The sequence below is a fragment of the Pezoporus flaviventris genome, unplaced genomic scaffold (genome assembly GCF_033815535.1).
Source record: "Pezoporus flaviventris isolate CSIRO_AGI_PZ_B2104156 unplaced genomic scaffold, CSIRO_AGI_Pfla_v1 ptg000078l, whole genome shotgun sequence".
Taxonomy (NCBI): Eukaryota; Metazoa; Chordata; class Aves; order Psittaciformes; family Psittacidae; genus Pezoporus; species Pezoporus flaviventris.
This window is the reverse complement of record NW_026892626.1, coordinates 19,568,552-19,625,396: the sequence shown is the minus strand read 5'-3', so window position 1 is coordinate 19,625,396 and position 56,845 is coordinate 19,568,552. Positions and strand designations below refer to the sequence as shown.

The window sequence follows — 56,845 nt, the reverse complement described above, 5'->3', positions numbered from 1 at the left end:
GAAGCTACAACTCAGAACAAAACTTTTCACACTTCACGTTTTGCAGAATTATTTTGACTAAAAAAATGCAATTAAAAAGCAGTGAAAGTTTAATGGAGGGCACATCAGATTGACATACATGAAAATAACTTACATAATTTAACTTTTCCTTTACAGAAGGGAACTTTAATTGCATTATGCATGTCCTTTTCCTAAAAGCTCTATACATTGACATATGGAAGAAGGCACAGAAGTATTCCTGATAAACAAGTACCATTTAAAATGCCCGGTTGCTGTAGGTCCCCTTGCATTCCTTGGACATTCTTTCTGTTACTGTTCATATCAGTCTAATGCTTGTGTTATTTTATGTTAATGTGATCACACCAGCATGTTGATCTCATTATGCACAGTAAGCAACTGGTCTCTAGCTAATCAGAATTCTGCATTCAAAGTTAGCACTGAGGGCCCAAAGAGGGGCTGCATTCATTTTGGGGTTGGAGGCAGGAAAAACAAATGAGGGCAGCATCTAAGCAAAATGTAAGCGCAGCATCACAGGCCTTAAAAATAGGACTTGCACTCAATTGTGTTCAGAGCCATTTAAATGGCAATCTTTTAATCATTTTAATGAAGATAAATGAAACAAAGCCCTTTATATAAACAGTTTATTTATTCTAAACAGCAACACAGACAGAATGCCATATAAACACAGAGGAAGTGATGCAGAATAAGGATGCTGGCTGACTTTGGATCTCGGAGGCTCTTAAGCAGTAACGGCCTAGTTTCTCAAAGATACAAAACCAAATTCAGTGAGGGAAGGGGGTGGAGGGCATGGTTTTTGTGGTGGTTTTTTTTTTTTTTCCATACAGCCAGCTAGAGGCTAAATATAGTTCTAACATTTTAAAGCATGCCTGCATCAGAGAGCAAAGGAACTAGAGATACTAGTGAATTTATAGAAGTATAAAAGTTTGTAATTTTACAGCAGTTGAAATACTGACATCAATATTAAAATAAAAGCAAGTTTTACATAACAATCAAAAATACAAAAGACTGAAGGAAGAGACCCTGTATGAAAAAACTGGGGGCAATTCAGCAAATTTAGAACTGTATACAAGTGGCGAATATGGAAAATGGCACACATACAACCCCCTCCCCTAAGTGGATATTAATTGTACATAGCAACATTAGATTTTGCAAAAGTTTTGTAAACAAGTTCTTGCCAAACCAATCCCTTCCTTTTTATGATGCTGCATGACAGATGCTTATGATGGTGCAAACTTCTTGGCTTGTGCTCGAACCCTCTTTTCATATTCCACTCTGTTTTGGCTGAATAGAAGAGAGGAGAAAGGGTAATTGTATCTTGAGAAATCAAGAGACTATATTACAATTATTCTAGTTATTTTCAATACGAAACCAAGTCATTGCTGAAGGCAATTAGATAGGAATTCACTGAACAATGTAATATATTAAAAGTTTTTTCTGGACTATTACTCTGATAACTTCCTTTGGAGGGAAGTACTGTTTAACTAGTTACTTCCCAATCTCCATCTGTTGTCAAATGAAGGTACTTTGAATTCATACCACACCAGTCTCTATGAAAAGTTCTGTGCCTGCTCTTTCTCAAGGCCAGCTTTACCCTACATGTTAAGCATTTGTTTTCCGCTCCCCATGTTAAGACCTGAAGTCATTAACAAATATAATTAACAGTATCCTAACAGTACAAAGTAGCTGATGAGAGCAGTTCACTAACGGTACACTTCATATGATTTTAAAACACCATCTTTACTGCTTTGGAGAGAGAGAGAGGAAGTGCTCTTTAAGAAATGGGACGATAGTAACAGTATGGTAGTTTCAGCCTTCATTTTGAAGACCCCAACTCCCAGCGTTAAGCTTATCCTGACCTCCCATTCCAAAAGTTAGCTCAACGTTCTGAAAAACCACTGTAGTTCCCCAAGTCTATCTACAGAACTGTGATCAGTTATGAAGCCCCAGCCTCAGTACATAAAAGGGCAAATTGTTTTCTATTCTTGGACCAACAAGGGATGGCAGTAGTTTAGTAGAGCATCCATTTACATTCAGCACCACATTTTTTATTATTGGCCGTCAGAAGCGTCAGTGAAGAGCCAAACAAAACTTTGTTACCATCACTCTTGTACCAAGAGTAGTTTACAGTGAGTGGCTTTTGCAGACAGCTCTGCAGTAAAACTGAACTTAACTCTGCAGGTATGAAGGCTTCCTGCAGTAAAAGGAAAAAAAAAACAAAGGCAGCACAGTATCCCCTCGGAAGTCAGTGGTCTGGGGAGAAGAAGAAACGAAGCAAACTGATTACACCAATGAAGAGTTAGGAGTGACCAGGCTGAAACCACTCTGGCTGCTGCTCAGGAACAGGCGTACAGAGCTTATTCTAAGATTTTTCTCACAGTTCTATTGTGTTGTCACATGGGAATACAACCCAGGTGCTGGACCTCACACCCTCAGAATCCACACAGAAGAATGCCAGCCGTACGAGACTGCACACCTGCAGGACAGCAAGGCGGTCAGCACATTCAGAGTGCTGAAGTTAGAGTGACAGTACCAAAGCTATCCTGAGAATGAGAACAAGTATTCTTATTTGAATGCAAAGCTTATTCTCGTATAGCTCACAACTTGTCTAAAAACCACAGAATCATAGAATAGTTAGGGTTGGAAAGGACCTTAAGATCATGAAGTTCCAACTCCCCTGCCATGGGCAGGGACATCTCACACTAAACCACGTCTCCCAGGGTTCTGTCCAACCTGGCCTTGAACACTGCCAGGGATGGAGCATTCACAACTTCCCAGGGCAACCCATCCCAGTGCCTCACCACCCTTACAGTAAAGAATTTCCTCCTTACATCCAATCTAAACTTCTTCTGTTTAACCTTTAACCCGTTACCCCTTGTCCTGTCACTACAGTCCCTAATGAAGAGTCCCTCCCCAGCATCCCTATAGGCCCCCTTCAGATACTGGAAGGCTGCTCTGAGGTCTCCACGCAGCTTCTCTTCTCCAGGCTGAACAGCCCCAACTTCCTCAGCCTGTCTTCGTACGGGAGGTGCTCCAGCCCCTGACCATTCTCGTGGCCTCCTCTGGACTTGTTCCAACAGTTCCATGTCCTTTTTCTGTCGAGGACACCAGAACTGCACACAATGCTCCAGGTGAGGTCTCACGAGAGCAAAGGGGCAGGATCACCTCCTTCGACCTGCTGGTCACACTCCTTTTGATGCAGCCCAGGATAGGGTTTCTTTCTGGGCTGTGAGCGCACACTGAAGCCGGCTCATGTTTGGTTTCTCATCAACCAACACCCCCAAATCCTCCTCTGCAGGGCTGCTCTGAATCTCTTCTCTGCCCAACCTGTAGCTGTGCCTGGGATTGCTCTGACCCAGGTGTAGGACTCTGCACTTGACATGGCTGAACTTAATAAGGCTGGCATCAGCCCACATCTATTTAAAACAGTCCTGTGTCTTCCCCACTATTTATCAAATGCCAAATTACAGACGCATATATAATCCTGCTCCGTTTTGCTGCTTCTACCCACTATGTAGTAAGAGACATACTCTCAGACTGCAGAAATACAGTAACTCACCTAAAACACTATGCATGTCCAAAAGCCATGAAGAGGATAAATGGAAAACTATATATATACATATTTGAAGTAGCAAAATTTATGTGCAATATTTATTCTCAGTGTTTTTTGTTTTTCTAGAAGCACAATAAAGAAGAAGCTAGAAAGACTAGCAGATTGGTTTTGTGTATATATATATATATATATATGCAGGTAGAAGCTGATAAAAACCCCACATGAACTGTCTATACATGTAGAAAACTATTTTGCCTAATATTCCTTCAGAAGTGGCTTTAAGAAAAAAAAAGGGGGCAGGAGGGGACCCTGCCTCCTTATTAGTGGCTCCTAGAAGCGCTGGTACAACTGTGGCCACCTGACTATCCTCCATGTGCACTCAGTCCCCATCAAGTCTTCAGTTGATACTTCACTAACACTGAGCAAAGCTTTTAATTAAACGCAGGACTTGCTACCCATCCCTAGGTTTCCTTTTCACTAGGATCCTATAGCAGACATTTCTGACATAGCCTGCACATGAAGTCTCATGAAATGTCATTTTTCAAACTTGGCTCTCTCCCGACACCTCTTTTCTGTCCAGAATGGCAATTCCAGATTTCAATCTTGTCATAATTTCAGTAGCTGTCAGTGCCAAAAGCATTTGTTTAAAGCCTTTTGCTCCCCCACAGATTCTGTATCAGCCCCAATGATCCATTTTTAATGGTGAGAAAAGAAAAAAAAAAAAAAAAAAAAAGGTCCTTTTTAGCTCCCAGATGATCACTGCCATATCACCAGTGCAAGCTTCGCTCTGCTGAAGCTATGAGCTTTTTGTACTTCTTAACCTATTCTTTTGGAATATCTAGTTTTCACAAAATGCCACATATTTCCTACAGCAACCACAGCAGCTCTCCCTTACCCTTATAGGTACCCATTACTGGACAAAAGTTACTCCTACACTGATGAACAGGACTTATCACCTAATTCAGTCTCCTCTATCACTGGTCTCATAATTATGTCTCATCACTACTACTCAGCCTTTAGGGGAAAGGTTTCTGTGTTTGGCTAGAACCATGATGAAAATCATGGTCTAACTGAAGGAGTCTTCACACGTCATTGCTGTTGCAATGCTATTAAAAGCCCCACTAGCTTATTAACCATGAAGTTACCATTTTGTTCAAGTTTAGCACAAACCAGGCATCTCCACAGAATAAGTCGCAAAGAAAATTCCCCTCATCATTCCTAAAAATATTAGCATGTTATACTGTAAGTAACAGACAGCTGTAGGCAATATGAAAGCTTTCAAGCTGATAAGCAAAGATACTTACCAGTAAATTGTGTAAGCCTCTGCTTGAGCTGGGTCTTGAATATTTGGTTCATTTAGAAGTTCTTGTATTCCTAACAAGATCTGTGGCAGAAGGAATAGAAGTAACATAGGCATGGATATTACTAAGAGACATTCAACAAAAAAAAAACCCTTAGAACTCAACTGTAGAAACAGTGAATATCTTACATCAGATAAGCAAGCAAAGCAAATAAAAGGGCTAAATATATGTCTAAGTACAAATAATGACCTGTTTAATTGTGATTGCTGGCCTCCAGTCCTTATCCTCCTCTAAGATGGAGAGACACACTGTGCCTGAAGGATACACGTTTGGGTGGAATAATGGTGGTTCAAATTTACCTGATGAGGAAGAGAGAATTACTTGCATGCAGCACTAAGACCAAGATCAGCGAGCTGGTTTATATAGGGCAGGAGAGCAATGGGCAAAGACACCCCTACCCCCAAAAAAACCCACAGAGATTTCTGGTGCTATTAATATTGGTTTTCTTCTTGGCTCAGCCTGCACCTAAAGCAGTAACTTCATCACACCTGTGGTATCAGCCCAAGCAATGTAACACTGTTGTGACCTTTAATCTTCTGGGTTAGGAATGGAAACTACCAAAATAGTCTACAGTAGCTTTATGATAAAGACCTTTTTAACCAATCCTGTCTTTACAGCCTCACGGAGAACGGAATGCCCTTTGCTTATCTCTTCTCACTTTAAAATACTGCAAGTTCTACACAAAGATGACTTGAGCTCCTAGCATTTTTTTCAGTTTCACGTTTCCTTAATGTATAAACAAGAGGAACCAAATTCAACTTGCAAGGCTGACTCACTGAAGAATTAGGCTTGTGCAACTCTTCTTCTGCCACTCAATCTATATTCTGCCATTTCTCTAATGTTTACAGGATTTAAATGCAACAGCCACTATGAAATATCTACATGTTAATACAGTTTTCTAATTCATCTGACATCACTGAGCAGCTCATAAGCAAGATTTACTTGTGAAGTTCAGTAGGAACTCAGAAGCTGCATTGGTATGAAGTCTTACCAGTCACATATACATCCTATCTTAAGGCATGGCAGTTTATTTAACACTTGCACGATGGGCTAGTTGGTGTTTCTCAAGATATTAACGTTAAATATTTTCTAGTTAAAACATGTTTCCTTGTGTATTTAGGTGGTAACAAAAGGAGTTGCCAGGACAACCAATACAGCTGAAACACTAAAATGAAATGAGAAATGAACCACTGTCAAAGGAGCCATCTGTATTCACTGTCATTGATTTGACATGGAAGCCAATTTGAGAAACAAAAACTAGGCAAGGCAATAAATACTTTCAGATTTCTAAAGTAAGTACTTTTGAGATGGGATAAAGCAAACTCAAAAAACTCAAATGCCTCAAACCTGAAGATATCTGTTGCACATAGTGTCAGAAAAAGAACAGATCCATATTTTAGAGCAAGTTGATGAAAAGGTTAAAAGTTGACGAAATTTTTTCTATTTAATATTTTTTCTAAGTTCTTGCCTTCTGAGTTCTTGGCTTAGAAGACCAACTTAACATTAAGAACACACAAACGGCTTTAGTCTAACAATGCCTACCTGCCAGTTTCCAAACAGTACTGATCAAGTAGTGAACACCTCAAGTGCTGCTTTTGTCAGACTTTGAGGAAAGACACACAGTAATTAACCTCCCATCACAATTTTGTTACACTGAGCCGTTAAGTTATTTCATCACAACTTTCTAAATGCAAAGTGATGGGTGGGGAAAAAGAAAAAAGAAACTTTCTGTTAAATAGAAGATATCTGTAAGAAAGTAATTACCATTCATAGAACTTAGTGGACTAGTTTAACATTGTTCCAACAAACCTGTGGGGTTTAGTCATTTTACTTACATTTTGGGGGTGAAGAAGGGTAGTCATCCTTGAAAAGCATCCGTAATTTAAATAAGCCTCCTTCCCATGGTGTCTATAAGGAGTTACGGTAGAGTTTAGATTACACCAAAGAGAAGTCAAACTTCTGGAAAAAAGCTCATCAGGAATATAATTTCTCAGACAAAGTGCAAGACATCTTTTTGCTATACAGCAGGAAATAGCTGTCCTACACTGTAGCATGCTGTCTAGGCTGAGACAAGTTATCCTACCTATACAACAAGCTGAAGAATTAAAACGCTGCTTTTCCACTTCATTACAGCTAGTAGCTGCTGCTGAGTCTTCAGCAGAGCCAGGATCACTGGTGACAATTCCATAAACAAGTAAAATTTTCATAGTACACAGATGAACAGAATAATTCTGAAGTTTTACATGTGTCTGGTTTCAGCTGTATTGGAGTTAATTTTCTCCCCAGTAGCTGAGAGGGTGCCTAGTGGCTGGTCCTGGTGGTGGTTTTGGCTTTAATATGAGAATAATGTTGATAACACAACAATGATGGTTTAGTTGTTGCTCAGTAGAGCTTACACTGATCAAGAATTTTTCAGTCTCTCATGCTCTGCAGTGAGAAGGGGCACAAAAAGCTGGGAGGAAGCAGAGACAGGACACCTGACCAAAATTAGCCAAAGAGATATTCCATACCACAGCATGTCATGCTGGGGATAGAATCTGAGGTGAGTTACCTGGAAGGGACCGATCACGGCCCTGGTCAGGCTGCTGAGCAACTGCACTGTGCAGCACTGCTGGTTTTCTAAATTTTCTCCTTTTCTTTGTTGTTGTTCCCTACTACTATTATTGTCAGTATTGTTATTGTTGGTATTACTTCTATTATCCTTAGATTTTACTTAATTTCATTTATGAAACTGTTCTTATCTCAACCCACAGGTTTTATATTTTTCTGATTCTCCTGCCCATCCCACCTGGGAAGGCAGGAAATGAGCTACTGGCTGGGCTTAAATCATGCAAGATGATACACGTTCACTGAGGAAGGTGGAATTATACCGCCACTTAAAATAAGTTTGAGAAGATAGGATATGGATACACCCCTTAAGCACGTGGATGTAAATGGCTTCTATTTTGCCTCATGAGAACGTGGCTAAAACCCACAAATGAACAAAAACTTTAGACAGCACTGTAGTACCACTACATGTAGTACGAGGTTCACTAGCCTAAACTAACCCTGTCTGCACTTGGTAGCAAGTAGTTTCACAGATTCCATCTTTTTGGGTTACAGAAGCTTTTTATCCCCATCAGAAACTGCGAAGAGCACTGATAAGAGCAGTTCCCGTGCTACAGACAAAATAAGACAGCACTATTCAAAAAGTTCACATAATCTAGAAAAAGCATCCCACAAAGGACAAAAAGGGTGTCTCAAAAATATATTTCCTTGTCATCTTAGTTGGAAATAAGGAAAAAAAAGCCTATCTTCTGACAAGCGGATCTCTGGTAAGTGTAGAAACAGTGAAAAGTTTATTGCGTATGTAAAATTCAGACCCCTTCTCTAACTTGCCCTTGCTATGGAAACACTGCAATGAAAATAAGTGTTAATTCTTTAAAGTGAACCTGAGTAAAAATCAAATCCTATCCTCAGGAGCAGCCAGCTATGTTTGAAGGCCACCTTAGGAGGACATCCCCAACTCTTTTCTACCATTGTTATATACATTTTTAGCAGAAGAAAAAAAAAAAGTAAACAAACAAAGAGCAAACAAACACACCCCACCCCCCCCCAAGCACTCCACTGTCATTGGTATTCATTGTGCAAATTCTCAAACTGGAATAGGAAGAAAATGTGCTATGAATACCAAAATAACCATGGTTTAGAAAGCAAGTAAGTTTCATTTCACTTGCTATTTTATATTTGAAGAACTTGTTCTGAACAGCTGTAGTCAGTTGTTAACAACTAGAAATATTTATTCTCTCGTATTTCCCAGAGGAAACAAACTTGCCCATTTAGAAGAGAGGAGCCTTTTGGTACGATGAACTTTTCGCATTCTGTTTGCTTTCAGTCACAGGGGAAGACAAATAGCTTTTAATAGTTTCTTCAAGTAGAACACCAGACAGTCAATCAAGCTTTTATTGTCTTTCTCACAGAGCAACATACCTTACAGATGAAAGACAGCAGATACTCAAAAGCCTTACTAAGATAATAGCATGACAGCAAGATTGTGTTGTGTAACTGGACAGGTTACAGATGTTCTTGGAGTCAGATTCTGGGTAGTTAACAAGTGATTTGCTGTAAAAAAAAAGTGAACGAAGATATCCCAGGACTAACACAACTTCAATTTTTGATCTGACTGACAAGAAATCATTTTGGTGGTTTCAACTACTCATGTGTCTCAGGGGAAGCAGGTGCACTACAGCACGCCTCCAGAGAGGCAACAGAGAGCCTCTGGCTGGTCTGGTAGAGACAAACAGGGCACACTGCTTCTTGTTAGAGACAGCATTTTTACTCAAGTGAAAACCCCAATTTTTAAAATATCAGGAATCACGTGAGCAAAACTAACCTTTTCCTGGTGTGATGCATTTCCTAGGATGCAAGATGTTGACTTTAAGGATCTTGTTTGCTCCACTTTGTGGTTTATAACACTTTAAAGCACTAGCATGAAGATATTATATAGGTATTTAAAAGTGACATCATGATAAAGTACATAACTAGCTATGAGGAGGGATAATCTTGTTTTGGCAGAATGCAAGTGGATGAGTCTTACCCCTTTCTTTCCTGGAATAGCACATTCCCAGTTCATTAGATTCATTGTGCCATCTGGATTTTTCGTGGGTACCGCTACAAATCCCTGAAGTAAGGCAAAAAGCCAACGGGTGAGGATTTTGGAAGATGTACTTGGAATACTTCATGACATATTTTATCTTTACAGTTATTTCTTTTTGCACTACATAGCTTTAAATGTGGGGTTTTTTTATTAAATAAAAAAGAAAAAAAGCAATATAGGAAAAAATCACATCAGGGTAGAAAATGAAAAAAATCTTCATCAGAACTCCAAACCAACTGCAGAGTCAGAAATTTCACAGTTCTCATACTTACAAACGGATGATCTTTTCTCCAGGCTTTTCTCTCCTGTGCCAGTCTGCTAAGAGCTATGCCAGACATATTCACAGTCCTTCTAAAAGAAAATAATTGCTTTTAGTATAAACTTTTCCTTATAGTGTAAACAACACACTGTACCATCTGTCTGTAAGCCCTGCTCACTTCAGGAGTTTCAACGTGTGTTTCCAAGACGCGCATTTCTGCACATCCTGCAGAAGTTAAAATCAAGAATAACATCAAGTTTCCTACATCAGCAACCTCTTAGTTACCGGTCTTGACCTACAAAATACTATCCCCACCTTGTGTTTTGTATCTGAGTCACATCTTAGAGACTACTTCAACAGTAGCTTGGCAACAGAAACACTATCAGTAATGAGAAAATCATTCAGACATCCTACTTGCACAACTGATAAACACCTATCTCCTTCCTACACCACAGAAAGTTCAGCTGTCTTCTGCAGGCAAACACCTGTATTGCTCCTGTCTCTGGCAAACAGAGGGAACAATGCATGTTATTTTTAGACTGAAAATTCCTGTTGAAAGCCAGTATTCTACACAAAAGCAATAAAGACACAGCAATTAACAAGATCATCTCAGTTTCACAGCCATGCCACTACAGAACTTGTAGACAGCAATACAGAAGAGCACTCAGGAACAGCCACTGGCTCACTCATTCTACAAAGCAGGTTTTAAACTCCAGTATAAACTGAATGATCTTTCTACACTTCCAATGCCTTACTAACAGCCAAGCATGTCTTACTTGGTGACTCAGACTATAGAAGAAACACATACAGCATAGATTACTGCTACAGATGACACAAGAACAGTTCTAGCCACAATGGCTGCAAGAGTGGTCCCTTCAAATTCCCAGAGGATTCTCCATTCACCCAGAACAGTAAGAGTTTATTTTTCACTATCCAACTGTATCTAAACCTAGGGTTTCACTAGCCACATGGCCAAAACAAACTCCAGCTAAGATTTTTAATCCTCCTCCCTACTGCTCTTCCACCCATTTTAAATAAGAGCTGATAATTGGCAGCTGGAGAAGTCAGGTCAATTTATTCTCAACTCCACACATAGAGAGCAAGCCTTTATGACAGCCAGGAGAGTAGCATTCTTCCACCAAACAAACTCACAGAATTAATGAGTGTTACCACTCCATTAAAATAAACATTTAAGCACTCACCAGTAATTAAGCAAAGCTCACGTTCTATTACCATGTAATTACCTGTAAAAATATTGCAGTCTATTACTAGAACCATATGAACTGTAGCTCACAAAGATCCTTATTTTAAAAATCTCACACATCATCTAACATGATGCTCATGCTTAAAAGATTAACCAAGCACTAACCTATTCCATGCATGTACATACCGCTTAAGATTTTAGCCTGTTGACATGCAGATGTGGAGTCACTGAAAAGATACCACCAGAACAAAAAGACCTCTCCCTTAAGCAAATTATATAGGGAGTAGTTTTAAGGATTTTGTGAGCCCATGCGCATTAACAAATGTCAATGAACTACTGAACACACATCAGAATTTTAGTGGTGCTTCCACCTGGTGGTTCCCTGCACGAACACAAACCTGCCCCTAACAATCTGAGGGCCTCTTTCTGCTTATAAACCACTCCAATGTCATTCCCATAGTTCAATAACTCAGCTGCCTCTGCTGCCAAGACACGCCTTACAGGACACTTTCCAATACGTGAATTGTACTTCCTGTGGCCAACAGCCAATTAATGACGTGCACCTAAGGGGGAACGCCAACTTCTCAGAGCACATAAACAACCTGTGTCCTGCAGAGCATCACCAATCAATAACCACTTCACGGGTAGGGGGTGAAGGTGTCCCACTTGCTTTGCAGCTGCTCATGCACCACACTCTATCCTAGTAAATTAAACTTCCTTCCCCCCCCCCCCCCCCCCCATGTTCTATGAATACCTTTTCAAGTTTTGGGACATTTGTCTTGGTTAAACACTGACAGGATACATCCAAAATTTCAGTGCGTATGAGACAATGGGCTTCATGTATATGGTCTCCACAGATTTTGGTTACCCTGACAAGGGCAGACAAACATCTAAAACATCACTACAAACTACTAACAACAACAGATTAGAGACAAAAACAACTGAAAGCCCACTTCAAAAATTAAATTCCTGTTAGGTAAGCATCCCCTCACAAGCAAATCAATCCATTAACAAATGGCTAGTACATACTCTCTAGCAGCTCTTCAATAGAAGAATTTAACTTTAGTTCTCCTGGAGCTTGAAATAGGACAGAGACCGACCACCTCGGTATGTATTTTGGTTTCAGACATTATGAAGGAACAGGAACTGAGTATTAAAGCTGAAGATATGATATTCTCACTGCTACTTTTAACTTCTTTAGTAATTTACGTGATTTGTTTGTTTTTTTTTCCATGTCTCTCCTTTGGAATAGGAGCATGCCCAAATATCTGTACATGAACTTTAGCTTTTGTAAGCTTCTGAAATACCTCAACAAATGCAAGAAATCTCAATTAACCTGATATAGTTACAATTTAAAAGCAAATGCATAAGCACAGCACATGCCACCATGACACAAACAAATAACATCTCTCCCCCCCCCCCCCCCCCCCCCCCCAGTTCTTAGGGTTTAGTTGTGTTGGTTTGGGGGTTTTTGGTTTCTTGTTTTTCTTTGAATCACATCAAATTCGTTTTCTTCACCTTAAAAATTTACTGCTATCGAATTCCCAAGGTAATTATGTGCTATGTCACTGGGAGGAACACAAACTTTTGCACTGGAGGAACTATACCAAGCCTACCTTACACAGGCCTAACAGACCAGTCTTCACATTTTGTTTGGTTTTAATCCCTCCTTGACACAGCCCAGCTTTAAGAGGTAGCAACATCCCTTTTAATGCTATGAATTCATTAGAAAATTAACACAAACTTCCAAATTCACTCAGTAGCTCAACTCTGCTGCTGTTACTACCAGCTATTTTGGAAAGAACAAAACCAAACCAACACACTCATAGGAATAAACTACGTTCGCTTGGACATCATCTTACCCATCTATACCTTCCGGGGGGCAGGGGACAGGGGAACCTACTTCCACACACAAAAGGTAAGTCTTGCAAAGAAGCATTCCCGTTCCACAGGAACAGCTATCACACCCATAATTCTGACCCATGACAAGTCTCTAAACACACCAACGATGTGCTTTTTAAGCCTCAAAAACTTTCAATAGCTCTTATTAATTCCGAACAGCGAGGGGGAAAAAATCGTTAACGTTCCTAGCCTCACATTTTTACTTTGGAGATTAAATACTGACACGGGGAGGGGAAATTAAAAAAAAAAAAATCAACTGGAGTAGTCTGCCCCAAAACGAGGCAAACTTTATTTTCCCAAGAGTGGAGAATACCAAGGTCTGACATTTAATCAGAGCGCTCTAACTCTGGACTGAAAGTCTCTTCCTGTCTGCGGCATGAAAAGACAGAGGCGGTACCAGCCAAACGGCTACCCGAGTCGCAGAACAACAATAGGAACGGCACAGCCATACGTCTCGGTGCGGGGGGTTCCCGCGGCGGGGCCGAGCCCTGCCTGCCTCCGCAGAGGGCCGCTGCGAAGAGGCCACGGCCAACGTCCGAGGCCTACACAGGGCACCCCGGCGTCCGCCCGCTCGCTCCTGGGCGTGTACTCGTTGGGGCGGGGGCCGCTCCGCGCAGACCCGGTGGTACGCAGACCTTCCCAGAGAGCTCGGCCCGCGGCGACGGAGGCCTCCGGGGGCGGGCCGCGGGAGACGCAGAGCCCGCCTCAGGCGGGCAGCAGTGCGCTGGCAGGCCCCGTCGCACGGCCGCAGCAGAAGCCACCAGGCCCGCATGCCCCGCAGCCGCCCGTCCCTTCGCGACACAGGCAGCGAGCGCCAGCCCACGTCCCCTTCACTCAGGCCATGGGGCCACCTACGAACCGCTCCAGGCCCCACCGTCCCAGGCCCCGCGCCCGACCAGGCCTCACCGTGATCTGCCGTAGCACTCGCGCGTGTCCCGGATTGAAGCGGCAGCGAATGACCCGGATGTTCCCGACTCGGCTCCCCCCCTTTGTCTCTGGTCCGGAGTTTCCCTCCCTCCCTCCCTCCCTCCCTCCCTCCTCGGCGCGGAGCGCGGCCGTACCGCGTGTCCCTCAACCCGACCCGTCCGTACTACTGCGCCGGCGCGGTATGACCCTAAGCCCGACCCGTCCACCACGCTTTACGCATCCTCGCTGCGCAGGACCCAGAGGTGACCATAATAATGCCTGAGCAGGGAGAGCGGGAAAGAACGCAGCCGGGCTCTGCCCAGCCTCGCCGCTTCCCCCCCAGCCCCCGCCGGCAGACCGAGCAAAGTTTTACCTCGGGCGCCGCGAGTTCCCCGCGCCCTGACCCGCCCCGGTCCCTCGGAGTGCCCTAGCGCGATTCCGGCGGCACGGGCCTGGGCCTGTCCCCGTCCCTTCCCCCCCACTGCACCCAGCCGCGCCTCTGATTGGAGAACGGGTCCCTCTGCCTGGGCGGGGCTTTCGCAGGTGACGGGCAGGCAGGAGAGCCTATCAGAGGGGGGCAGGGGGCGGGGCCAAGCGTCCCGCCCTCGGCCGGCCCGGAGGCCGCTGGAAGCCCCGGGAGCAGCCGCGGTTTCCCGTGGTGCAGCCTTTATGCTGCCGAGACGTGAGCAGCGGATCTGAGCGCTTCCTGCTCGCAATTTCTTGTTTCCCGTTGGGTTTTGGGGGGTGGGGGTGTTTCTATTCGGGTTTTAGGAATGACTCTTCAGTGGTGTGAGTCACGTTCTGTTCTCATCTGTTTTTCTGATTTTAATGAAACAGAAGCAATTTAAGTGCTGAAACCTGCTCTTGGCCATGCCTTGCAGTGGTTTATTGAGCTGGGTTCTATGCAGCGTTAAAGTTCAAAATGGTTCATCTTCTTAGGAACCTTGTTGCCCAACATCCCTCCTAGTGAGCGGGCACCAGCTGAGATTATCTTGGGCACATTTAAATACCTACTGGAGGAATTCTGGTTCTTCATAACCCCAGGCAGGCAACTGGGGATCAGTCACAACTGGCACCTAAGGCTGGCAGAATGAATCTAGGCACTGCTGGATGTTTAGTTTGGATTTTGTTCTATTTCACTTTTAAAACTCCCATTTAAATTTTTATTTCCTTTTTGCTTTTTGTATCACCACTTCCAATACAATGTAGAATCCTTCTGCTGGCAAAGATACCAGAACAGTAGATTGCCTAACGGGGAGAGCATGGGTATGGGATCTTCATCACTTGGGGCTTTAAAGGCAAGTTAGACAGTGGGTGTTACAATTGTTGCCATTCCTGCTTTTAGCCAAGGGGACAAGCTCCTTTCAGGCTTTTTTTCCCTCTGAACAATTCATATTCTTGTTTATATTTATTTTGGTTTTGTATCCTACAGAAGGGATGCAGAAGGTGAGTATTCTTTCTGGCTTAAGCTGACAAAGCAATGGATATTGCTTGACATAACAAGATCTTTGTTTAAACGTCAAATCCATGTTGACTAGCTAATGATATAAAACATCTTATTGCCAGCAGAGATGGAAAAGGACGAACTGCTTCCAAAGCTTTCACAGACCTTTTTGTAATAGCTCATCAACAAAAACTCTCATTCCAGGATGGGTCTTGAGTTTGTCCCCGGAATCGCACATCTGCCAAGTGCAGAGAAAGAGTTGAAAATGACTTTGGATTCACCTCCACTGGTGAGGGCTGGCCTTAGGCTCGAATTCCTCCCTTGAAGGTGGGTGGTTTCAGCATCTTCCTATTGCAGTGAGAAATATGAAAAGTGGCATATCACAGAAAAGCTTAAGAATGAAAGCAATGATTGCACTTTCATGGAAACAAATCAAACCCTTGGGCCACTTGCCCTATTCTCATTAAGTCCTCGTTTAACTTCTCTCTGTAGATTATTTAAAAGTAATTATGTTCTCTTGGAATGAACAGTTCCTGTTCACATTTGTGCTTTAGCCAATAATGTATCACAAGGATGTAGAATGGATACCTGTCTGCCTGTGGACTCCTGTCCAGCTTTCTCTTTTCCTAATGCATGCACACCTATGGCAGCATCTGTCTTAATTTCTTTATTCGTTTTAACTAGTTACGTGCTGGAGAAGAGATGGAAGACAGCAGCTATGTGTACAGAAAGCATCCCAGAAATCACAAATTACTTGGGGAAACAGGGGAGCTTCAAAGATCTTCATGAGAACACCAGCTGCAGGCTGATTCATTGAACAGTCACTGGATGCTATCTCACTAGGATGTTACTTGGTGAAAATCTATTTTGAATGTCTGGTGGCGTCTTTGCGCTAATTTGGAATAGAAACTTTCAGCAGGGATTGTTAAAGTGCTATAGTGGCTATGCCAAATCAGACTAAATATCACTCTAGCCAAGAAATCTTTTGCCAGTAGCAAATGCCCATAGTAGAACCAGGACAAACATGTACTCCCCTGTATACTTCTCCCAGTGATTCCAGTGACATTACCAAAAGCAATGAGTTTTAGGGGAAGCTGTTAACACACTGCTTTACAGGATTTATCTCATGTGATTGTGCAGATTCCAGACTTGGGGAACATCACATAAATACAGACTATGCATTTCTGACTGTCAGGCAAGACTTCAGCACAGTGAAAGGTGAATTTGCATGGTCATTTTCATCTTTCTTAAGTGAAACTTCCCACTGAAAGGGAAGCTGACTCCAAGTAAACTCTGGATGTTATAAAAGATACAAACAGAATGTTAGTGGCTTACTTGTTTATGTCCTCTTTATTAACTGGTTTCTGGTTGAGGGTACACATGCTCTCACTTTTGCTAACTGATGAAAACACTTGAAGCAACAGGTATGTATAGTAAGAATTTGGATTTAAAGTAGTGCTGGTTGACTGTAAAGTGCAAATACTTTTAGTAGGACAGTCTGATAAAAACAGATGCACATGTTGTTAACTTCGATTAGAGATGTTAATACTTATTTTAGTAAAATTCAAATGCAATTTGAATCATTTTAGTAAAATGACACCATCTTACCAAAGCTGCGGAATGTATAAGGAAATACTAGAATGTGCTTTGCATTTAAAATTGATTATTAAAATTGATTATATTGTTAAGATGAAATTCACCTCATATGTAACTGTACAGCCTCTCAGATTTTAGAACTCACAGGTCTTAGCTTCTCATACTTAATTCTTACTCGCAGTTTGGAAAGTAAAAGCAGTCCAGTGGTCTTCTCAGTGCTAATACTGAATTATGGCAGAGCTGTCAAACGGCCTGAATAATTTCACCAAAATGTACTTGGTACGTAATCATTTACTTCCTTCACCCACTTCTATCTTCAAAACTTTTGCTGCAAGCATGTACTAAGTGGCTTCTTGTTTACATTTCTTATGCTATACGTTGGCCTTATTACAAAGTGTCAATTTCAGTTAGCTTAATTTTTCAGACAAAAGCTGTTATATTAAAAAGCAAAGTACTGGATTATAAAATAGATCTGAGATGTGAGGCAGGGTTATTTGGGAGCTGTGTGAAAGAAAACGTAAGCAAAGTGGTTAAAACTTGGTACATGGGTGTTTTTTGTGTGATTGTATATCCAGAGGGGACTATTTCCAACTAGAATGACCAGCAACAGTCACAGTAAATGCAAAGAAAAATACCTTAATTTCCCAGTGGATATAAATCTGAATAAACATGACTTTTTTTCCTGATGTCTTTGGGACAGCAGACAAGGATGTTTCTCCTTTCCAAAGGAAAAATATTATTGCTTTGAATCACTGCACAAAAATGCAACTACATTTTATACCTGAAATGCTACACTAGGAATGTCAGTGAAATTACGCTGTCACTGTCAACATTAATGGTTTTAGAAAACAAAGATTTAAGACATCAGACTTGAAAAGGGAAAAACAGGTTTATTTCATGCAGTTTACAATACACTAGTGTTATGAAAAGGAGGTTAAAAAAATATCCACACACATTTTAGTTGTATGTTTGTTTTAAAAATGATGGTTAACTGTAACCACCTTCAAATGATTTGGGAAGCCCTAGCAGTTTTTTATCCAGGGAAATTCCATGGATTCAGTTTCTTGTCTATATCTGTGCTAAGAGTTCTGGCTAATGCAAAAGCATTAAAACCAGATCAAAACTCAAACTTTGCTGCAGTAAGAACACTTCAGAGATAATGAATTGGCACAAAATAAAGTGTTATTGCTAATCCACTATCCAGGAAATAACGTTGCAAGTATGGCCACTTGGATATTAACACAAACAGCTGATGCACAGCTAATGTTGAGACCAGTGACTCTTGAGAAGAGTTTAAAAAAACAAATAACATCTGCAGAATTGGGTAGGTGGGCTTAGAGAGTCCATGGGAAATAGCTCTCCCATAGGAAGGCTCAGATGAGGCTTAGGATGGAAGCAGGTGGAAATAGTTGCCATTTGAGGCTCCTTCAGTTTGGTGACCTTGTTTCAGTTTCAGGTAGAAACCTTGTCGAAACCTTGTTTCAGTTTCAGGTAGACAGGCTGCAACATCTCTCTTACAGTGCCTTGGCACTCGCTTCATCCTAGCAAGTACACGAGCCAAGTTAAGTTTGAGTAAAGCTATTCATAAGCTTTTGGAAAATCCTCAGAAGGAGCAAGAATCATGCACATAAATACATTAACTCTTAACATTTCAGATGTCCAGACCTGGAAATCTCAACAAGTGCCAGGTCAGGTCAAAATTTAGGCTCAGCTTTCTAAGGTCTCTTTACCCCCAAAGTAGCAAAATAACTTTCTGAAAGGTCTCTCTCATTATAGCAGTTACTAACACACAACATCCTAAAAAGAACCCTTTGATGGGCCCAGAAAACTATGTTTGCAGCAGTATCTATTCACAGGACCTTTGAGTTTATGCCTCAGCAGACCTTGCTAAAGTAAAGGGCAGCTAAGCTGCAATGCAGTATTCAGCAACGATTTCCTGGGGCAGAATCATCTCAAGGTCTCCGTCACCAGTGCTGTTCATGACAGTTGTCAGATTTCAGCACGGGCGATAACAAAGTGCTGGGCAAGTGTACTGTCTTCTCTGACCAACCTGGGTACTGAAATTCCAAACCATACATGAACACTTGTATCTGCAACTGCTTCAGCCATTTGTAATGATTTGGAGTCTGTGAGTTGAAAGAAAACCAGAGCAGCTGCTTTTTAAACGTTATGTGTCTCCGGAACTTCAGATTAGCCCTGGAAAGGATTTTAGCCCTTAGCATTTCTGCACTGAAAATGGAAAGAGTTCCTCTATCTGACACTCATTTAAGAAAACTGAACAGTAAGATCTACTTAGCCCTTTAAAGCCTCAGTTCAGTAAGAAGCCTTTAAAGACAGATCCTGATTGTTGTGAGCCAAAGGAAAGTTATATGCCACTGATTTCAGAGAGCCTTCCACCTCTCTTTTTTTAAACTGAATATTTACACTATTTTAAGAATCTATAATCCTACAACACAAACCCAGGTAAGATCCTGACATTGTCCTTCAAGCTGGAAATAACTGCAGTTTCAGCTGTAATGAAGCAACAGGCAGAATTCTCAGCCCGTATGTATTTCAAAATTGTTGTGTTAGAAAAGACAACTGTCCCATGACCACAGTAGGGTTAAGCCAGGAAGTTTTACTCCTCCCATCCTGAGCTACCAAGTACTTTTAAAGGTGTAACAAAATCTCCTCTCTTTGCAAGTGCCCCACCTTTCAGGGCTGATTGAAGAATTTAATTTGAAAAACTTGAGAAAGATGCTTTTGATGTGGTGAGAGAATAAAATAGGAGAGTGACACTTTCTGATTTTATCGCATCTCAAGTGGACAAGCTCTCTTTCACTTACTTTCATCTCCATGAAAAGCCCAGTACTTCACTTTTGTCTCAGTACTTCTGAAGGAATCTCTTTCAGTACACCTGCACGACCGGACAGTACGCATTATAATCCAGTTTCTAAGGTCATTTCATTCATCCAGATACTACTGCGGTTTTGCATTCCAAGCTCATTTTTTTAATACTAATAAAAATAGTAGTTTGCAATTAATGTATGTTAACTTGCTGGTGGTGGCTGTACAGCTCAAAAAGAGACTGACAACTCTTCACCAACAGGTATTCAAAGAGCAGGGTTCTGTCCTGAGCAGCAGTTCCCTCAGCACACCTGCAGTCAGGGGGTTTGCTTTATCTGCTAGATGTTTTTTCTCCTGAAAAGAAGGCCCAACCAATGAAACTCTCTCGGAGAAAGAGGAGACCAATTCAATTTTGGTACCTTCAGGAAACAGTCCTGTTTCTAATCAGCCATAACTGTGCATTCACATTGCTAGAAAGGGAGCAATACAGCTCCTGTAAGGAAAACTTGAAGAAAAAAAAGGTGGATGGAGACTTTAAACTCAGTTTCTTAAAAAATATCTTTTACTAATGCTACAATGAAAGACAAAAGGAACCTTCATCATCACAAGAAACCTGAGTTTGGAAAAAAAAACCACAGTAAATTGTCCAGATTTTTTGAGTATATGATTCTCAGGGATGAAAGTTTAGTAGAGAATTAATATAAGCTCTTAAATACAATCAGGCCTTTGACAGACAATAAATTACTGCAGGATAACAAACTGCACATAATCCATGGTGACCCCACAGGAAGTGAGGGGAAATTCCATGTAACCTCTTGTCTTTTGGTTAAAAAAAAAAAAACATAAAATAATCTCTTTCACATTTACTGTGTGAGCTGCCAGGTCAGACTATACTTTTGGACAGTTATTATGGGCCAGATGCCATTCACGTCTTGGAGGCCTCAGGATGACTCATTCATTGCAGATAAGCCCTGATTTGATTGCTGCTTGAAGAAGTCAAAAGCATTTAATACAAAAATATCATCACCAGTACAGAAAACGAGCCTCTGATGAAGCTTACAGCCAACAGTATGCTACTCGTTTCCTTGCTTCTTCAAAGCAAGAAACTGCTATGGCAAATTTGAACCTCTCGTTTTTTAAACAAGTTTTGCAAGAAGTTTGTAACAGCCTTTAAGGAATTTCACTGAAAATGACGTGCTGAAGTAACCTCCTGTTCCATGGACAACACACCAAAGAACATCACTGAATATTCATATAGCAAAAGCCTAGAAAGTTAAATCACAGAATTTACATTTCCATCAGGGGTCACCCTGATTAATTGTTATGTTTTGGTATCTCTTCCTTCCTGCTTTATTTTCTTCTGCTATGATCTCTTTGTGCTCAGGATCTTAAATTCTAACCTAGAATACTGATTCAAGAATACAGGAGCTGTGTAAATCCAGAGTTCACATCACAGGCTTCCACAGTACATCTATGAACCCATCAGCTTTACACAGTCATAGGCAGTTCTCTTGAAGTAACTACTCTTCAAATGACAGAAAAGAAACAAAGGACTCCAGTTTAAGCTGTATCAGTACATCACCTCATCCTGCAAGATCTTAACAGATGAAGCAATGTTTACAAAACCTGGTGATGTAGACTGGACTCTCATGCAGTTACCTCGTTACTATAGCTAGCTTTATTTGAAATTACAATAGTCAAATAAAAGGAAACCAAACTTAGGGATTAATTCTTAATGCCTTGAAGAAGGCATATGGTAGCACTTCTATTGATCTGAAAGCTCTACATGTTCACAAAAATTAAAGCAATAATGACATTAGCAAGAACAAAAAAGCGGTTAGTTCAGGCGGTCTCAAACAGCATATTTAAATAATTTGCAGGATACCTGCCTATTAATTGTTTTCTTTTTCTTTCTTAACATCCTTGTGAGGTATTGGAAAGAAAGTGCAAAATGATTAGCCACTCATTTGCCCAAATTTGCTACAACAGGGACACAATATAAACTAGACTGCAGGTAATTTCACTGTAAAAGCATGTTTTTAAACTGAAAATACTCCAGTGGGAAAAAAAATACACCTAGAAAAGCCCACTCTTTTACATATTCTACATTTGTTCAGTTTGCTCAGTTTGTTACTCATGCTTTGCTGCTGTCATTCTGGAAAATTTCAGTGTACGAAAGAAAATATTCTGTCTCTTTTGGGTTAAATAAGAGAGACAACAGAAATGCTGATCCAGAAGGAGCACTGCAAAACAGGTATTTCAGGCATTAAAATCCACTTCAGCCAATGCCATATTACTCTGTAGAGCACATCAAGAAAACAACAAGAAACATGGTTGGCTGCAATTCCATGAGCTTGGGAGCTCAGAGAATTCAGTGGAGTCATATTGCTTAAAAACACGGTGACTACTGCAGCAGAGGAAATGTTTTAATATGCAGTTAACACAGACAACTGTTATGCTTATTTTCAGATACACAAGATAATCTGTTACTATTTCGGGGAAATTTGAGTGCTCAATTCAAGCTGATAAAATATGGGTGCCTAAAAAAGTATAAAAGTATAAACATTTCCCCCTACACAATTACATTTTTAGTAAATTCAATTCAGTTTTAACATCTTAAAAAAAAAGACAAACACTGTCTGTGTTGTTGTGGAGGGGCCAGCAGCTTCCTGTGCAGACCACATCCAAGTTGAAAAATGTGTTACAAACTCTTTCAAGCATTAGACGCATGGACAAAACATTCAGCCCATTGCTTAATCTGCTTAGTAGAAATGGTTTTTACAAATCGTTTCTGCCAAACTTTTATCAATGTATAAGAAGTCCTTAAAAAAAAAAAAAAAACGAACAAAAACTAAGCCAAACAAACAAACAAAAAACCCCAACCAACCAACCAGAATAACCACAAAAAAAGAAAAACCCAAACCATCTCAAAGAGCCAAGAGCCTGGCTGTTTGGAAATCAGGCATTTGTGTAAAGGATTACCTAGAGTAGACACCTAAATTCTGAAGTTACTGACAACGGAAACGGTAACACCTTTAGAATTCAAAACAATCTTGTAGCTTTTTGAAACTCCCACTGCTTTCATAAGTCAATGAAGCTGAGTTTTATACTATTTCATTAAGTGTTTTAAAGATGTGCTAAAGATTTTGCTTAAAACATAGTGTATTAAAAAGCTCCAGTCTTGTGTATTAACTTTCATCAAGGACAAACTAATAAAGCTGCACCAGCTATTTTCGGTGTCCTTTAACTGCATAGTTCAAACAGTATAGAAAGAGAAAGGTTGGTTACAGGTATCCTGAATGTCTGATGTATTTAAGCTTTTCAATGGGATGATTCTGTGTTCACACTCAAGGTTGACTTTAACCCCACTCGCAGAGAGAGGGATCTAGAACTAGCCAGCCATATTTCTGTACAACCTCCAGCTCTTGAAAAATGTCTATCACAATCCACAGAATTCATTGCTTATAGGCATTTCATGAAAGCACAAACACACATATGGGTACAAACATCTCAAAAGAAACAAAATGTTCAGTTGTTCATTTTCAGTGAATTTTGATTCCCTTTCCAAACATCTGGTTAAGACTGGAGCATAACTTTTGCAGGAGGAGACTGTTTCAACAGAAGGAACATCAAGAATAACTCAGATTAAGGCCATTTTCTGAGTTTAGTCTTCCCTTTGGGCATTAAAATATGCTATTAATCCAGTCAATATATACACCCTTCCTTCAGAGAAACCTCTTGTCTGCTGTGTAACTTTTTACATGCTAGTTTCAGTTGATCTCCTAGACTGTTATTACATTATAGAGTATGTCACAAAGCCATAAGGAATGTGCAGTATAACACAGTCAACTGGGGCTGCCACTGATTCTGAAACAATGTAGACCCCAAATATTTGCATTTGTGGGCTGTAATGTGTGTGTAGCACCAATTACATTGTCCTTTAAATGTTTGCAATGATTAGTAGGAAAATGTCTCCAAACTGATCAACATTGGGTCATCCAGCACCAGACATCAAGTGCTACATCTCTCAGAGGAAAATATGAGTGCATGGTCATTTCAAAAGACCAGTGTCTGTCAGCCCACAGGAGAGTACAACCATGCACTACAACCAAAACTTAACACACACTCCCACACCATCTATTCCCATAAGGTAATCTCGCAATGCTTTCAGCCAGTTGACACCAGCTTATAGGCAAAAATGGTTGAACCCAGATCAACAGAGTATTGTCTAAATCAGATTTTTTTTCTTTTGCAGCCGAGCCTCTTCAGTGTGACAATTCACTGTGTCTTGGAATAAAAGAGAAAAAAATTGTCACCATTCAATACTGTCTTCACATCCTGGAACCTCGCTCTTGCAAAATCTGAAACAGACCAATGAAAAGTCTATAAATGAAAATTCGTTTTAATGTCATTCCTAAAGCATGGAGGTCAAAGAGAATCATGACTGCTTCAAATAACTGAGAGTGTCAGGGATCTGGTTCAAGGATATTCCTGAAGTCTGTGCTTTAAGGCTGAAAAAGACAGGTTGATAGATGCAACGTCCACTATCAAACATCATTAAAACAGATGTAAATCAAGGCTAAGAATTAAGTATGATTAATATAACCAAAGTTTAAGGATTGGTAGATGTAAAAAGTAAGCTATTTCACCTCAAACAACTACATTTCCTCACAGATTTTTACTATGCTATTCAGACATACAAAGGTTATCTGCTGGATTGACCAGCTATATAAAAATAAATACTACTATGACAGCAGGGTTTAGATATTATTACATTAACATTATGTGCTCATGCAAGATCTCACAAGTTTTTTAGGCATCCTTGTCCACATTAAAGTTATTTCTGTTGACACAGGACACAGCACACTGAACTTTTCATGCACTACCTTGTCCATCGTTATCCTCTGAAATGCTCAAGTCAGGCAGCTGACAGGCAGTGCCAGCTCTCACTTGATAACTCTGTCTAAGGGATTTGATTCTCCCACTGTTACCAAGGAACTGAGATTCCCATTACAGTGAGTACAGGACCGGTTTTGGTTTGTTGTTTTCCTAAAAGCAACTCTGTCTAAGGGATTTGATTCTCCCACTGTTACCAAGGAACTGAGATTCCCATTACAGTGAGTACAGGATCGGTTTTGGTTTGTTGTTTTCCTAAAAGCAGTTGGTTTGTTTAAAATTCACCTTAAAGGGCATATATTAAACAGAAGCTAAATACCCACTCCTGAAAAAAACAGGAATCTTTGTCTAGAGCATTTTGCAACACGAAACCCATGTAATTCTACTTCCAGTGTGACCATTATTTTCCTTTTCTGCTTCAATTCTGCTTGGCTGCTGTTGGCATAAGTATCCAAGTCTTAGGACTGACTGTCCAAGCAACGTTTCTCATGTTGCTGCTCTACACTGACTGGCAATCAGCAATAATGAGCTCAACTCTTGGGCTGTGTAGCACTATGAAACTGCATAAGCAAATTGTAGAACTGACCATGCCAGTAGCCAAATCAAGCACTACGAGAAGCTTCAAACATACTGAGCACAACTACTTGATAATGTTAACCTGTAAGTAAAAGTATCTCTAATTATACTTCATTTTCATTTGCTACTGAAAAGGACTGTTCATTTCAAAAGCTGCCAGGAAGCAAAGGCACAATCCCTGGACAATGGCATAGCTGTCTTCAATGTAGAATTTCCTTCTATGATGATTTCAGTGTAGTCTGATACAGTGTAGTGTGATCCTAGCACACAGTAGCATGTTCCATCCCAGAGGACACACAGAATCTGACAACACACAGAAACACTTCAGTCCTTGTGCTCGTAAGGTAAAAACGGGTGATCACTTAACACAGCAGAGCAGTTTCACATATGGTTTGAATTAGAAAACCATCTAGGTATTTGTTTTCTTTTTAATATTGTTAAAGCCTTGATAATTTAACCTATCAGCTTTTGTAGGTCATTGAGCCTAATACGTCTTTCATAGTGTAGTCAAGTAGGGTCTCACCTCCTTTGCAGAACTCCATGGAACTGTTTAAGGACTGGAGTTCATAAAGAACTCATCGCCACCGGTGTGCCTCAGGGACAGTTTAGAGACAGGTCAGTGTAAGCTTAAAAACAGAAATAAATACTTCACTTTATCACCTGCTCACTGCACTTCCTGCAGTACCTGGATCTCCCTGTGCTCACCGAGGGCTTTCTCATTTCAAATTCAGTACTATTGAAGTTACGAGGCCATACGTCACTGCAGCTACTCTGATAAATCTCCAAAATACAGAAAAATGTTTTCAATGGGCCATGACATACTTTAGCGTGCTATTTAGATGTGAACATTGCTTATTTCATGAAGATAATTTACTATGTGCACTAAGCAAAAAGCATTTAATAGGAAACTAGTTAAGATAAAAGTGAATTATGTGAGAAAAAGCCAGGTCCTGAAAATTGCTCAGCCACTGCTAGTATAACACATTCAAAAGGGATTAGACAAGCTTACTGAAGGTAGTGACATTGGTACCTCCTCATGGGATCATAGTCATGGTAGCTTTCATACAATGATCTGCATACAGGCTTGAAGCTAAAATTCCTAAAATGAGGCTTACTGGAAGGTGGGGAAGTATACCAGGAGTTAATTTTATGAATGCTTCATACTTAAGCTCTTTTTTTGATTATTTGCTGTTACTCACAGCTGTGAACAAAGTGCTGGAGTAAATGCCCACATAGTAGGTAACAGCCTGACCCAGAAAAAGTATCCAGGAAGTTCATCTGCAACAGGGGCAAAACCACGGCTAATTAAGTACCTGTGCAGTCAGAAAATATTTTATCTATTAATTTTGTGAATCTGCTCAATTTGAAAAGAAACAATTGAGCTTATTCTTTCCTAGAAAATAAAAAGATAATTCCAAGATTAACAGAACTGTTTTCTACAGCTTCAGAACATGTACAACAAGAGAAAGCTAAGCCAGATCCAGCACTGAAATGTGAACACTTTACTGAGCCAGTAAACCCAACATGAAGTAGAAAATTTTGTAAGATCAGGCGACATTTTAATGCATTTTGGTTGCTACTTTGTCTACGAGACCTACGTTTACAACAAGAGAAACAATTTCTGATCAGCAAACTCTCAGGAGAGGTGTTCAGAAACTGTGTGAAAGGATCCTTTCTAGTCATGGGCAGTGACTTTGTCCAAAGAAGAAATACAAAAATCGTACTTACTTATTAATCCCAGGAAGACTGACTCTGCTGCAATTTGAAATTAATCTTTTATTTTTATTTATTTTTCTCTCCTGAAAAACCCTTTACTAAGACTATTCCTAAAGATTTTAATGGGTTACTGAGTAAAAATGCTGAGAGAGTATGTTTCAAAGCTAAGGGAGGTCAGTTATGGCAGGTCTTCTCCTAATCTGCTAGTAGCCAGGATTGCGGAGTATGTCTGCAGCAGAACCAGGCGCAGAAGAAGTTTTTGTTTGAGGACATGCTCTACTAGCTAAATAGGTGACTTCACTGATAATGCTCCTCTGTCTGCACATTTTAGATCACAGAATTACTAAATGATTTAGGTTGGAAGGGCCTTTAAAGATCATCTGGTCCAATCCCCTGCTCTGGGCAGGGCCATCTTTCACTAAACTAAATGCTTGAAACGATGCTCAAAGTCCCACTCAACCCAACTTTGAACACTTTCAGGGATGGGGCATCCACAACTTCTCTGGACAACCTCATAGTAAAGACTTTCATCATTTTATCCGATCTAAATCTACTCACTTTCAGTTTAAAAACATTGTCTTTGGTCCTGTTGCTATGGGCCCTGGTAAAAAGTCTTCCTCTGTCTTTTTATAAGCACCTTTCAGGTATTGGAAGGCTGCGGTGACATCTCCCTGGGGCTTTCCCTTCTCCAAGACAAACAACCCCAATTCTCTCAGCCATTCTTCCTAGCAGAGGTGTTCCAACCCTCAGACAATTTTTGTGTCCTTCCTCCGGATCCACTGTGAACAGGTCCATGTCTTTCTTGTACTGGGAACCCCAGAGCTGGACAGTCTGGATGCTCCAGGTCGGGTCTTCATGAGAGCAGAGCGCAGGGCAAGAATGCCCTCCCTCAACCTGCTGGCTAGCTCTGGATAACTGGCTTCCTGGGCTGCAAGTGTACTCGGCTCATACTACCAGTATCTCCAAGTTGTCCTCTGCAGTGCTGCTCTCAACCTATTACTCACCCAGTCTGTACTGGTACTAGAGACTGTCCCTACCCTGGTGTAGATCTGCTATGTTCAGAATCTTCCTTCTTTTCATGCTCTGTTCTGGTTTTCCTCCAGGTGCACCAGATCCAAAGTTAACTTAAAAACTGTAAACACTGCTGAACGCGTTCTCATATCCGAGGGGCCTGAGTGTGACTGCTTCTTAGGGAAGCAGAACATGAGAACTATTTCCTCCCATGCAAAATAAATCTGCTGCATACAGAACAGCATCTTAAGGACTGTTTGTCTCTCAGGCAGCTTAAAAATCTTGCGTTCACTTCCAGCACAGTGCCAGTTTATTTTTTTCAATAAAGCTTCAGATTTGACCTGTTCCTTGCAGCCACTCTTGAAGACTTGGCGAAATACCTTATTCTATCTCAGCAGCAGTATCTGTTAGCATCAGCAAGAAGATAACCTAGGTTCTTCCTTAAACATGCGGAAGCAACTACAGAGATAAGTATAAATCTGGTTTACAGATAAAAAATCCAAGTGTGTAGGTAAGAAGCTTGAATTCAATCTCATGCAATGCTAAATACCTCAAATTTATACTACTCAAGCAACTATACTAAACATCTAACTGAATATTCAATGATAAGTTATCTTCTAGAAACTGAATAGTATAATAAATATGAGTAGTGCTGGCAGACACATACGAAGTTGCAGAAGTTGTGTTTTCTGATGCAATTTTTGTGTTCTTCCATTTGTGACTTTTAAAGTACCTGATCTTCAATAAGATGGTGTACAATGGAAAGCACCTGATCCCTCCCCAGAGACAGTTGTTTCCTATGATAAATATAACTGCAGCACTGAGATCACATTGTTTACTTATATTTGCCAATCCTGATTCAGAAACTATTAATTTCAAAATTATCAGCTACGACCATCTTTGATGATGTTGTACTGAATGTGTATCCTGTAGGTTCCTACCAGACTCTACATGTGAAAAAAATATTTGATGTAAAAGCTGGTGCACAGAAAATTAAAAGCAATTCTGACCCTAGAATCTACATGAAGAACTTTTCTGCTCAGCAAAGCTGTAAAGGAACCAATCACAATACATCTTAGGACAACAACACCAATTACTGTGTCCAAGAAGCAATATCCACATCAGGAATTCTATGTTTGCTAACCATGCCACCACTATAATCACAAACACACATACCACCAGGACTAGCCAAAGAACAGCACTAGTGGGGTAGGAACTGGATGGGGCAGAAAAGCATCCGTGTAAGTTCCTAGGGGCAGCTAATGCTCACCATGACATTTACACTTAATCTGAGTCATTCATATCGTAATCCGTTTCTTCATCCTCACTCTGAGTGGCATGCAGCATGCAGCAAGTATAGAGAAAGGAAGGGAAAAGAAAAGATTGTGAGTGAGTCAAAGCTGCAACAAAGTACAGTCCACTTACACTTGAAGCACCTGTGAATGACATTTATTTACTTTTATCTGGGACTCCACTCTTTGCAAGAAAGAACAACAGCAGACAATTTCAAGAAGGAACATCACAGATTTCATTAAAATTTCCTTTTTCAGATGTCTAAAGTTAGCAGATAGAAGCCAATAGTGCCATGCAACATAACAACAGGGACCGTAAGCATAGAGAAAAGTTAAATAAAACTGTAAAGCTGGTACCTTTACTCCGTGTACTCTTCATCATGGATGGGAAAGGATAGCACTTGAGAATCAAACTTTGGATGTAGATGTTATGAACAACCTTTGGCCATTTGTCCAAAGAGCGACAGATCAATAAGGTGGTACAAAAGAAAATAATGCTTGTGGGAATATCGGTTAGCTTTTAGTAGTGTCATGGCTACCATTAAAACCCACTGGAACCATTTAAGTCAATGTCCCAAATGCCATCAATTTCCTTAGCTTAAGTGTATTTGAAGGTTACACAGAAGTCAACTACTAACTTACTATGCAAACTGTTTTCAAAAAAAAAAAAAAAAAGAAACATAAGGGAAAGAAGTCTCCGAGAAGGAATGAAGGTGAAGCTTGATTAGATGGGCTATCAGAAAATGTCTTTTCCTTTTCTGACAGTCCAGTACGATCAACTAAAATTGAAATGCTTGACAATAAAAATTACATAGTGGCAGCTTTTTGCTTTCTCTAACCCAACCTGCTGTAGAAGTAACAGGAAGACTTTCTCCATAGCTTCTGAAAGTCAGTCCCAATACATGAACGTATTATCCTGTATACACCACTGGATACCAGAATTTCATATGAACTTCATTAAGACCATCGAGCTACTGAGACAACAGCTCCCAAGCTGCGAGCAAGATTCCTGAACACAACTGTCAGAAGCCTCTCAACCACAAATAATTTTCTATTTTTCTTTTCAGGCATAACACATGCCTATTAAAAATATTTGATCTATTAGTGTTGTGGTTTAAGCCAGCACTGCACCAGCTACTAAGAAGAAGAACTGTTAACAGCTGAACCCAGGACAACTAGAAACACAGGATAGAAAAGATTATTCTTCAAGTATTGCTATTAGTTGCTAGCAATACCTCAGCGCTTCCAGGACAAAAGGAGTGAATGTTGTATCTCCAACCTTAATCAATTCTGATTCATTACCTGGACAAATTACACCCTGCTCTCTTTTCTGAAACAATGACGAAGAAGCACTTCAATGCAGAGGTTGAAGATCTAGCCCCTCTCAGAGCTACTGAATTTGCAGAGCTGTACTGCCCTTTGAAGTAGCTTTTGTATTTAGGGTTTAATCATTTCATTTTAACAGTATTTTCTTTTCCATTAAGGGTTCAGTATAACTCTGGCAACTTCTGAAGTTCCCTGAAGATGTGCTATCATTCCTTATGAAGATCCTTATCAGATTCTAGAGTTCCATGGTTTATTTCAGGTACATAGCCTAGTCCTAAATTATTACCACGCATCTCTAACCTGTCAACTTTGCATCTTGGCAAAAGCAGACCCTGACCTGGGGTATTGGAAACAGTAAGCCGTGGCTTAGCTAGGTTCAGTGTTTACCTTGACTACATTAATCCCTTACAACTCCTTGGAAGTTTTATCTCTACAGTGACAAAAGAGCATAAATTAATCATTTCACTAAGAATCCAACATAAAGCTTGCAGTGTTTTTGCAGTGCAATTTACAAAAATGTCCCCACATATGTAGCCATGTAACCAAGTCGCAAGGCATAGAAAGTAGTGAAGCTTTATCTGTTTGAGGCCTCAGTGCCAAGACCCAGGTCAATTCTTAAACATTATTTCAAAATTCCTCTCTTTGAAAGTTATTCTTGAAAAAGCAAGCTTTGATGTTTTACCAGTTGTTTCCTATCTACATATGCTAAATTAAAAGCTTTTAAGTAAGCTACAGAAGTATCCGGTTTGTAGTCATCTCATACAAAGCAACAATACAGTGAGAAAAACTGTTCAATATGCATGGAAGAGAAGCATATACTTACATATATAACTGGTCTGCCTTACTACTATTCTGTTGTGTTTTTACATTTTCCCTTGTACAAACTCTGAAAGACAACTGAGCAAAATGCTAAGATACTGTGCCTGTTACAATCTTTTTGGAAAGCTAGCTACAGAAAGTAAAGAGAACTGGGTAGACACCTGAAAACCCTAAGCTAACAAATACCTTCATTTTGTAACATATTGCACAGGACTATGCTTTTCAGAGACAGCATATTACAATCTCCAGTCTTGACAGTAAGATTTCTTCTGTTGAAGTGTAGCAAGAAAAATAGTTTTCAACTGAACCAGTGGCAGAATAAGGAAGCATTCAATTTTTTCAGAAACAAACCCTAGATTCTCAACTGTAAACAGCAAATTATCTGCCAATACTTGAAAAAAACCAAGACAGGTTATCAGGAATATCGCAGACTATTGGATTTAAAGAACCCATTTGGTATAACAAATGCATGCTGACTGTACCATTTACAGTCATGCAATGGACAGGGAAACATTATTAGTCATGAGTGAGGGGAAAAAAAGCAATTAAACAATGGTCCAGAACAGAGATAGGCCTAGCAGGACTTAGTGAAGCCCAACTAATTCGACACCATTTATTTAGTCCAATGTCTCATAACTTACCTTTGCTTTTTCACTTGGTTCACTGGTTGTGCCATAGGGAGTGTTATGCAATTCCTTTGAGACCACACACAGAAATTCTGCCTGATCTTCATTGCCATAGTTATAGGAAGAACCAATACTGACCAGCTGAAAGATTGGGGGGGAGGGGAAAAAAAAGTCAACTGCATTTCCACATAAAACAAACTGTAAATTCTCATCATTAATACAAACACTCCTCACTGTTCAGACTGTTGGCTGCGCCTGAAGCATGATTCTCCACTTCAATGCAAATACATTTGGATGCTGACAAATACACTGACACTCGGATGAGAAGATAAACATAGTTTTTCTTTTTAAACCTTTTACAGAACTAATGATTGAATGGTTATGATCATTCTGTGACAGAAAAGGCTACAGAGGCAGGCCAGCGGAGAAGTAGCCTCTTCCTGTTTCTGTTATTTACTGGAAACCTTCCCACCCTCCAAAGTCAATTTTTAAGAAGTCTGTACGTTGTACCTTGATGTGGTGGGATTTAACATGTAAATGGTTGCATGCAGGAAGCACTTTAACCTGAAGGGATACCCACGACTTTACTTACAGATAACAGTACTTCTATTAAAACATATTTTGAGGGTACAAAGACAAAATTTGCATTTGATCAGAAAACAGCAAGACACAGCATGGTGGGACACCAAGAATAACATCCGAAACTCATATGTGCTGCTACAAGGAAGCTAATTACAGAAGCACTACAAGCAGAAGCCATGTGTAATGTAATGTGACCTGTTTACAAGCTTCTACAAGTCTCAACTGAATGATAAATGACAATTTACTGAGCACAAAGGATATACTCAGCACCAGTGCTACCGTGTATGCAGTGTGTTTATCAAACGGCAGAAATTTCATGTAACTTGTCTTACCTCACACAGAGTTGTGGAGTAATGGAGGAATTAGAGACACCCTTCCCATTCCCCCGATCCTCAAAGTTATGTGACAGTATTAAAGAAATTTTAGGGTAAAATGCAGCTGCTACTTCTGGGATAGAATATGGTTGACATGCACAGGATCTACCTTATGACAGTTCCCCAGGCAACCCTGTGACCTCAGCATATGCTGAGAGAAACTGAAGGGGAGTGGAATGGAGCGAAGGCCCTGCGGCCAGGCTCTGTTTTCCTCCCTACAGGTGTGGGAACGTGATGACACCATGTACTGATAAACTGCACAGCAGCTGCCAAAACAGCGCTGTAAAGTGAGAGAATTCATACCAAAAATGTGTGTGGCTTGGTGGATGAAGTTGCCAAGCCATTATCCATCATATCTGAGCAGTCGCGGCAGTTCCATCAAGTTCCTGCTGACTGGAAACGGGGAAATATAAGCCCCATTTTTAAAAAGGGAAAAAAGGAAGACACACGGAACTACAAGCTGGTCAGTCTCACCTCAGTGCCTTTGCTTAGCTTGCCTCTTTTCCAAGCCAGAATAGAGTCAGATATAGCTGGTTCATTTCTTTAAAGATTTCAAAAGCATGACGAAAGAATGTATGATGCTATTACTGCTGACACAGATCAAAGGCCTAAAAATCAACCTGTTGCACAGATACACTGTATCTAAATGTCATTACCAAAACTGTATTAAATCTAACCTACCAAATCACCATATTCATGTGATAAGAGTGTCCTACTCCCCAGTATCCATTATATCATTAAAGTGCCCTGCTAATGGCCCCATAGAAAATGCTTGACTTGTTTTTTAGGGCAACAGCACTTGAAACACTGTCATTATCTGTCTAAGAACAGACTGTGTACTTCCATTAGTAGTCTAGCAGAGTACCAAGGAGAGTAAAAGCCTTGTTAAAGGAGGGAAGATGCAGCATAGACGAAATCTTGGTCCAGAATCTGTACCTGAGGGATAAGATTATTCCTCCAACAAAAGTGGAAGATAGACCTAGGTTAAAACCAGCTTCCATATAGCACTGCCAGGAGAAAATAAAGCCTCACTGTATTTTTAAGGAGAGAGGAGAGAGATGTTCAGATGTGCCTGCACTTGGTAAGACAGCTAAGCAAGCACCTCCACAGACAGAGCCAACGTCTACAAAGAGCAGCAGGCAGTATGCCTGTACAGTGAACCAACTCAATGCCAGGCCTAGGTGATGTCAAATTTTTTGGACCCTGACAGTAGCATACAAGGCTCAGCCTTCAATGAACAGTCCTGACAATCAAGATTCAGCATTCTCAAACTAACTACTTTAACTACACTGTCTGGGTGTGATCACCAGAAACCTTTCCCTCCCTTCTCCACTCCTAACATCACTCTGGGTCTGCAAAATACATACATACTCGATAATGAATACAGGATGATCAAAAATAAATGTGCTAAAGAGAATTTTTTCCAGAAAAAAACAGGTAATGAAGTTACAAAACTCCATTTTTCCTTCAGAAGCACCAATACATCCTCATTGGAATACAAAGGCACCATTTATCTTGAGACACTAAGTCAGCTAATCTTCCACTCTGCAGTCCGCACCGTAATACAGAATCACAAAACCTATAAGGTAACTAGTTGATTAGCTGGCCTAAGAAAGTCCACTGAAAAGATGGAAAATGAACCCAGATGTACTTCATACATAGAGATGATTTGTTGCTTCTCTTCCCTAACAGCAAAAAATACCATGCATAAGTTTTCAGGGGAAAAAAAAAGTCAGTTAAAATACATTGGCTCCAAGCCTGTTGAAGTGTATAAAATTTATCCTATATATTATATAGCAATTACAAAAAATACTAACACAGTAACTGCTTCAATTATTGAGGTAATACGTAGAACTATCTTAAACAGCAATTTAAACTCATTTAAAGGCTAGGAAACACTAAAAAAGTTGGATACACATTTAAATGAAGCCACAGCTTCTCTGAAGAAAGATTTGAAGAATAAAATTCAAGCAGATGATTTGATTTAGTACACAGTCAAGTTTTCTTCTTGCAAAATGGCAAGGACTTGGTATCAGGTAACTATGAAAGCTACCAGTAGGAAAAATACTTCTTTACTCATTGACACTTGAAACAAAATAAATGACCTCTCTGAAAGCAGATATGATACAAGAGCCAAACAGCAGCCAAATCATCAACACATTCAACAAGGTAGATACTAATATCCCACGCTAATGCTTCATAATCCAAATAAGTTGATTGTTTGCATGTAAGTCTGTTCAGGAGACGTGGCAGACTGACTAATTACTAGGTATTGGACGGGATTATTGATTTAGCCAACTACAAAACATCTGGATGACTTTTTGCCATTACTGATCAGTCGGTGCCCTTCAAGATGAAGTTACTTTTGCAACATTAAAAATAAGTTCTTCAAGACTCCCAACAGAATACTCTTGTAAGCAGCTCCATATGTGTGCAACTAAAAATTTATTGTCTGCATTTATTATTTGCATTATTTTATCAGTAGCATGTCAGAAACTTCATCGTAGGTTTTTGAGAAGCATCAGCAACAATATGGGTGATGGCAGAAAAAGAAACAATGGAAAATGATTGCAGATTAGAACTGAACTGTTTTGTTAGAAAGTATGACCAGAAATAAGGCAGTATTTTAGCACTTGTATTCCAAAAATCTCCCCCTTGTTCCCAGTGTTGGTGGCAATACTTTAAGAAGGGTGCTGAGAAAGTGGAAGCAACTCTTAAACTCCCCCAACCTGCATCTGTCCAACCCTGCACTACCCATTCCACCAAAAAAAACCAAAACCCACAATAAAACAGAGTAATCTGAGGCCAGCAAAACATGCATTACAATGCATAGCAAAAGGATTTCAGACTACTCTTTCTCAGACTTCCTAAAAAGACAAACTCTTTCTGGCTCATGGGACTTAAACAAGAGGTTTAATGACCAATGACTTAAAGAGAGGTTTAATGACCAAGAACTTAAGGGGAAGAAAAAAAAAAGTTGAAACTGTGAATTTTGTCATTTGTATAACTATAAATATGTATCATTTATATAACTATATACATAGACGCATATATCATTTGTATAACTATATAGACACATGTATACATGCATGTACAGATTTTTCCTCCTTGCTTTATTCATTCCATGACTTGTTTCATTACACTCCGTACTAAAGCAGTATGATCCCACTTGAGCACCTCTGTGAGCCTCAGTGTCATAGCAAGCAGAGGAAAATGCCAATGTCACTTATCACCTAAATTCAGTAGATCATGGTCCATTCACTGTTTGCATAGAATAAGGGTGCTGACACTAGTAGAGACTGCCGGATGTAACTACCAAAAGGCAGGTAAGGAAAGCTTTTTTGTTGTTGTTGCTGTTGTTGTTTATTATATTATTCTTGTAATTATTAATATTACTATTATTATAGTTATTTGTATTCTATTGCTTGATATGCCAGTACAGGTCAGGATTTTCCTGAAAAGATGAAGAAATAACAACAGGGAAGCTCCTGTCTCATAAAGTCTGAACTTCTAAGTAAAATAAGAGATGACCATCAGAGAGGTAAAGTGAAAAATAAAAGCAACTAATAGTTCGGCCTAAGAAAGGCGGACAGAGACTACCTGGTGCCTTGCTAGGGTCAGGCTTGTTTTTAAGGAGGAAAGGTTTAAGGATGATTTCAGGGACAAGAAGGAAAAGTTCTTCAGACAGTTTTTTCATAAGTCCGCAGCTCTGTGAGAGGATAACCACCTTTCAAAAAAGTCTACTTAAGAAAAACAGATGACAGAAGTGTTATAGCTGAGAGAATAGGTCAAATTAAGTCACTCAAGAGCAGCAAAACATGAACCTCTTCCCATCTTAAAATAATGACTGTACAGCTAAAAACATCCCCATGAATGGGCAAAATAGTTGGGTCAGTTTTAGGAACCTTACTTTTGAAGTGAACAGTTCTCTTGCCTAACTGAATTGAGGCAGCTCTCAAAACCAGACACATTTCAATAACTTGCCTCTACAGATTTGCTATACTGATTTAACAGTACTGATTCAGAATCTGTACAGTGCATTCAGAGGACAAATTAGCAATAGTATTACCTACTATCACAGACAATCACTCCAACTTGCACAAACAGCGTCTCTTGTCTTCCTTTGTTTTGCACTGGAGTTACCCATATTAACTAACTCTTCTACTTCATGACTACCAATTTCCTTCTCTTTCTGTGATGGTCTGATTTTCAAAACTGAGTAAATTTCATAACAATTATTCTCAAATTATATTTTAAATATTCTTGTACGTTGAATATTACTGCTTCTGTGTCAGCTATGATAAACTCCTGCCACACCAGAAAGCCTGGAAAGTCTTGGAAAGCTTGTCTTCCTGTTTTTTTTTTTTAGTTATAGTAACAGCTGATAGAATGAAAGTCCTCCCCTCAATTTTTTGTTACAAAATCAAGTTGCATGAATGTAAGAATGGCCTCTAAACCTTTTAGAGTTATAATGTGTTTGTTCTACTGCCTTCTCAAAGGATTTGCAAAGGGCTGTAAAGATACATACACATCAGGCGGTAAACTCAGCACTGATGACTGAGACCAGGACTGCAAACATATTTATTTCAGGTCCTTTAATGCAATTGTCAGACTTCACATCTAGAAGGAAGGAAAATTAATCCTTTTTTGTTGATTTTTGTTGTTTGTTGTTTGTGTTTAAAATCTCCCATTTTATTATGTTGGGATTTACTTGGACCTATCTAGGACATGAACACAGGAAATCACATCATGCTGCCTGTACCTCAGGTATCCTTAACAATGGGTCACGTTTCCTAGTCAGTTCCAGAAAGTCTACAAACCCATGCAGTAATTCTGCATTCCAAATGTTACTTATACAACAGCAAGAAACAGTGCTTGATACTTGAAATTAGACTCTGGAATACAGCTGGGCAACAGCCCAGGTTTAAAATTTGCAATTGCATGGTTAAGTGCCCATGTAAACTCTTAAATAAAGTTCTGCTCATGTAAAGTCAGTTTACTGTCATGTTATTTTCATGATGTTATACTGACCTTTCAGACTGAATAACCATATATACAGCAAGGGAAAGAAGCACACTGAGTATTTTACTGATGGAAAATACTAGAGAACACCAGGTTCCCAAATCAATTCACAAAAGACACTTCAGAATGGAGCACAGCTATGGACAGAACTGGAAACTGCCTCCAGTGTAACTGGTTAGCAAAAAAACCCTCCCCAAACTCCTGAATGCTGGGAAGTAACACAGCAATTTAAAAGCAGTGATCTGAGGTCGAGAGGAGCAGGAAGGACAAGACACCCTAAAAAGCCAATGATTGAAGCTACGATTCATTTGGGTAGCAATAAAATTTTCCCTGAAAAATTCCCCAACAAATATAACCAAACCAAACCAACAACAAAGCAATCAACCAACCAAAAAAAAAAAAAAAAATCAAACTACAAAAAAGACACAAACCAAACAGCCCCTCCCCCCCCCCCCCCCCCCCAAAACAAACCAAAACCCAACAACAAACAAACCAACCAACCCCAGAAAACCAAACCCCCAAAACCTGGGATGTTCTTTCCATTTGAGACATGACTTCAACCTGCTGATTTTGTTCTCTCGCTCCTTATTTTATTTCTGAAAAAATCTGTTACTCGTTGTCCCAGCTTTAACATATTTCACTCAGCTAAAGAAAGCAATTAAGATTTGACTTACCAGAAATACAGGGTTCCAACTCAGAACTTAACTGGCTATTCAGTAGATGAAATACACCCAAACTGGAACAATGATTAACACAGAAACGTCCTTTTCTGAACCCAGTGAACTCAAAGCTTTATTTACAGGGCTTCTAATGTTTAAACTGTACTACTTTTACTTAACAACTATGAATCAAAGGCTGTTAACTTTGGAGGAAGATTTAAGGAAAAGAAGGTACCTACTGAGAAGGTAAGAACTCTTCTTAAGAAAACTTTTACCTAAATAACTGGGGGGGGGGGTTGGTTGGTTATATTTTTATTATTTTTACAATATGAACATTCATAATGTATCATGAAATACTGTGAATATAAATAAAAGCCAGTCACAAATACACACAAATTACTATGTGCTGTACATCCAGGAATAAAGTGGAATGATTTGAAAGCAGCAGAAACGCAAGGAGGCCAAGCATATCAGTGTGAGGGCAAAAAGAATGGTGTGACACACCTCACTGCAGCATTTCTGGAAGCATCTCTCTTCCCCTTTCACTTCCCGTGACACTATCAGCAGATACTCTGACTGCTGGGCCCGGCCACAGCTGTACTGGGAACCTATACTGACAAGCTGAAATAACCAATCAAAGCAAAACACAAAAAGAAACCTTTGTAAAGCTGAAGCATATACTGTTATCCAAATTGTACAAATAATAGATGAGCTCAAACGTTCAGGTAACATTAACTTGCCACTAGAACACGTTGCTATCAAGCTACAACTTTCATTTAAACATACTTAAAATTTACGAAGGCAGCTGCAAAGCCCTTTGTAATTTCAAGGGAAGTTAAGAGTTACTGAGAGTAAAGCAGAAAACTCACTGTGGTATAGCCAGCTACTCTGAAAACCATAAAGTTTGGTGCATTGTGAAAGTGAGCATTATTTTCCTGTCATACTTTCCAAGTGCAGAAGGTATTGTGGATATAAGACTGGACGGTGTCATGTAAAGCAATATAACAAGCCTGGGTATCGAAGAACTTAACTGTGTTCCAGACATTGACAAACAAAATACAGCTAGGGAAACATATTAAGTCAACTAGAGGAAAAAAAAAAAAAAAAGAAGGGGTAATTCACAGAAGATCCAAGAAAATAATTGGAGTAAAAAAAAGATTGTCTGTCTTGTTCCCATAAATATCAGTACCAAAAACTGTTGACACTTGCCAAACATCTAAGAATTCAGAAGTTCAAAACATCAGCTGAATTTCTCAACTTGTTATCACAAAAAAATGTTTTATCTTAATAATACACAGCAATTCATAGCCCATTTGAATTCAAGCACAGCCTGCCAGTGCACTTGAGAAAGATTAGCGTTTTAAATTAAGTGTGAAGAACTAGACAACTGCCTATTCTGAGTAGGGATTACTACTGATAAGAAGGCTCATGGACAGTAAATTTATTTTTTTATCCTGCTATTGTTATGTGAATAATTTTGAAGGCAGCAGCTAAATACTGTCCTCCTTACGCAGTGAACATACTTAAGACAGCATTATGGTGACAGACTCAGGTTACATTAATCATTAAATTTTACATGACTGACACACCAGTGCTGTCTGAAGCCTTTGTGTGTAGCAATTTAGTACAGCCCAAAGTTTCTCATTATGCAGTATTGCCTAAACATTGGTTTTTTTCTGATTGCTTGAAGAAGTAACAACTGAAACTAAAAACCATCTACAAATAACCCACTGGTATCACAAAGTGGGGCAGCACAACTACCGGCAGTAGTTTTGGGGCTGGGACTGCTACATAATTGCAGCATTCTGGCAGCACTTTCATTGGTACTCTTTGAAAAAGTGCACCAATACATCTGCATCTGCCAGAAGTTTAACACCTTCCACTCCTATTTAATCATCACATACAATCGTATTTTACAAGAAAACTTTGAAATGTCAAGGGGAATGAAATATTTTTGGTCAAAAGCAACCACTTAAACATGTTATACAGGGGACAGAGCACAAGGACTCTCAACCCGTAGGAATATTACTCCTCTGAAAAAGCTGCTGATTTCTCTCCCACCAAGAATATGTAAAAAGCACAGTAGGTGCCACCCCAAAGACTGCTTCTGAAGGAAGCATGCTGCTGAGCAACACAGGTTTAGAAAAGGTAAAAAACTGCAGAAATGCTAAAAGGTTCTGAAATCTTAATAATAAAACTGTTTAGATTATACAGAATATTCTGATCATGTTTCAAGGGAATGAAGTCTGCTAAAAGCAGGTCTGCAATACAACCAAAGGAGAGAATGGCCTAATCTGAGGTAACAAGAAGCTGAGCATTATGAGACTATATGGTTGTTATGTTTATCTACTTCAACCTATGTGCTCAAGAGAGTGCAACATGGGGGAGAAGAGAGGAAGTAGGGAGAAAGCTGGATGAAACAAGGACATAATGTTCAAGAAAACCACTGGAAGTTTCCAGTTTTAAAAGAGCTTCTAAAATCCAGAAGAGATTATCATAGTCCTTTTAGCAGTTGCACTGTCAGAGCAGGATTATCCCCAGATACAATATCCCCAAAGAATACAAGGCTTTAGGACAGGTAAAAGCCATAGTATCATTTAAACTGTTAAAAAGTAAAGGATCTCTGCTATAAAGAAATCTGGTTTCTCATGCCAAAGAATATATATTAAAAAAAAAAAGAAAAAAACAAAAAACATTGTAAATGCACTGGAGGGGGAAAAAAAATAAAAAAAAAAATCATGTGCATTAAGTGAGAGCTTTTTTCAGGGACTTAAACCAGCTTCTGGCTCCTGGCAAACCAAACAGACCTGGTAATACTTGAGCCAGAGAACTGAAGCATAAGAAACATTCTCACTGCTGGTTTAGATTATGTATCATGGCTGTGCACCACGACACCAGCACCTTGCACATTTCAACAAATATGAGCAAAATATTCTCTTTCACCTTTGTGTGCCATACTTTTAAAAAACGTTGCTTTGTTGCACTGTTACAGTGAGACTGCACAGGGTAAAAGGCTTGTGCTTATTCCAATCTCTCCAAAGGCTGGCATCAGACACTGAAAAAGATGCTGGTGGCTGAGCACTTCTGTCTCACTCCAGAGTTAACAGCTTCATTGCTCCAACAAGGTTTAAATAGTCTCATAGGTTAGGAATGTGAAGGATGAAGATGCCACATAGTTTCTTAATTACAAAAATTAGCAAAGATAACAGAAAGATCTCCTTGCAATTATACAACGTATTCTTGAATGTACACACAAAGCTACTTTTATGCAGTGCAAAAAATGAAAACATTCACGTAGTTCATACCTATCCAGCTTCACATCCATGCTGGTTAAATTCACCCTCTTATGTGTATCAGTACTTTACCTGAAGAACCATTGCTCAGGCCTGACAAGCATTTACCTCCCGAACTTGTCTCTTTTACCCAGAGCTCCTCATATCTGATTCATATAAACTTGTATTAGTTCATTTTGGTTATTCACCCTTCAAATGCTCGTGTGTAGACACTGAAGAATAACATTTCAAACATGATGTAGATGTTTTTGTAGAAAGTCAGCACAATTTACCTCCTGGAAAGCTAGTTTAGTTGGTTTGGTTTTTTTTTTTTCCTCTGACAAATAAGAATACAAATATCAAATTTTAATTTAACTGTGTATATTTATCCAATTTCTGAAAATGACTGAACTTAGAAAGATGCATAGATTTGACTTTACACTCCTCTCTCTGCATTTTCAGAAGGCTTTGTAATTATATCCCATATAGGTTTTTTACCTGTTCAAATTTCCAGCCATCAGACATTGTGGAAACCATTTGAGTGAGTTCCTCTTCCTGGCACTGCAGCACCCTGTACACATGTTTGACTGGCACCTTCAAGAAGAAACAAGATGCTCAGTACAGCATGGAATTCACTATGCTTGTGACTTGTCTAAAGTTGCCCTTACCCTCTAGAAATGGTAAGTAAAAAACACCATCTTGAACACCTTGTCCTTTTGGGGTTTGGGGATTTTGTTGTTGTTGTTGTGTTTTGTTTAAGAAATCTCATCTGTTCAGAATCACTTTCCAGAAGACTCAATGCTTCATGAGTGTTTCAGAGACTAAAAGTGCCACTTAACAGTTAGAACAAAATAATCTTAAGACTTACGTGTCGTTCCATGTAGTAGCGAACCTCATCATTCAAAAAGAAGGCTGAGGTTCTGGAGAAGCCTACCTAAGTTTAAGGAATGTCTGATCATATTAAAAATGTCATTATTTCCCTGTGAAAGTTTCCCATTCAGAGCAATGGGAAAGTTTCCCATTCAGAGCAATGGGGCCACTTCAGCTGAAACCCTTTAGAAAATATTCTGAACAATTCTTTAAAATGTTTTCATGTTTTAAACAAGAACTGGAACCATACGCTGTGCTCTGTGTAAGCAGAATGGGAGAGATTGGCAATTAAGAATATTAACCTTCCTGTAGCACTGGCTCCAGCTCAGCCAGTGCCAGAGGCAGCCACTTAGTATCTTGAAATGAGCAGTTAAGGGAAAAAATAAAAATGGAACACACCCACTATTTGCCACAGAACAAAGAATCAAAACCACCCCAGAAAACAGCCTCACCTGTGAGATTTTGCTGTCTCTTTCTCTTATTTTGTCTTTTACCAGTTTTATTAGTGATGTGATATTGTAGAATTCAGCCTCTTCCAGTACACCTAGGATGAGAACAGTTTTTGGAAAAGAGTGTAACCAAAGATCCCAGGCCAAAACCATCGATCAGTTCCTAAGATTATATTCTCTACAGCTATAGAAGTGATTTGTTTTGCCCTATGAAAAGTTCATTTACTAGTGTAACAATTCCGGGTGCCTTCAGGTACATGTAGTTCAACACTGAGCTCATTCCAAAAAAGTGCCCTGAGAAAAACTCCAGAGAAAAAAGGCCATTCCACATACAGAATGAGAAGCAGGAAACAAACAAGAAAAAAGGCGCACAAATGCCATAGGGAGTAGACTGATGGCCCACCACAGCTCAGGCCCTGCCTCAGGCCGGAATATGAAAGAGAAATTCAATTTGTCCCACTGGAAAGCTCTGCAGTTTGCAGAAAAAATTTCTTTCTGTCCCTGAAACAAAAGCTTAAATGTACGTACTAAAGACAGCTCCCACTCACATGTTCAAGCCTCACTTGTTCTCTGCACATACTATGTGTTTAACAGTGCACTCGGAAACTACATTTCACATTATTTCCCGCTACTGTTGTTAGATTGTATTTCTTTTTGACCAATTTCTTCAACACCTTATCAATACAGTTTTAGTACTATGGTCTAAAAAAGTCATCCTCCATCAGGGCAAAACTGGCATGAATTTGGGTCAGGGAGAGAGAATCTGGTGGCAGATTTTACTCCTCAAGAGCTTATTCCACACATCTGAACATCCCAGAATTTCGCTATTACCTCTCTTTACATCTTCTAAAACTTGTTTTGCAGCCAGTATTCTAGTGCTTGAAGAGGACTAAACCCAAATATTTCACACAGTCATACAGAAAAGAGACAAGATTATAGATTAAAAGGCATCTGCCCTCATGTTCGTGTATTTATGTTCTAACTGCCGATGGGGGTTGTGAAATCAGGAAACATACTCAAACTACCCAAACACTACCATATACTGTAACTGCACAATACCCATCAGCTTTGCTTGCAACAGACTGAAATGCTACACTGATTAAGATGCACCTGTAAATTACTTTTGGTGACTCAGAAATGGTGAAAATAATAAGCAAGAGATTTAGCAACATCTTACCTTCCTCAGCTAGGTCCTTGTTAATAACCAGTTTCCCATGTCTGAGATAGTTCAGCACTGGCCCAAAGTAGGTTGGGTCTCTGTCTATTAAATAGGCACCTGTTTCATCCTATAGTAGAAAAACAAAACAAAACAAACAAACCAACCAAAGAAACAAAAGAACCCAAACCCACACACAACCTCCCAACAAACAAACAAACACAAAAGCCAAAAAAAACCAGAATGACTTGAACAACCAAGCAGGAACTGAAGCTAATATTCAGCTTGGCATCTGAATAGCAAGCAGATATTCACAGCCACATCCCTTAAAGCCAACTTTATTAAAGACATTAAAAGGAATTCTACAATGTTGTAATTGTATCAGACTGACCACGCAACTCAATAATGTACTATACAACTTCTCTTACCTGATCTACTCCTGTATCTATTACCTATACCCTTATAAAAAGATTATCAACACTGTTAGCATGAAACGTTTAAGTGGTGAGAATACTAAAAATTAAGTTTAAAAACAACAGTTTAAACCAGGAAACTATCTTTTTTAGCCGGAAACCTGAAGGCTCAGAACAAAGGCTGCATTACAGCAAAATTTGGATACCAACTTTTGTTTGTTTGTTGTTTCTGAAATTACAGGCAAACAAACCTACCTTCAGTTTAACCTCAACACTTTCTTTTAAACCTCAACACTTTGTTTTAAAAACATGTGGTTTTGTCTTAGCTCAGACGTACAAACACTCACAGGACACTGAGAACAGCTGCATACCAAGGGTTCTATGTGCATACAGATATAACCCAAAGAAATTACCTAACAACTGCATGGATCATAAGATGAAAAGTATTATTTAATACAGGAATAGAAACCAGTGAAGTTGGAAAGGAAGATCTAAAACTGATTAAAAAACCCCACTGTTTTAAAGAAAAAAGCAGAGTCTTGGGTCATCAGTTGAACTGAATTAAGAAATATATAGGCTTTCAAAACTGGAAATCCTTTCAGCTAAGAGAAGTAAGTTAGAAGCAAGCTTCAGTAAAATTATTGTAATCTTTTGCACTACAGTGTTTTCTCACATGACCCTCTGAAGCAACACCAACCACCAGCTCTATACCATTACAGACATAGGTGAGTCACAGAAGCAAATTAACTGAAAGCTCTAAATGAATTAGCTGCTCATGGCCTGGATGGGTGGACTCTTTGCTGGGTTAAAAACTGGCTGGATGGCAGGGTCCAAAGCGTGGTGTCACATCTAGTTGGCAACCAGTCACTAGTTGTGTCCCCCAGGGCCCCGTGTTAGGGCCAGTGCTGTTTCATATTTTCATTAATGATCTAGATGAGCGGATTAAGTGCACCCTCAGTGAATTTGTGGATGACACCAAGTTGGGGGGGAGTGTTGAACTGCTGGAGGATAGGAAGCTCTGCAGTGGGATCTGGACAGGCTGGATCCATGGGCTGTGGCCAATGGGATGAGGTTCCAGAAGGCAAAGTGACGGGTCCTGCACTTGCACCACAACAACCCCCTGCAACGCTTCAGGCTTGGGGAAGAGCGGCTGGAAATTGCTCATGGGAAAGGAGCTGGGGATGCTGACTGATGGAGCTGAACGTGAGCAGCTTGTGCTCAGGCAGCCAAGAAGCCACCAGCATCCTGGTCGGTATCAGCACCACTGTGGCAGCAGGGCCAGGGCAGTGAATGTTCTCCCATACTGGGCACTGGTGCAGTCACACCTTGAATCCTGTGTTCAGTTCTGAGCCCCTCACTACAAGAGAGACCTTGAGGTGCTGGAGCAAGGCCAGAGAAGGGCAATGGAGCTGGTGCAGGGCCTGGAGCACAAGTGTGATGGGGAACGGCTGAGAGACCTGGGGGGTTCAGTCTGGAGAAGAGAAGGCTCAGGGGGGACCTGATTGCTCCCTACAAGTGCCTGACAGGAGGATGGAGCCAGGAGGGGCTGGGCTCTGCTCCCAAGGAACAAGGGATGGGACAAGAGGAAACGGCCTCAAGCTGCACCAGGGCAGGTTTAGATGGAGCTGAGGAACAATTCCTTCCCCAGAGGGTGCTCAGGCATTGGAACAGTCTGCCCAGGGCAGGGCTGCAGTCATCGTCCCTGGAAGTCTTCACACATTGTGCAGACAAAGCCCTCAGTGACACGGGTTAGTGGTGGCCTTGGCAGTGCTGGGGAATGGCTGGACTTGATGATCTTGGAGGTCTTGCCCAACCTGGTTGGTTCTATGATTGTACAAAATCTCAAGTAACAATGGTTACTTTACTCCTTATACAAAAGGCATCAATTTATTTATTTATTAAAGGACTATGGTATCTGAAATTACTCTTCCCTGAGTAGATTTCTATATACTAGAAAACAAGCTTCCAGCAAAACCAAACAGGGAACAAGCTATGTCAAGCTTTCTCTTTCAAAGTCCACCTAATGAGAGGTCCCAGCAGCTTGCATTACCTGAACTCATTAGCCTACCATGCACATCAGAGCTCATCATTAGCACTTGTACCAAACGTGGTTTACACATAGAGCATCCAGTCTGTGAGACATAAGATAGAATTGCTTTTGTCTTCTACCTATTTTTAACCATCTTCCTCATCACCCCCAAACTTTTTTCTACTCTACCATTCCTCATCTCCATTTTTTTCATTACACTTATTCCTTTCACTACTAAGTTTTCTTCCTCACCAAATGACCATCTACAATCTATAAAAATGCTTAATCTTCATACTCATGAATACAAGTATCATACTTAATATATATATATAATGTACCGCATACAAATAAAGTTCCACTGAACTAGTGTCATAGTTTACTCTGAACCCTTTCAGGCAACAACATGTCTTCAAAAAAAATCATAAAAAGGAAAAAAAAGGAACTCAAAAGTCTTATAATTTATGGGGTAATAGTAACCTCTTTTCTTTTTTGCATTAGTAAATACTGATAGCTAAAGTTTAAGAACTCAGGCTAAATTCTTACAGTGAGCAATCTAAATTCTGTCAATACGATTCACTTTAGTGTGTAAATTCCATGGAAAATTATGAATTTACTGACCAACTCAGAGTAACTGGCCACTTGACAGATATGAAAAATATGCATTAATTAACATCCTTACAAAGACAAGACGCATGTCTTGGTCTTTGACGTTACAACTCAGGTATACTGCAAACTAGTGCCACGGAGTCACAACCCAAAATGTAAACTACTCAGTACTGAATATTGTAGCAATATGCAAAGAATGCACAGGGAAATGAGGCACAAAATCAATTTCCTAGGCATCGTCCTACAAAAAATGCCTTCTCTCTTCTCCCCTAGAGTGAGCTGCCCGATTATTTTTCAATGTACACTAAGCATTTATTTGAAATCACTAAGAAAAGCTGATTACACTAGATCTTCAAAGATATTTATGTAAACATAAATCCAATAAAAGCTGACACAGTAATGCAGTCATTTGCGACACGTACCACTCTCAAAATATGGGTCCGAAGTCTTTCCACACCTTCAAAAATTGTCAGAATTGGCTTCATCCACACATGCACGACAATACCTCATATTCTCATGTATAATTAATATTGTAAATGGAAAAATACTGCCCAAAGCATTTAAATGATCACATATTCCAGCCTCAAACATTCCGTCTGCAATTTTGTAGAGACTGAGGCTTAAAGGAATCATAATGGAATACTTAACCTGATGTTCATTTAAAACATACATACAACTCAACCTTTAGAAAGCAGCTGTGAAACCTACCCATTTTGTGCATGCCATTCAAATAACTAATTACTGTTGCTGCTAAAATTATATATCCTTATATGAAAATAGACACTTTCTAGTTTCACACTTCACTAGCTGCATTCACAATACATTTGCTAGACTGAACGGGCTTCACTATTAAGATTTCTAGTCTCGCGATACATACTTTTGGAATGAGAAGTCACTCCTTAAACTCCTTACCAAAACCTCCTTGGTTTTCCTCTTTATAACCTTCTGCCAAATCGTAATTCACCTTAACCAAGCTCTAAAATTTTTGCAGTGACCTTGAACTGTAGATACCGGCATCAGTTACAGGACTCCAGTGGGACTTAAAAGGAGGACCAAATACACCCACCTCCCTAATCCCACTTAACATTCACCCCAAGAATTGCATTATAAGATGAGTTGAAACTTCAGGAATTTATTTGCAGGTACTTGTCTTACACTGAGGTAAAAACTGAAGTCGGAAGACTTTTCCTCAAATACTTTCCAGAATGGACACAACTGGAATCCACCCCACCAAGCTCCTGGCTCAAAGCTGTGTGCTCCAACATGGGTATCTAATAAAACCGACATCATTTACGTATAGTGAGCAAGCACTTCTGCTAGAGGCAGCAATATGCACAGAAATACAGTAATATTTGGCACTGAATCTGAGTTTACAAATAATTATCTCTCCTACCCCCTATGCTTTTTAAATCTTGAACTAAATGACGAGAATACCTTTTTCTCGAACTATGTGACCTAAAAACTCTTGAGCATCAGCAGCCTGCCAGTGCTAATCAAAACTACATTAATAACACAACCCACTTAACTAGTCAGAAATCTCATGGACACATGAAGTTTCTCTCAGTTATATCTTAGAATAATAACTACAATTAAGATACTTCTTAATGCTGACAGTTAAGAAGGTGCTGCTAGGAAGAATTTAATTTTCTAAAATATTCAGTGCTTGCTTCCTTCTTTGCCTAACAGATTCTACCTCAACACAAGTACGCTTAACTTTTGAAAGGCATTAAAAATCAAGCATAAATACTGTTGCCAAAAACCTCATTAGAAAAGGCTGACAATCTTCTCGCTTAAGGGAAAGTTTAAAGAAGAGCTGGTATACAGATAAAATGGGAAGGTGCTAAAATCAGGAAGTAACTTAAAAGTGAAACTTACAGTACAAGCATTAAATAAGTTAAACAAGGATGAAAAACTGAGCACAACTAATTTTCATGTATTCACCTCTAAAGAAAGATTTAAATACTCCCTAAAACAAATTCTATTGTGACCAGTAGATATGACCACTACCACTCATTCGCTGAAATGATTTTCAAATAGTCTTAAATACAAAGATGCATGCGACATTGTGAAACATACTAGATTCAGAGAATAAACCTCACTAGCTCATTCAATTCAACACTAGTTTTCTGGGGGTGTGCTAAGGTTAATCTTTTTTCTGTCGCAACTGGAAACATATCTGATACCAAGAAATAGGCTGCATGAACTTGTTCAACATTAGCACCTGAAGATAATTTGAAGTTGAACATGCTACTATTCCTGAAGCCTTCAAATTCTTTTTAATAACAAGTATTAAGGAAATCTTATTATTTATATAGTTAAGTAAGGAACATGTTTGTGTGGAAATTACAGAAGAGGGAGACAGCTATATATGCAACTGATATTTGTAAAGTACAACCTAGAAACTATTTCATTTTCCTATTCTCATTTCTAATAAACTCATCCAGTTAATTTCTTGCAGAACTTCCTAATGTATCAATGCGGACAACTATGATATGCCTCACTTGTCAAGTTCAGGCAGAAACAGCTCTATTATTAGGTTTTGGGTTTGCTTATGGGTCTGTTCTCACCTGACAAGTGATTTTCTTATGGCTTCAATTTCCAAAGATTCTGGTTTGGCAATAAGGCAAAGCAAGAAAGAATGGGAACTAAGGCTCTTTCTTCAAAGGCATATATTTACTGGTGTTCAAGCCAACTTCATTATTGGCTCTTCTCCTTGGTCTCGCATCTAGATGTGCCATCTGCCTCCCTCCCTTTTGTCAGTGGGGACAATGCTGCTTTAACTCACTGAAGTTTCTAAAAAAATAAACCTCTCCTTCATTTTTGCTGAGTTACACACTCATCAAATGGAGCACGATCAGAGACTATGAAATGTGTCTGTCAACTAGAAAGCATGTTTTGTACTATGAGCACAATTCAGTATTAATGCGTTGAAAATACATCTAAAACTTCCCAAAATGAGTTACTGGAGAGCACCCCTGACAAATTCCCCATTCAGGAAACACAATATACCTTGTTGAGGCCAGATTTTTCACAGCTCTTACAAACAGGGGGCAGTGGCTATCAGTTTTCACAATCTCCTCTGCTGGCTCATCCCTCAGAATTTTCCCCACCTCACCTCCCTCACATCCTCCTCTAGGAAGTAGGGACAAGTATGTCTGGGATGGATGTAACAAGCATCGCCTACATATGAGTTCCAATATGCATTCTCTCTCACTTTAAAGTTTAAAATTACGAGGTGTTTAAAACCCATGTGATTTTTAGGAAGAAAACACAATGGAATCAAACCCAGGAAATTATAGGTCAAAGACCAGCTCTAATGCCCCAAGCTTTATGAGGCCAGTATCTATTAGCTGCACCTTGTATAAGAACTGTTTTCTGAGCACAGAATTATGCTGCATAGCAGTCATTGTATATAATCTTTACCTCATGATTAATATGTCAACTTAGTATCAGGTTACAGTTCAAAATGGGGCTCCAAAAAGTAAACCACATGGGGAAAAAAATTATTACTATCACATTTTGATTTACATGTATGTGGCAAAGGAGTCCAGGATGATAACACCAATATCACCAATTATTCCCTTGAAATTTCTGTGCTCATCAGTTCAAGGCATCTGATATTTCAAAATTAAAGCATACAGACAATCTGTTGATGTGCTTCTGCATCAGATGATATGTTCACAAGCTGGTGAGATGTCAGGGAAAGGTTTTTTTTCTCTTGGAAAGGTCACCTATGATATCTGTTACCACTCAGATGACAAAAAAAGGAACTGACTGGATTATGTTTTGCTGTTTACGGATGATGAATCTAAAGATTCTGAATCAGATCCTTGGAAGAAAGGCTGTCTGTGGTTAGGTTACCTTAGCTACTGTAACTGATACACTGCAACGGGTAATCTAAGAGGCATGCCACTTCTGCAAAATCCAAGATAACAGGTGACTGCAGAACCCAGGCTCCAAATGCTTAAAGTCAAAATCAATGACTACAGATGGTCAAGAACAAGAAGACATAAAACTGACAAATGCTGTACTGAAGATTACCTTAGTGCATATTTAACAAGGAAAGGCTTGGCTTTTTGTACGTCAAATTGAAGATATCCAGTTTCATAAGCCTAGAGAATGCATCTCTGAATAACAGGATTTTATCTAAATCCATTTTCCTACAACAATTTGTAGTTCTCTCTCTCTGTGCTGCTTGCCTCACGTTACTGACTTGCACAATAATCCATTCAAGGTAACGACACCACCTACAATTTTGCAAGACAGGCTACTGACAATGATGGGACAATGCAATTTGTTGGCATCTTGCTAAAGTAGTTTCCATTAGCCCTCTCTACTAGCAATAAAGGATGATGCTTTGTAATACCTAGGCAGCTCAAGTAATGTATGAGCATGTTCCTAGTAAGCAAAGGTTATCTTTCTATAGCTGTGACTGCAGCTATAGTGTTATCGCCATGTATGCTATGACACCTGTAACTACCTAAGTCTAGAAACATGAAAAAAAATCATCAGGTCTCTCTGCATCCTACCAAATAGCTAAATAACCTTAGCATAAACTTGTGATTTGCTGCTAGAACCCCACATGTAAGCACAGTAAAAACATTTAGATTAGTAGCCTCAGGGAATTTTTGCAAGATACAACACCTCCCTGATGGTGCTTGCGAGGATGGCTGATTTCTTCAACCAGTGAAAACAAATGGTGAAAAAAAAGAAAAAAAAAAAAAAAAAGAAAAAGCCAAATGCTTTAATTAGAACTAAAGTCTAAAAATACACCTTCTCTCTGACCAAATAAGCACCTTTTGCAGCGGAACACCTGAAACAAGTGCCTTAATAATTAAGTGTGCCTTATCTTTTATTTATGAAACATTAGAAGAAAACTTTCTTACTCTGTCCCAAGTAAAGACCATTTCTGATCTATCAGCAAGCCACCTGCATTTTAAATATCATTCTTACAGGCCAGTTGAAGCTAATCCTCTCCAAAACCAGCCCCAACCCAAACCAAAGACAACAAAACCCAATCCCCACACCAACACACTTTGAGGCGTATTTTTCTCTAACTCTGGAACACTGTTCACGTTCTGTTCCCTATCTTCCTCAGCATTTAAACCTCCTTTCTGGAAGTTATGCAGGAGTCTCACTGGGAAATAAAAAAAAATAAACCAAACTGATATGTAAAAATCAACTCCTTATTTTTAAACTGCTGGTTACATATTATACACTGTTCCCTTCTTTTCCATACTGGAAGTCCATTTTTGCCCATTATTCTCCAAAACCTCTTTCAGAGCCAGCATTATATATGATTATGTTATAGCCGCTATTACATGCCACTCCATAAATAAAATCTTAATCAGGAACTTGTCTTCCCCTACTAAAAAATGAGTCAGAACGGATACGCGGATTCCGTATCACCCACCACTGCAGTCCGTGCAGAATAAGTAACATTCCTCGCTAAGAACTGCTACGCACAGAATGCGATGGATAAGTGAGAGAGGTTATTATCAAAAGTACTTTGATCTGTTTCTTGAAACTGAACAGGAGGAGTGATGACAGTGCAGAAATAACACCGGTGCAGGCAGACTCCATTTAAACGCTAAAGCTAAACCCTACCAGACAACATGAAAACTTAAACACGAGCGATCCTGCGCTGCCTCTGTTGTATTTATAAGCAGTTGTCACCCATGAAGCCCACCGCTTTGCAGGGAATCCGCCCGCCCTCACCCCCAGAGCTGAGCTCCCGTCGAGTGCAGGGGCTCGTTCAGCAGCGCGGCCCTGCACAAACTGCCCCCGGCCAGGGAGCCCGCCGCTGCCGAGCCCGCGCTGCCGCCGCTCCGCCTCAGCGCCCGCGAGAACGCGGTCCCGGCTCCCAGGCGCTCACCTTATCCGAGTCCAGGTCGGGGTCGGCCTGGCAAAGGCGGAAGAGGAAGGACTTGGGGTCCCTGCAGAGCGTCTGCCGAGTGGTCAGGAAGCAGGTGCCCCCCACGTTCAGCCGCACCCACTTGCCCGGCACCGCGCCGGGCGGCGGCGCTGAGCTGCACCGGCGGCAGGGCCCGCCCGGGCCTCCCAGCCCGAGGCCGCCGACGGCAGGAACCGGGAAATCGCAGTGGTTCTCCGCCGCCATCCTCGCCGCCGCCGGAAGGGCCCGCCCCAACCGCAGGTCCCCGAGCGGACCTCCCCCGGAAGCGCCCCTTAACTCGTCACGGCCCGCGCCTGCGCCACAGAGGTCTCGTCTGCCGGGGCCGCCCGAGACGCCCCGACACGAGAACGCCGCCACTGGGCCGGAGGTATGGCCTCCCTCCCCGCCCCAGCCGCCCGCGAAAGGAAGAGGCGAGGCCGCGCCAGGACCCTACATGCCTTTATTACAGACTACCAAGCGTAAGTGAAATCCATCATCCAGTCACTAACTACACATCTACAGCACAGAGATCTGTCGAGAGGAGAATAAACAGTCATTAAATTATGAGATATGATTAAATCATCGACCAATAGAAAATTTATATAATAAAGCCAGAAAAAGGTGTAAAATATAGTTTACAATAATTATTCACATTCAAGGCTGTACATCAATACATACAACACCATGGCCCCGAACATGAATTCAATCCAAATAATTCATATATTAGAATTTAAATAACACAGACTGAACTAGAGGCCAACAAGAGCCAGCAAATAACCTTATAAGAATAAAAATACAAAAGTGTTTATCTTATATCATTGCATTATTTGCTTCTGTTTTCACGAGTTCTTGGAGGAGGGGAGATTGTTTTGTGGTGCCTGGTGAGGGGGGTGGGGGGTGGTTGGAGGGGGTGCTTGGGCTTTGGGGGGGGGGGGGGTGTTGTTTTGGGTGTGTTTTTTTTTTGTAGGATTTTTGGCTTTCCCCCCTCCCCATTTTTTTTTCTTTTATCTGTACATCACAGTTACAGCTACAAACCAGGTAGAGAATATCACACACGTAACTGACTGCCACCAACCTGAAAACAGCTAGCATACAACTATCAAAACTGGTTATGGTTCCCGGTTCCTATTTTTTTTTCCTCCTTTGTCAGAGACAGTAATTGTAAGTTCTGCCACAATTTAGAAATTTGCCACATCCAGTCAGTGTTAGCACATGGTCATAGGAAGCTTTGCCAAACAGCAACCTGTGAATCTACATTCACTGCCATGCTGACAGACAGACCAGGTCAACAGGTGCTTAAGAACCTCTCCGAGTTTGCTGTACAGAAGTTATATTTCTTCTAAGAAAGAGGAAACTTTGCTAAATGACCAGGCTTACTGGAAAGCATGCTATTTTGGATCAGAAAATTACCTGTCTGTAAGCTCCCTTGATCAGCTGACAGACAATCTGTGTCATGAAGCTTTGCAAGATCACTTCCATTTGACTAGTATTTGCATAAAATATTAGAGTAATTCAGCAAAATTTCAGGTATAAATACCACACCTATTCATGTAATTAACTAGGAGAAAGTGAAAATGAAGTAATTGTGCTGACTTTCCTAAATCATTCAAAAGAAGCTATTAAAAGTACAAGTGGGAAATCCTCAAGATTCTTCAAAGTTCCCATCACAGAATGTAGTGATATCAAGCACATTAAATTAAGCATCTTGAACTATGAAAATGCATTACAGTTGAAGTTTTTTTGTAGGCTTATATATAGCAGATACTTCACAACTAAATCACATCAGAAGGTGAAAAGTGGAGCACAGTACTATCCGATAATCTGATGCCTTCATCATCCCAGTGCTTAGCAAGCAAGATCTTAATAGGCAGTATCAGTCTGCTCACAATGCCTCAATATCATATTTGAAGCGAGTCTTCCTTAATACAAACCCTTCTCAAAACTGGACTTTCAAGGCCAGTGGTAATCAACTCATCTCTCCAGTTTATCAAAGTAGTTTTAAACTTCCTGTGACTGGGCTGGACACCAAGTATAACAGAGATTCAAAAATCCTTTCTAGCAGTAGTACTTCACCCTTTCTTTAGTTCCACCCCACAGAAAACAGACGCAATAAACATCTTCCTGAAGTTCAAATTCCAAACAAAATAAAATTGCAATATTACTGACCAGATTCTTTGCAAATGATTGGCAAATGCTGCAAACATAAAAGATGGAATCAACTAGATTGGGTTTTCCGTAGGTTCGCATTAAGGAGTCCAAGAAGGGTCTTTAAGTGCCTAACAACCTTTTTTGTGCTTTGAAAGATCTCGGACAAAGAATAGAGAAATTAACTGGCTCATCTGCAGCTTGAAGAACCTTCCTTGTACATTTCATTCCATGAACTCCCATGAACCACAGGAGTGGTCCTCAGGACAAAGATCTGAAGCTACCCCACTTCAGCTACGAGCATTTAAAACAGGAACCAGCCCTTCATGGTAAGCAGCACCTGCCAACACACCTTTAAGTGGACAAAGTGGTGAAATATACTTAAATCCACATGATTTCTTTATCTTGCCTCTTTATTCTTCTGCCATCTTTCAAAACCATAGATTTCACTTACAGTCCAAGAAAGACAAAAACCTCTCTCAGAAAAGTTCTAGTACCTTCCCAAAAAAGCAGCAGCTAAGGAAGACTTGGTTTAGAACACTTTAGTTCTAAGGGGGAGGGATGCCTATAAGAGATGCTCATAATTTCCTAATGACAGCATTAGCAAAAGAAAAAAGGAATACTAGAATGCAGGTATCAGCCTTCCAGACACCTTCTTGACAGCTTACTGCTATTAAGATTTCTTTGGCTGAAGGCTTTTGGTGGGCACGACAGAAGTCTACTGAGAGAGGATTTTCAAGGTGTGAAAAAGCAGAGTGACTATTTTATGGCAAAATGACTACAAGTCTAAATATGACAGAAAAGATGTTTTAGCATTCCTAGATTTCCACCTAGTGAACAAACCAGTGGAGATTACTCCACCTCTTACTGAAGCCACGGTGCTCACTATTAGCAGAACAACTTTGCCAGACTTTATGTGAGGCCAGGTTTTGTCATAGCAAAACAGCAGTGCCACCATGAATTTCCAGCACTGCCACATTCTCCTGTATAAAGTTGAGAATACATTTACATCTCTACACCAAAGACTAAACCAAGAGCAGTAGGGTAGCCTCCAGTGGACCCAACATAAAAATGGACCCTGCCAGCCAGAGAGCAAATGCAACAAACTTACAATTCATGTCATCTTGGTTAGAATGGTCCATATAGGATTAATGTAGGCACAGACAGAAGTGCTGTGCTGTCTGTATTTTAGCCACAAGGAGTGTACCCTGTGTATGATGAAATTTCTGATGATGCAGATGGAACATAATTCTTGCTCATCTCAGCCATTTACAGGACACCTCAGCTCCCTTAATACCAGGCACTGCAGGCCAGTGATTTACTTTTGTCAAATTTGCATACATAGGGGGATAACAGAAGACTACAAGAATGCGTTTCCTCCAAAAGAAAAGGCAAATGCATTCCCTCC

The 56,845-nt window shown here is 40.1% G+C and overlaps 2 protein-coding genes and 1 long non-coding RNA gene across 5 annotated transcripts; 1 reads left to right on the top strand and 2 right to left on the bottom strand.

Annotated features, from left to right (window-relative positions):
- Positions 1 to 627: 627 nt before the first annotated feature.
- Positions 628 to 13,982, bottom strand: UBE2I (ubiquitin conjugating enzyme E2 I). 2 transcript variants are annotated; one of them, XM_061473512.1, is made up of 7 exons: positions 13,840 to 13,982; positions 9,841 to 9,919; positions 9,509 to 9,592; positions 6,768 to 6,840; positions 5,122 to 5,231; positions 4,876 to 4,955; positions 628 to 1,302 (listed from the first exon to the last, which is right to left on the bottom strand). In XM_061473512.1, the coding sequence occupies exons 2-7, from the start codon at positions 9,904 to 9,906 to the stop codon at positions 1,239 to 1,241; spliced, it is 477 nt and encodes a 158-aa protein (XP_061329496.1). In that variant the 5' UTR covers positions 9,907 to 9,919; positions 13,840 to 13,982; the 3' UTR covers positions 628 to 1,238. The 2 variants fall into 2 exon arrangements, with proteins under 2 accessions (XP_061329496.1, XP_061329495.1); XM_061473511.1 differs by having other exon boundaries at positions 9,841 to 9,916; positions 13,840 to 13,958.
- A 678-nt stretch (positions 13,983 to 14,660) lies between these two features.
- Positions 14,661 to 24,082, top strand: LOC133279984 (uncharacterized). The gene is made up of 4 exons (XR_009747029.1): positions 14,661 to 15,149; positions 15,501 to 15,610; positions 15,968 to 16,707; positions 23,961 to 24,082. It is a non-coding gene; the product is annotated as an uncharacterized LOC133279984 (long non-coding RNA).
- Positions 17,750 to 53,579, bottom strand: KCTD5 (potassium channel tetramerization domain containing 5). 2 transcript variants are annotated; one of them, XM_061474267.1, is made up of 7 exons: positions 53,275 to 53,579; positions 44,373 to 44,481; positions 43,199 to 43,290; positions 42,375 to 42,470; positions 39,109 to 39,225; positions 31,983 to 32,108; positions 17,750 to 24,066 (listed from the first exon to the last, which is right to left on the bottom strand). In XM_061474267.1, exons 1-7 carry the CDS (start codon positions 53,515 to 53,517, stop codon positions 24,037 to 24,039), a joined length of 813 nt encoding a protein of 270 aa, XP_061330251.1. In that variant the 5' UTR covers positions 53,518 to 53,579; the 3' UTR covers positions 17,750 to 24,036. The 2 variants fall into 2 exon arrangements, with proteins under 2 accessions (XP_061330251.1, XP_061330252.1); XM_061474268.1 differs by lacking the exon at positions 39,109 to 39,225 and having other exon boundaries at positions 53,275 to 53,576.
- Positions 53,580 to 56,845: the final 3,266 nt, after the last annotated feature.

Bases quoted from the DNA above. Each gene is read 5' to 3' on its own strand.
- KCTD5 (XM_061474267.1), bottom strand. From the start codon at position 53,517: ATGGCGGCGGAGAACCACTGCGATTTCCCGGTTCCTGCCGTCGGCGGC. The intron at 43,291-44,372 runs GTAAGATGTTGC...TTCTCATCCTAG, and splicing joins CAAGGACCTAGCTGAGGAAG to GTGTACTGGAAGAGGCTGAA. The intron at 24,067-31,982 runs GTAAGTTATGAG...GGTCTGTTTCAG, and splicing joins AACCAAGTGAAAAAGCAAAG to ATTTTGCAAGAGCGAGGTTC.
- UBE2I (XM_061473512.1), bottom strand. From the start codon at position 9,906: ATGTCTGGCATAGCTCTTAGCAGACTGGCACAGGAGAGAAAAGCCTGG. The intron at 6,841-9,508 runs GTAAGACTCATC...AACTCCTTATAG, and splicing joins CTATTCCAGGAAAGAAAGGG to ACACCATGGGAAGGAGGCTT. The intron at 1,303-4,875 runs GTAAGTATCTTT...TCTTCTATTCAG, and splicing joins GAGGCTTACACAATTTACTG to CCAAAACAGAGTGGAATATG.